This window comes from Quercus robur, chromosome 2, assembly GCF_932294415.1.
Source record: "Quercus robur chromosome 2, dhQueRobu3.1, whole genome shotgun sequence".
NCBI classification, from domain to species: Eukaryota; Viridiplantae; Streptophyta; class Magnoliopsida; order Fagales; family Fagaceae; genus Quercus; species Quercus robur.
In genome coordinates, this window is record NC_065535.1 from 71,440,924 (window position 1) to 71,513,012 (window position 72,089).

The window sequence follows — 72,089 nt, forward strand, 5'->3', positions numbered from 1 at the left end:
CATTGTTGTTTGTGTAAAATTTTACCTATCTTAAGACCATGTTGTTATAAATTATTTTTTAATGTTATAAACGTGAAAAGGTGTCGTTTAAAGAGAGTTGATGACATCTTTCAAACAGTGATGGACATTAGCACAAAACTGACCGTGTTTTCGAAGTTAACAAATTAAAATAACAAAATTTAAACTTGGTAGACTAAAATGACAGTGCACCAAACTTATAGGATGTATTTTTCTTTTTTTGTGCCTAAATTTTGTATTTTTTTCATACTTATTTAGTTGGCATGTTATAATATGTGCATACTACAAAAAATAGTATTAATAGAGACTTATGTGAAAATAATGTTAAACTAATTATAATTTATTATTCAGCAAATTATTGTGAAACAAAGTTTTTTTTTATCCTCTTTTTTTTTTTTTTTTTTTTTTTTTTGTAGATTCTAGTTAACTTAACTTATAGAGGCTTTTGTCATTAAGGAAAAGATTTGGAATTCAAACCCTATCTACACTAAAAATTAATTGATCTTTTGACATGATGATGAAAAGTAATCATACTTAGATTATACTATAATAGAATTTCTATATGGTAAAAAGAATTATTAAAAAAACAAAAAAGAGCAATCATTATAAATACTGTATCTATTGAAAAATCTCCTCTCTCTTTTTTCACTAGATAAAAGTAAAACATTCCTATTTTTGCTGCTTCTTTTTTCCACTTTTATTTTTAGTTTGGAAAACATAGACTAGAGTAGTGACAGGAAAAAATTAGGTAGGGGAAATAAAGTCATAGGCGTTAGAACCGTTCATGTAACCATTACTGACTCTTTGCATCTTTTTTTGGCAGCATTTTTTGGTTAATTGAGGAACGAGAAGAAATGGAAAGAGTAATAGGAACAAGAAATAAAAATCTGATGTTAGATTAGTTATGTTGGTCAGTGTGACAGTGAATACGTTCTAGGTTGATTTTTTTTCCCCTAAGTTGTTGTAACCTCTAAAATTTTATCTTAGATTTTAGCAATTTGAGACATTATTTTATTGGTGTTTTCCATCCACCCCAATGTATTTTGATTTATTTCTCTTCTAAGAGAGTGGGATTGGAAATATAAATGATTTGCATTTGACAAATTTATTTTACAACGAATAGCATGATTGTGTGTTTAGGAAATAAATAAATAAATTTCAAAATTTCTATAATATGGTGTTTTTATGAATATGTTCAAGGTTCAAAATCTCTTCTCTATTAAAAAAATGTATAATATATATACACACACTAGTCTCTAAGCACACGCATTGCACTTGCTCAAAGTCTCTTTTATTATTTTTTATTTTTTGTAAAAGTTAATAATTTGCATCTATTATAATTTAGAATTTTTTTTTCTCAAACAAATAAAAGTTACTAGCCTCATCACACATGCTCTGCACATGCAATGAGACTCTTTTTAGCCTTATCACACACGCTCTGCATATGCTACAAGGCTTTTTTTTTATTTTAAGTTTAACGTGATTTTTCAATTTGAATTTATCTACTATTAGTGAGGTTACACTAGAAGAGATTTTTAAGAAACTCAAATTTATGATTTGAAATAGAATAAACTGTTAAGTTTAATGTGTGCTAGTTTTTAGGGGGAAAAATGTTTTAAAGTTGTAAAAATGTTGTAGATATATCTTTTCTCATATTTAAATAGAGAGTATACTAATTTTAGAAAAAAAGTTTCTTTGATAGTTTTTTTTTTTTTTTTTTTTATTGAATTACAATTTTAACCTTATTTTTTATTTTTTAAGAGTAAGGATTATCCAATTAGATTAGGGATATTTTTTACATTTTTTAAAGCCATAACTAAAGTTTAGGTAGGAAAATAAGATGAACGTGAGAGGAAAGAAGGCTAAATTTTAGGAGTTCTCTTATTTTTATTTTTATTTTTAAAATTGGGGTTGTTTTACTTTTATTTGGATGAAAAAGGAATAAAAAATGCTAAATTTTAGGGAATAAAAATATGAATGTGAAGGAAAAAAAAATACTAAGGGTACGTTTGGTACACTGAATGGAGATTACGACAGGAATTATAATCTTTATTACTAGTAATAAAATGTGTTGTAATGTAATAGCTAAACCTATTTATTAGTTTGGTTATGAGTTATAACATTAGAATGAAACTTAACATTTATTTTAGGAAATATCTTACTCATACAATTATATCTCTTTAAAAATTATTATTTTTAAATTTAAGAGAGATATGTATTATTTTTTATGATTTTTTATTTTTATAATTGTTAGATGTATATGGAAAGTTTGTTTATTTGGAAATATATTAAGTTTTGAAATTATTGCACTTATTAAGGAATAACTAATACAACCTTTTAAAGAGGAATAGTTAGTCCTCATTTTGAAGAATAGCAATTCATAAAGAATGACTATTCCTTGTAATAAAAACATAACCAAACTAAAGAATAACTAAATCATAGGAATAACTATTACATTATAGCGCCTATTACAGTCTACTAAACATGCCCAAAATTTTAGGAGTTTTTTTTTTTTTTTTTTTGAATTCAAAATGAAATTTATTATTTGACATTTATGACCCTATTTCTAAGATAAGTTACCCTTAATTAATGAGGGTATTTTTGAATCACAAAAAAAAAATATAGTTGAGAATGTTCTTATAAATAGTATAGATATATAAAGATATATTAGTAAGATCACAAAGGCCACAAAATATTCAATTTATAATCTAATATCAAAAGGAAAAAGGAAAAATACTAAAAATAATATCAAAAGCAAAATGAATAACTGGCATTACTATGTATCTTCTTTCCTTTCTAGGAGAGAGTAAGCTGGAGGTGTAAATGCACAAAATTTTCGTACAAATGAATAGCATAATTGTGTATACTACACCCCCATAAGATGTATAACCAGTGTTTTCCATAGAGAGGTTCGATGTCCAAATCCTACTCACTTAAAAAATGCATTCAAAATATGGATTTGACTTATCTCCAGTACTTTTTTTAACTGAAATCTCTTATTGTTTTAATAAGAAACTGCCACATTATCTACTAACAAAATAAAAAGTGGAGATTAAAACCTATTACTACTTGCCATGTGTTAAGGGCCATTTGTGGAAGCCTAGGCAGACAGAAATAAAGCCTAATAATGAGGGCAACAAAGAATTGACAAAATAGATAGCAAAAACCCATTAGGCCCAAGCGGCAGGAATAATGGATCACAAGCCCAACAAATAAACAAATGGGTCTTGAAGAGGCAAGCGGGTTTAAAGAAGTCAGGAAATAAAGAAATAGCATCACATGGGCAGTGTATGAGGTAGAAAAGCGAGAAAGGGCCGCCATAGGCCCAAGGCAATGCAAACTAAGAGAGTAAGGGGTTTATGGCAGGCTCATGAACCCCAAGGATAAGAATAAGGTTATTGGGCCGGGGAAGCCCAATGAAGTTAGTAAAAAGTCCATGGGAGTGTGGAATTAGCAAACGGGCCGAGGAAACTCAAAGAAAGCAATCGGGCCGTGGATGCCCAAAGGAAAGCCTAAAGGGACATAGGAGCCCATAAGTAAAAGCAAAACAGTGCCCGTGACAAGCCACTAAGAAAAGGAATAAGCGGCTGGCCCAAAAGAAGTCCAGCAGGATTAAGTTATTACGGCAGGAATAACAGTTCAACGTTGCAGGAAATAAAGAAAATCAAGAGTGAACCAAGGAAATGTAAGGCCCATCACCAGACAAAGCCTAGCTTTTGAATGGAGCGGGAAACCAAAGAAAAGCCCACATAAAAGGTCAGAAAACACAGATGGGGAGTCTCCAGATCACGGCAAATGCATGAGCAACAGGCAGACTTTTGAACATATCTGAAAGGGAAGCACGCGCAAGGCCCAGGCACCACCAGCCTGTACCTAGCCAATATAGGACGTGGTGGGGCCATGGGCTAAAGGTAAAAGGTAAAGGGGGTATGGTTTGGTGGTGGGGAGAGGGGAAAAGATCTATTTTACGATTCCTGCCCAAGCCCTTTTAGGAGGTACGTCTTGCTGGGATGACAGACCACCCAAAAGAGGCAAGGTTGAGGGGGGAACCGTTGGGTGCATGCCTTGAGGGAAAGAGAGAGAAAGCATTTATGCCGTGGCAGGTAAGAGTGCTACGGTGAACTGAGGAACGAAACAAACCTGCCTTTGTCTGGCAAGGGTAAATATCACACAGACTTGGTGGTCGGCAAGTATGCCCAGACCAGACAAAGGTGGTTAAAGGACAAAGTGGTAAAACATTGGTCACGACAGGCACTATAAAAGGGCCCTTGCCGTGCCCTGAGGAAAGGACCGAAAAACAGAGTATTCACGGAGTAAAAAAGAAAAGCAAAGTAAAAGAAAAGAAAAAAGATAAGAAAGAAAATAAAGAAGAAAAGAGAGGAAAGTGAGGAAAAAAAAGAGATAGTTCAAGGGGCATGCACCAGTAGGTCGGTTTCCCTCTCTCCCCCTTCAAATCCTGCTCTCTTCCAAAACGTAACAAAGACTCCTTTTGGGCAATAACCATTCAGGTCCGACTCCCTCAAAGCCATTAATCCCCACGACAGGATCTTTTCTTGGGAGATTATTTGCATTAAGAAGAGGCGTTCTCCCCTCTTTGGTTTTGCTTCAGCAGACTAAACTTAAAACTTGATTTATGCCTATTCTTAATTAGTTCATATTATTTTCTGTCTCCTTTACTTTATCTGTGAATAACATTATCATGACTGTAATCATGCTTTATAAGTAGGGATTACATAGTCATTTATTTAAATAGTCAGAGTACTCTGTTTTAGCTATTATCATTATATCTGCTTGCCGTAACTCATCTGAAACAGTTTTGCTTGCCGTAAGCCTACTCCTGGCAGACAAGGCATAAGTTTGTGCACAAACCGGCCCAAGGTGAGTTACAATTGGACTGGCCCCAACTCCTTTACTCAGAAACATTCGGGCCCCATTACCGCAGGAGGCAGCCCAGCCCAACACACAATACACAAACAAGGCCCCTACACCATGGTACATTTAAAATAAAATGATATATTCAATTAAAAAAGTACTGGAGGTAAACCAAACCCTAAAAATACTATATAAAAATAATATTAGGGAATACTACCTAGATAACAAGGGCCACAAAAAACCCTGTTAGTGATCAATTTTGATTTCAAACTGACTTAGTAATTTTTTTTTTTTTTTTTTTGAGAAAGAAGTAATTTATGTAATTGATGCCATGTTTTGACGGCATAATAAATACTTTTTTTTTTTTTTTTTTTTTTTTTTTTTTTTTATGTTTAAAAGTTACACATTAGATTGTAAACACATATATATATATATTTTTTTTTGGGTAAGCTAAACACATATAATTTATACTATCCTAATGCCACTTTTATCAAAATGTCACACCATTGTTTCTAGAACACTTAGGTTATGCTTAGTTGGAACTTAGGAGGATAAAAATAAAAAAAGTTTAAAGATGGATAATAATCTTCTATTATATATACTTATTATAAAGTGAAAGATAAAAAAGTGGATAGGTAATTTTGTAATTTTATTTTAAATGTCAATTTCCATTCCATTTTTGAAGACAATTTCCATTCCATTTTGTTTAAATACTCCAGCCACTTTTTTTTCCCTCTTCCTATTCACCCCAACCAAATAATAAAAAATCACAATACTCCCCCTTTCCCATCCACTCACTTTCTTTCTTTTCTTTGCTTTTCCCTTTTTTATTTTTTAAATTAAAAAAAAAAATTGGTGAAGTTCTAATAACATTTTCTTTTTCCCCTTATAACAATGTTTGAAGGTCGTAGGTGAAGGCAATTCATGCTTTGTACCCTCAACAATTAATCGGTCTTCATGGTTGTTGTCTATCATGATTCTTGAACTACTAAGCATAATAGGCCCATTCACCATTATGAGTCAAATATAAATTGTACCCACAAATGTGCCAATAGAGGTAATTGTCCCAAATGATGATTGTCCACTTATTGCCAACATGTGAAAGAAATTGGAATCCATAATTTCTCAACTTTTTCATATCCTCTCAAGAGGGAAAGAGTAAAAAAAGAGTATATGATCAGCTCCCAACAAGTAACCTGACTCTCACTTCGTTTACCTTTGAGAGTTGTTTTATTTACCCCTTGCTGCCTGGCAAATCTAGACAAACAAGAAACAAACATGCTATGCAAAACAAATCTTGGGAACCATGGACTCTACTAAGGAACATTCTTTCATTAACTCCACTCTACCTTACCACAAAAAACGGGGACAATAATATCTGATAGTATCGGAGTATGAGATCAGCAGCACTTCTTTCTCATAGGATTTTATCAGCTTAGGCAGAATGCCGTGCTGAAATGCGATTGAGAAAATTTACGGACAATTCTATTGCGTTAAAACTTTTATCACAACCTAATATGACTATGAGTAGCGGAGAAAAAGTAGTGTATTCATGTAAAAGTGATAGACAATCTATGTGAAAGTAATAGTCAAACCACATTAAGTTAAGGTGAAAATTGCTGTCCCCTCAATGTAATTACTGCAATTTCTTGCAAGTACAGAATTACATAGATAACCTTTGTTTTGACAAAAATGGTTCTAGAGATTCTCAGCAGGGCTAATCGTTTGGGGGAAAAGGTGCAATCCTTGCTACGGGTGCGAGAGGTCCTGAATTCAAATTGTTTCAGATTTGACCATTCATTCTTTGAATGCCCCTGCCCAGCATCAGATTTATCACGCAATTCCAACATATTCACAGCATAAGAAAATAAATTTTACTACAACGAAGTGCTATGATCCTCAAAATGTTGAGAGGACACTTCATGTTGGTAAGATGTCATTAAAGAGAATGCTTACTCCAACAGAATACTGGACCAGCATCACAAACATGGAGAGATATCCGGTCAATAACTTTTACCTTCCTTTACTAATAATTCCTTCCATTGAAACAATCAGAAGCTTAAAAAGATTTTGGCAGGTCATGTTTAACTTAAGAGAGAAAGCCCCTTTACAAAAAATTCATTGATTTTTTGTCATGATACATTTGACCAATTCTTGACCAAGTCTAGAATACGAAAGTAATCATAGAAGAGTGCAGACTCTTTACCCTCAAGTCCATCTCGATGATGCCTGTTGCTACCTGCAAGATTATTACATGGGCTCCCACCAACTACAAGATCAAATCCACCAAATGAGTTCATCAACTGCTCCAACCGGTCACCATTTAGCTGCTGCACATCTGCAAGGTCAATCAAATTCCCTTTCTGGTTTGTTTGCTCCCACCAACTCCTGACAATATTTCTATTTACTTCTGAAATCTCAACCGACACAACATTCTTCAAAGGGATACCAAGTCGATGTAGGGCTACTTCTGCACCACCTATCCCAGAGAAAAGAGAGAGAAGATTGATGCCTCCTGGGAACATGTCTTTCAAGACTGAGAGATGGTATGCTACTGTGTCAACCTGAAAATAATTTATCCAACAGCCTAAGTGACTTACAATTCCCAGGGATATTCTCAAGCAAAGAACCACTCAAAATTGGAAAAAATTCAAGGAGAAAATTAATTAACAAGCATTTCTGGTATAAAATAGCTAACATTCTACAAATATTTTGAAATCATGCAACATTTCAAGATATTCATGATTATTTCATGTATTATTGACCCATCTTAAAAAAGGAATAATAAAGAGATGGCAACAAATTCCCACCTGGAATGAATTACCAAGTGATTTATATCTATCAGTTCGACTTATTCCACCTCCCCTTGTGTGGTTCCTTGGGAACCCCAAAAGCATTTCTACTTCATCAGGTTCAAGTGGGGCAACCTTATTCCTCCCAACCCAGACCAGATTCCATTTTCGACATTCATCAAGTACATACTTTTGAACTCTTAGAGGTGGTTCACCATCATAGTCTTCAAGTGCCTTTCGGATCCTCTCTGTCAGTTTTGCACTACCAATACAAGTTTGTAAGCAATTCAACTTTGTTCTCTCATCCCATGAAGGCCACCATTTCCTTGTTAAGGGTAATGCCTCATGAATGGTGTGTGGTGGAAGTGGAAGGAGAGGAAACCTGTTTTGGATTGGAAGATTGTGAACATAGCCCCTTTTCCTAGCAGAAGCACAAAAATATTTTGAATCAACAAATTCTGGCTCCACGTCATATAGGAACCGTGAAATAGTGGTCCAAACGCCTTTAGGAGCAAGCGCCACATTCTCATAATAGAAATAGGGAGGTCCAATAGCTGCCTCTGGGAGTGTTCTATGAATTGTAGGGTGTGATTCATTAGGGACACCAAATCCAATCATTGGATTCGGGAGACGAATTGTTTCATCATCATCAAGGTGCGCCTGCTTTTTTCTTTTCCACATCTCATAATCATACTGTTTTCTTTTCTTGAGCTTAGCGGAAACTATGCATGGAAGCTTAGGCCTCGGCTGTGAAAATAGATGAAAAAAAAATCACCTTTGACTCTTGATATTCAACATGGTATAAATAGAATCAGTAGAAAAAACTATGGTTCAATACTCCATTTATACAGGAAAACAAACTAAACATATAAAAATAATTACAAAGCTTTAAGTTCAATTTGTTTTTTTGGTGGTTGAATTTATAACCACTTAAAATAGTCAAATTAATTACCTTTTCTTCAACAGGCAGATGAGCATCCTCTACCTTAGAGATTTGAGCAGCACAGATAAAATCTGTCAACTCCACAAGCGATGCGTTGAGACCTGAAGTGTTTGGAGGGCATAATAAGGCCAAGGACAAAAGAAACAGCAGAAGCACATTCTGATATAATAACAAGAGATTGAAGAAGCTTTTTGCACAGTCAACTAAGATAGCCACTAAAGAAGACTGAGGAGAAGGAGCCATAGAAGTACATATATATTATCATTATTATGGATAATACCACCTAGAAACCAAGGTCACTGAGTAAACTCGGATAAAGATGGAAAAATGTCCCACCTCACCTAGACCAGCCCTGCGCAACTTCTCCCAATCCCATCCCACATGAAATTTATCTTTTATACATAGAGATAGATTTTACCATCTGCAAAATACTTTTCTTTTCTCTAAGTACTCTCACCGTTGCCTATTTCCCAAAACTAAACCTAATCTAGTCATGTTACCAAAATATTTGAATTGCTGCCTCAAAGACTAACAAGAAAATGAAAATAAAAATAAAATTTTTCATTTACTTTGTATTTTTGGGAGATTCCATTTGAACACCACCTATGTTCTTGCACAACACTTCCTTTTGGTGTTCTTTCAAACCTTTTTTATTACAAAAACCAAGTTTTAATCTCAAAACATTGAGGTCGGCTATGAATCCAGATAGACTAATTAGGATCCTAAAACATTTTTTATTACATTAAAATTCTTTAAAAAGGGGGGTAAAATGGAAGTATGGTTGCCATAACAACTGTCAAGGGTTTATACACACTTTTTCACTCAAAAAGCACTCTATTCAAATAAAGCTTTTACTCAGCAAAGGCATGCATCATCCCAGAAGTATTACATAGAGCTTCTCAGTAAAAATAAAACTAGAAGAGTGATATGCAACAAAGATACCTTGAAACTGAAACCTTCATAGGTTGTAGGGAGGATCAGAGGAGAGAAAGGAATGAAAAAAATAATTTTAGAATATTCCTTCCTTACCCTTGTTTGGGAGTTTAAATAGAGGGAATGGAAAGGTTCATTCCCTTATTTGGAAGTTTAAGTGAGAGGGAATAAAATGAATAGAAGGAAACACTCGTTTCTCTTTATTTCCTCAAAACCTCAAATTTTCATTTCTCCCAAAATTGAGAGGAATCATAGAGAATGGAATGAGGTTTAATAAAATTTCACTAAAACTCCCAAATACCCTTATATATTCAGCCCTTCATTTTAAAACCAGGGTCTAATATTAATATTGTGATTAAATGATTTCATTCATTTCCCTCTATATTACTCCCAAACAAGGTTACTTACCCCTCATTCCTTTGAATCCCTTTATTTTAAAACCTCTAAACAATGTTACTTCATTCCTTTCTTTTCCATTCCTTTCTGTTACTTAAATGCATTCTATTCTATTCTATTCCATTCCTTTATGATTTACTCATTCCATTCCTTTATGAACTCCCAAACAAAGTGTCAATGACCAATATAAATGATGAAAAATTTAAACACTCCAACCAATACCTTGTCATGTGAGATATGGATGATGCAAAATGAGCATTGATAAAATACAAGCAGCAATGCAGCATAGCTAGAGTACTTGACTGACACAGCTAGATCCTTTGTTTTAATTTTCCAGGGCTGTTAGGGTGTAAAAAACCCAAATCTTAAATCTTCTTAAGAATTTTTCCCCACTAGGGGTCGTAGTTGGGGTGTGGGAAACTAAACCTTAGATCTTCACAAGATATGACATGATCATGGACAAAAGTGAGTAAAAAACTAAACCATTTCAAAATATGCATAACACTGAAATACGCACCACATCTCTCCATTGCTATTGAAGCCTCATCTCTTGTGTACCCCATACTCATTAAGGATGACAATTTATTATCCTCATCAAACACAGTATTTGTGATTTCCTGCAAGATAGATCCAATGTATATGCATATTATCAGCAAAAAAAAAAAACGTAATTGCAATTGTCATGATCCTACATGTCCCTCGTATGTGCATCAATGATTGCACAACTTTCAACAATATTGCAGAATTATATTTCCATCTAGGTGGGTAGGAAGACAAGAACCACTAGTAAGCCATGCATAATAAAGAGTTGCTGGTGGGCTCATATTTGCAGAAGGGTATATTAGATGAAAATTGGTTCAAAAGTCCATACAGTAAACATCATCTAAGTAATTAGTTTAGCCCAAAAAAATAAAAAATAAAAAATCTCTACCTCATTGTCAGACCAACTGTCAACATCAGAGAAACCATCCAGAAAGCTCCCATCGCAATCCAAAGAGTAATTATCAGAATCAATATGTTGCTGTTCTTGAGGAGATGTTTCAAGAGTCTGCAAAAATAATTAATATAAAGGTCAGAAATAGATAACCCCAAATGGCAGATTAATTCAAGTTGTGAACGGTGAAGCACTAGGATGTTCACAATAGAATCATATGCCAGACCACAGACAATAAATTCTGGTCTAACAAGGTAGCCAATCATTAAGCCATAGAAAAGAATTTTCAGTCCAATGTGATAGACAATTTATTAGGCCACTCAAACCAGATAGGGAATGAGCACAACGTAAGTAAGTCTTGGAACAGTTTACAAGTGAATACCATCCATATTTACGGTTCCCCACTCTCCCCTCTCTCGAAAAGATGATCCCCAAGTTTTAAAGAGTCCAAAAATACCAGGTTACTGAGTTGGGTTTGTGATAATTTCCATTTTTTTTATTGGTAAGTTATACATGCACCTGGGTCCTAAATCCACAACGTCATCCTCTACCTAAAACTTCTTAAGGGGAGGAAATGCTAATTGAGCTAGAGCACATTGGCAGTTTGTGATAATTTCTAGAATAAATATGCTTGTAACAAGCAAGATAAGTCCCAAAAAAATCTGGGAATTCTTTATTAATAGTAGAGATGGACCTTTCATATAGTTGAAGTCAATTGTACTTTATATGTTTTATCAATTCTTTCTCAATTTGCTTCATTATTGTAAATGTACTTATTAATAATTTTTTTTGGTCACTTCAAGTGCAGATTCCAAAACCAAAAAAAAAAAAGAACTTACTTATGTAATTTTTATTTTATATTATTTAGTTATAAAGAATAATACATACACATATTTTAATATTTATACAAAAATAATATAATAAAAATATTTATTTAATTTATTACTTAAAAAAATGCATTTTGAGTTAAACAATATCGTCTAGTTCATAGACATAGAATCTGCATGAAGAGAACAGGGAATAACATGGTACTATGTAGCCAAGACAAAAGTAGCAACTACATCATCTGAGAATTAGGAAGCTATTAATAAGTGATGCAAAATGGGTTTGCATGAATAAGAATTAAAATGAGAAAAAGAAAATCTTAGGCTACACCACCTATGGGTGCTTGGAATCACCGAAGCTATAGAGAAAACTCTTTAACTTTTTCTTTTTTTTTAATTCAAAATTGTCTCAAACTATACCTATAGCAGATTCTCCCCCCACCCCCAGCCTCATTTTTAGGGCTTCAAGGATTACATAAAGTCACAATTACATCCCATTAAATCCTCAACAATATTGAAGCCCAAATTTGAATTCAATAATTAATAACTGATATCATGTATAAAATGAGTAAAAATCTAAAATAATTTTGGTTGTACTCCCCGCATCACTCCTTGGTTGGTGAAGACCTCAAATTTGAAACACTTATGATAAGAACTATTGCAATTAACACTTGCAAAAACTCTTGAAGTTGTACTAAAACCAAAGAAGCTTTTTGTCCCACTGTATTAAATTCATTTAGAATGATCATATCAATGGGTGGAATAAATTATACAACCTTATCTTGACAGTGGGGGTGTGGGTTCAGTGGTGGTTTTCACAGTTTTGGGCTATGACAAAGACTTGGAGTACGCTATAAAATGGGTTTGCATCAATAAGAAATAAAAAAGGGGAGGGGTGGGAGGGAAGAAAATCCTAGGCTTCACAACCAAGCTTTAGAGAAAACTCTTAACTCGGAGATTTTATATTCAAATTGTACTGTCTCAAACAATTCCTAAAGGTTGTTTTTAATGGCTTCAAGGTTACATCAAGACACAATTACGTTGCATTGAAAAAAATCCTCAATAGCATTAAAGCACAAATTCAATTAAAAAATTCAAATATGAGATCAGGTATCTCAAATAAGTACAAAATAAAAATAATCAATTCAAAAATAATTTTAATTGTACTCCCTGCATCACTAACTCACCGAGTATGTAAGGAGTGTATTTAGAATTGAATCTGTATTGTCCTCTCCTGGATATTCATCAGAGAAGGGTTATTTATAATGCTTATAAGTTAAAAACATGTGCACAAAAGTAAGATAGAGCTTATACCATTTTCCTGAATTGCTTTTGCAACCATCTTTTCAGTAAAGCCCATCCCTATGAACTTATCAAATAATTTGGAGTTGGAGGAACCAGCAGATGAGCTTGCCTTGAGACATAAAAACAAAGATAAATAGTTATTTAATGAACAATCTGTATTTCTACATAAATCTTCTTGTGCACATAAATGAATGAATATAGTATTTTAGTAGTAAGCAATTTTGTATAAAATCATTGCATGTGGTTGAAGCTAACCAGAAGGAAGTATTTATTATGAATAAATGAGGCATAAATAATTATCTCAGAAGGGAACATATAACATATGCATATGCATTCTTATGGATGATGAAAAGTAAAAATAATAACCGGCTGGATTAACATATTATCGGAAGCCAACAAGTCTATGCAGCTCAATAGAAATGCAACAAGGTACCCTACAAAGTAAATAAATGCATGGAAAATCTTCATAAATTCCACAATATGAATTCAAGCAACAGAGATGTTGGTTTCCTTATGGAAAAGAACATAGGGTAATCCTTTTGTATATTATGAATTATGAGAGGGCATTTAAACAAGAAGAGATAGAATTTTGTGATATCCCTCCAAGACTAGACGACAAATGGAATACCTATAGATGCTAAAGATTTTTATGATCTAGGGAAAATCCTTAAGCTTAGTACAATAAAACATATGCTTAACAAGAATGAACCTCAAGAGACAACATTGACAGTCACACTTAATCTTGGATAACCAATTAAATTATATGCTTAGATATCTACCACATCTATCTGTTAAGTTACTTGAACCATTTTGGTTAAACATGTTCTTTTTTTTCCTTTTCCTTTTTTTTGTTTTGTTTAAATTGTTGGAGAAATGCATTAACCAGGAACATCCATCAATAAACTGACTAATGAAATTAAAAATGCATAATCTGGTTAAATTACTATCTAAAGATGGATGATAAAACCATATGAACAAGTACATACAAAATTTTTCAGAAGCTGGTTCAGGAGAGAAATATTTTCAATAAGAATTGGGCATTTCTTTTTTAACAATATTAAGTATATGCATGACACTTGACCAGAAATCAGTATCTCATTTCTTTTGTATATCATTCCTTGATTTAATATCCACCAGATGCCTCAAATTCACATTTGAATATTTCCATGATACTAACAAATATGAAGTCTTCCATCTCAAGCCATCTTCATAATTAAACCATAAAATTTAATAACTGGAACCCTTTTGCTACTAATTTCAACGCCTGTATATAAATATTTTGAATGTTGAAAACAATAAGGAAATTCAGAATAGGCTGCTATTTACCTCCCCAGAGCCAGTAACAGTTTCGTCATTTGGAGGTGTCAAACTTGAAGAAGAAGATAAAGAGAAGTCATCAATTTCCCGCTCGTCTTCACTGTTCCAGTCACAGTTGTCACCCTCAACACCAGAAGCATCCCCATCCTGCTCAAGTATAAACAAAAACACAGACATGCATGATGTATTGAATTGAAATCACAGTTGGCAGAAATATATAGATAACCAAATCGGTTTTGTTTTCCCTAATATTTAGTTATTTACTGGTCATTCAAGCCATTTTCGTTTGTTAAAAAAAAAAAGAATTATTATGAAAGTAAAATGATACCAAAATTATATCTATTAACAAACATAAAGCTATAATGAATAACAAACAGTACCATTTCTCTGTAATCTCTAGCTTTGTGCAAAGTTGAGGTTTCCAAGCTGTTCAGGAATACAAATAAGGAAATAAGTACCAAATAGAGGCATATTATCGTGCAATAAATCATTACAGAAGTAATGACAAATATTAAATTCCAAAAGTTTACATTATGCACCTTATGACTTATATAAGCTGTTTGCTAATAGTAGATCAGGAGCCAGGATAATACTCAAGTCCCATAATAAATTTATGAGGTGAGATGTTAGGATGATCACATAACTTTGAAATATCAACATTTTTTTTGTTCAAATATACGCTAGAACTTATCAAATCAAGTGGGGCCATCAGTTTTTAGTCCAAAACAATTTGACCAAAATCTTTTGGTCAAATTTGATCAATATCTTACAGAGTACAAACCATCATAACCAATTCACTGATAACGCATAGAATCAGTTGTATATTCTTAACACAGAACGCAGAACTTCAGATGCTAATCACACCAATAATCAGGTCAAGCATGAATTTATTAATGTTAAGACCACTTAAAACGAATCTATCAGATCTCTAATCTCCTATGTGAACTCAACGGCATTGATTTGCAATCAACCAACCTCTCTCAAATATAACATTTGCTCATGTACACATTTTCCTCCAAACCAGTTTTGAGGAATCTCTTCCAACCCATTATGTGGTGATTCATAAAACCATCCAGGTGTGTTAAATAACATGACTCATTAAATAGGATATGTGACTAGAAGATTGTGTGAATGGTCCACGTAGTGGTTTGGAGGAATTCTCTCCAACCCAGTTTAGAGGTAAACTCAGTCATTTGTTCATACAACGACTCGATACATCCTTTGCTCATACATTGACTACTCAATGCCTTATCCAAAACCAATTACAAACCTCGCCAAACACAGCCCGAAGAAAAAATGTGACTAAATTAACCCTTATCAATCATATAGATCCCTAACTAGAGCCTCACAATTTGAGAAATGCTAGGGACACACCCATTTCCACACCCCAAATCCACGCCCTGTTTACGTGTCAACTTTTGATTGGATTCCAACACTTTCCCATGGGTCCAGCACATGTACTTGAAAAAGCTGAAATCCAATCAAGAGTTGACACATAAGCAAGGTGCAAGAATGGGGTGTCCCTAGCATTTCTTTTCACAATTTATTTCCCAAATGTTCCAAAACCCTCTTGAAGACTTGGAACAACATAAAACCCTAATTTTCAATATCCCAACCTCTTTGTTTTGCACCAAAAAACAATTATCCGCCACAATATTCAGCAAAATAAACCTAACACATCCGTTTATTTGCTAAGAAAAATCTGAGAAACTCATTTCCAAGAAAAAAGAGAGAATCCCAGAACCCCCCTCCTATTCTGCATGTAGTTTAAAATTCAATGAAATGAAAACCCCACTTTCAAGTGAATCGTACAGTCCAAGACATTCTCTTTCCCCCAAATTCAAAACACAAAAAATCCAAAAACCACAAAACAAAAGAAATACAATCTTTCCATTTCTTGGCAACCAAACAGAGAATAACAAACATGCTTAAAAGTTAACATCTCTAATTATCAACAAAAATAAATAAATAAAAAAAAAACCGAAAATCTTACTTCCAAGAATAACGGTTAAGAAAATTTACCTCTCCCAGACGAGAAAGCAAGAAACCCTCTCTGATTCTGAAGCTACTTCCGGTAAAAACAATAATGTACTACTACAAAGCCTCTGTAAAAACCTCCATGGTTCAGTTAAAATTTGAACCAAACTTCTTTTTTTTTTCTTTTTTGGGTAAAAACCACAAAAGAAAATTTTGGTCAGAGAAAGAACACCAAGCTACATGCAAAAAAAAAAAAAATTTAATCTAGAGCGAGAAAATCTAGGAGAGAGAGAGAGTGTGTGTGTGTGTTGCTGTTGTTGATGTAGGTAGAGAGAAAAGAGTGTGTGAATTTTTGAGAAGAAGAAGGCTTTGGAGCGCGAGTAGTGTGGTGTGGTGTGAGACCTTTTTTTTCCTTTCGTTCGGAATCTGGTGCTCGGGTTGCGGTTTAAGCGATACTGTGGTCAGTACATTCTGATTCTACTCGCTACTTTGAAAAAAGTATTTATACTCGCTCGTTCCGACTCTCGTTTTAAAAAACGTGAAAAGTTTGAAAAATGCTGAAACTGCAATGATCATAAATATATAATTATTTTTATATGGAGCCCACGAAATATTAGCTATTTTCTTTTTCCTCTTTAATTTTTTTAAAGTTATAATAGGAAGATAGGAATGAAAGGAATGGAATGGATGGGCGAGTACGACAAATTTGTACTCTTGAAAGTAGGACCAAATGTCTTTACCACATATTTGTTTAATGCAAGCTGACACATATGGATGAGAGAGAAAGGAAAAGAGCTGTTACAGTCAAAAGTCCATGATTATGTTCACATATGAATTTGGAAAATTTATGGAAAAATAATAATAATATGTTTATTGAATTAATTCATGTGTAAGTGATATAATAGAAAGTTTTAATTTTTAAGTAATTATATTTATGCTTTATATGCTGAATAAATTCTTTTTTGTTTTTTCTTTTTTTGTAATTAAATCTTCTAGTGCATTCTTCTTTTATCGTTTTTGCTTTTTAACCACAAAATAATTTTTCATATTGCTCTTCAAAAAAAAAAAAAAAAAAAATTTCATATTGGACTTTAATCATAAAGTTGAGGTTTTTAAACAAATAATATTCATGATTTAATTAAGCATATAAGTGGATTTCAGTTAGCTTAAATGGTAAAATTTCTGATAGTTGAATAAGAGATATATGGTTCAATCTCCTGATCGGTGTCTTGGTCTAATGATAAATAGCTATTATCAGGAGCGGACGTCATAAATTGAAAATCTCTCAAAAATTAAGTATATGACCTGCTAACTTTTTTTTTAATATATAAATATAATAAATTTTTAAATTTATAGTGTGGTGATGATTTTTTTTTTTTATCACAAATTTCTTATATCATTATAACTTGAAATAGAATAAAAAAAAATAAACATATAGCTTAATTTCGTAGTTGGTATACCTCGTTCCCCCACCCCCAATGTCATAGGCAGACAGGCTCTCACGGGTTTCAAATAACGTTATTGTGTTTTGTAATATTGTATGATTATTGAACTAAATCGATAGTACTTCAATTGCAATTATATATTACTTTTCAGTTTTTCATCAAATAAGCTGTCTCAGTAAAGATTATCCAAAAAAAGGCTGTCTCAGTAAAGCCTTGAACTCAAACAGCATGATTGTAGATAGAAGGAAAAATAAAAGTTATAAAAGAAAGTTATATGAATATATGATTTAATTATTAGTTATGACGTACAAAATCAGTTTCTTTCCTAGCAAGATTCTTCAAATCTTCCACGTACCTTCTTGCCTTCTTGGTCGGTAACGTATAATTGCCTCTAAATATCCCCTTTGACTCTTTGAGTTTTGAAACAAAAGCAAGAATTACCAATGTTTTTTTTTTTTTTTTTTTTTTTTTTTTTTTTTAATATAAAAATAAATAAATAAAAGCAATTGATGCCTGTCTGTACTAAAAAGCAGAAAAATTTTGAAATTTAATCCTTATCTACACCAAAAATCAATTAGTATTTTAAACTAATGATAAAAAATAATTATAAAAAACAGACTCAACTAAAATATTGTTGTGAAATATGACTGCTTAAAATCATCTGAAATTTTGGGGGAACAAAAAGAAAAAGAGACAGTTTTGTTTTAAGAGCTTTTATGATCTTTGGTAATAACAATCTAATCACATGATTATGTTTGGCCACAATCTCTTATCTTATTTTGTAGTGTCTCTCTATTTATTTGAGCCAATCTTGTTTTTTACCGGTCGACTCTAGCTAAAATACCCAAATGAGTCCCTTCTTTTGAATTAAAATCACTAGGAAAATAAAGCCCAAAAATGTAATTACATATTTTCCTTAGCTGGTCTCCACTTTCCACTCACCAATTATCAATGCATGTCACTGTCACCACCACCACTACTGTCCACCAAACTTTTAGAGGATAGGACATTTGATCAGTGTGCATTTGATTTAACTTATTTACGATGTATAAATTTTTAAAACCTCACAAAATTCACACTCTTTTTTCAAATATAAATATTTATTTATAGAAAAGAAGAGAAATGGCTCAATAAACTATTAACAGTAATTTTTACATTTTATATTTATTTAAGTTCGATACAAACCTTCTGTTGTTCAAAAAGTTCGATGCAAACCATAGCTTTGTAATCATCAATACGAGGATGTCTCTATAAATGCCAGACAGCTTGGTGAACAAAAACTATTGAGGTGATTCAGACACCAAAGTGAAATCTTCTTGATGCGTTTTACTTTTACGCATGACCAGTTGAAATAAAAAAATAAAAAAAAATTTAAGAAGAAAAATATATACAGATATGGATTAATTGAATAGAATCTTCTTGTAATTATTTGTTATATGCGTTAATTTTTTTTAAGAAAGACAAAATATGTTTGTTAAGATAATTAATAGGTTATTAAAGTGAAAATTACACCTTACATAACATAACCAACTATAAAGATGTTGAAAGTTTGCTGGAATTTTTTTTTTTTTTGGAAAAAAAAAAGTTTGGTCAAGACATAAAAGTTTTATAACTCAGTTAGTATAGATGTTCATGATTCAAATTCTTCTTCCACATTGTACTTATTAAATTATAAAAAATAAAAATGAATTGTTTGAAAATTTTGTACCAGAAAATAAAAGTGTAAATGTGTATATATATTGGATAAATTGATGTGTAATTTTTTTTTTTTTTTTTTTTAAATTGAAGTCATGGTGTTCTCCTTATAAAGGAGACCAATCAACAACTGAGTTACAAAACTCGACATTGTTGTAATGGTAGTTATTCATAGCAAAAATACAAAGGTGTTACTAAAAGATTTTGCCAAGATATTTATGCAAAAGACAAAATTTAGATACAAGACCTTAGGTGCAATACATTAGATTTCCTAATTAAATTTAAACAAACAGTTGCATTTTATTTAATTGTCCTTGAAAATGATAACATTATTTGTGTTTATATTTGTTGGTTAATATAACCAAGTCTAAGCGTTTGAATTTGATTAGTGAGTTTAATATATATATTGCACACCTAAAATATTGTATTTAAAGTTTTAGGCACAGTATATGAAATTAATTGGCCAATAGTTCTCAATATATTAATCCGTCTGAGATTTTTTTTTCTATCCTGTTATTTTGATGAATGAGATTTATAAGTTCAGAAGGCATAAAATATTTACCTATAGGGCATAGAGGGTACAAAGGCTAAACACATGAAGAGTTTCAAAAACTAAGGCTTTGCATTTGTTTAAAAAGACGGGAGAAATGTATTAAAAACATGGCACGCCTATTCAAAAACAAACATTATAGGCCTTATCTTGAAGCAAAAAAAAAAAAAAAAAAGGTTAGGAGTAAGGAATTTTGAACTTTTGAACATTAATATATCAGAAACACCAAGAGATGCCGACCAATTCAACTACAAGACTTTTAGCCCTCTTAAGAGTCTTCTTAAGATTTTAAGAATGCCTAACTTGTTCACGATAATTACTTGACGTGTATGAGATTAATGGTCTGTTTGAATTAAGGAAGAAGGAGAGGGAGGGAGAGTAGAATAGAATAGAGTGGATTTGACTCAAAATTAGTCTATTTTCAACCAACTTTACTCTACTCCCCTTCACTCCCCCTTCTTCCCCCCTCAAATTCCACCTTCCCTCCACTGTCTGTCTATCTTAAAAGCTAATTTGCAACCAAGTGTTTTAAGGAAAAATACATTTAACCCCCAGTGATCAGACCATGAATGTGGAACCTACCTAACGTAATTTGTAACTCACAACCCCTATGGTCGAACTTAAAAAGTATTTAAGTCCAATGATGCTGATGAAATTGATGATGATTAACTTGAAAACAGGAAAACTATATAATTGTATTTCAGATTGTCATTTTGACTGAATTGGTAGGATGAGAGAGGATGCAAAAATATTGAGCAACATAAGCCGTGGGTTGCCTTTTACACTTCAGAGATAATCATAAAATGAATGATTAATTTAACTAAACTCATGGACTTGAGCATATGTGACTTTTGGGTTAAGATGGTACTTTACACGTTATATCAAAGCCTCGTTTGGAGGCTCCACAAAATGTTTTTTTTTTTCAGAGGCAAATAAATTGGGGAACAGAGTTGTTATCCGAGACAAACAGGGGTTGGTTATCGCATCTTTGGGTGCAGCAACTTCCCCAGGCCTATAACGCAGCTGAGGTGGAGGCTATGGCAGCAGGTAGAGCTATTGAGTTCGGCTTGGAGGTCGGCTTACAATAGGTGCTTTTAGAAGGAGATTCGGAGGCTGTGGTTACAGCACTGGATGGGGGATTTTGGATCAGCAGCTTATGGGTTGTTACTCAGGGATGCTAGCCTCCTTTCTAGATCCTTTTCTAAAGTGTCTCATTCTCATACAAAGAGAAATGGCAATACCTTAGCGCACACTTTAGCAAAATTAGCTATTAGTTTTCCAAAGTGTATAGTTTGGATGGAGGATGTTCCATCTCAAGCCATTTGTTTTGTTCAAGCCGATATGGCTGCTTTAAGTTTATAAAGTTGACAATCTTCACTCTCAAAAAATATAAATAAATAAATAAATAATAAAAAAGATAAAGAAAAAAAAGGGAGATACTAGCATGCATTCATTGCAGCATATAAATTGATCATCATCATCATCATTATGGCTAAAGAGGTAGAAATTCATCTTGATGCATTTGTTGAACCACTTTCCTCCCCTCATGAGGTCTCTATGGAAGAAAGACAAGAGATATAGAGAGAGAGAGAGAGCTATACAATAAGTGATTAATTTATGATTACAGACACGATCAAGATAGAATCACTCCGAGTCTTTTAGCAGAATTATATGTGACCATGGCCAACAGGAAAACACCAGCATCATTTGTCAATCAAGTACTTCAAGTTGAAACTAGATATAACAACAAACAGGGCGGCACTAATCTGTGCAGAAAACATACAAGGCAAACATGGTAAAATATAGCAATAATTCCATTGTTTCAGCACTTGTTTTAAAATCTACAAACCAAGGAATGGGCATTGCTTCCGGGCATGCTCTGGTATCAGTTTGGAAAGAAGCTCCAAAGTTGCTCCTTTCAGCTCTAAAAATGCCATGTTATCATTCAAAGCATATGGTATTAGCAGATTAGTTCAAGCTTTTAGAATAGTTACACTAAGAAATAGAAAAGGTGGGAGAGAACAAACCTTGAGGTTTGAAGTTGAAGAGAGGTGGCAAGGGACGCCCATGAGGGAGACGGATATTAGGATCACGAAGTTCATCAAAAAATGGGTGGACACAGGCCTCCAACTGCAAAAGATATACAACAGCTGATTATTGGATTGATAAAGAAAATACCATAGCAGCAAATTGGTTATTCCATGGATATAACCATTTCCGTTGTTCTTTAAGGCAATTGCAATGAGTATATTTCACTTTGCATAGCATTCAAAGAAGTATATGATGCGGGCATATGATCATAATTTAAGATCTGAGAAATGAACAAGGAATCATCCACAATTATCTCAGCAGAAGCTCCTTTTTCTGAGTTAGTTGCATCCTACAGGATACAATTTTTGCCTCCTAACAACATGGGAAACGATGAAGGGCTGCCAAGAGCCTTGTAGCTCAGTGGCATTGTGTGGTCACCCTTATGAGGAGAACTTGGGTTCAAATCCCCCTCCACTTGTTGTAACAAATATAAAATAGAAACGATGAAGGGCTTTTGGTTAAGAATAAGACATATATAATTAAGTAATTCAGAAAACACTATAAATATATACATACACGAGTAGAAACCACACCCAAAGGCTTTGACAAGGAAAGTCAAATGAACAGTATAAAGAAATTATTCCACACAATAACTAAACAGCCAATAGAAAAAGATAACCTTGATAATTAATCCAATCGTTCACTTGCATTAGGACACAAGGAGGAGCAAAAGGGAAATACTTACAGCAGTGCACCTCAGATTTGGAGAGTACTGAAGAAGTCTTGAGACAAGATCTACCGCTTCTGGGGGCATGCGCTTGTGAAATATCTGTGTGCAAAAGAAAAATGTGTCAGATGAATCTGAAAGTATCATGCAGCAAGCATCATGAGCAGAAAACATGGAACACAGAAGCTAGGGAATTCACCTTATGCCAGGGGTGGGCCTTGATTTGTGGGAATTTGAACTCTGTATAGTTTGGGTTCATGCATTTGATTTCCTCACGAGTTGGTGTACCGAGCACCTATTTGAAAAGGATAGGTCAATTAAGTTTAATTTACAAAGCTAATTGATCAAAACTTTCAGTTCATCTAATGATGGCAATGCGCCATCTTACCTTAATAATCTCTACAAGCTGATCGACTCCACTTTCACCTGGAAAGAGAGGCTACAAAATTGGGATGGCCCAAAGAAAAAGTAAAAAGAAACAGCAATACTTGCGATCAATCCCTGCTATATATCAAGTGAACCAAAAAAAGAAAAAGAAAAAGAAAAATATAGGTGTCCATCTAAAACGTGAAACTTGATGTTTGTGAAGAACCTGTCCTAGAAGCAGTTCAGCGAGAACACAACCCACAGACCAGATGTCAATTGCAGTAGTGTAGTCAGTTGCTCCAAATATGAGTTCAGGCGCTCGATAATAACGAGAACAAATATATGATATATTTGGCTCACCTTTTACCTGTTTCAGATGATAGATAAAGAAGCAAAGGATGCATCAGGTTGATGTAACAAAATAAGAGCTCATAAAATTAAGATGGCCCTACCTGAGGGAAAAACATTGACAGCATGGGGCAAAAGTTATTGAAGCATAAAGAAAAGGTTAATTCAAACAAGTATTAAAGACCATACATTTTTTTTGTTGATTAGTCTTAAAGACCATGCAAAAAGGAATTCAGAACTTCACTACTGTAATTCATGGTTCTGTATGCAGTCATCCATTTTATCATTCTAACAACTAAAAGATCCAGCATAAATTTGTAAAGAGAAAGGAAAACATTCCCTAAAAAACAAATCTTAATATCTCTCTGTTGGTATCTATCAGGGAGTACTAACAGGGCTAACTTGACTCAATCAGCCAATCTGTTATTTTCTTGATAAGCATGAAAATATTAACCTCAAGTTCTCTGACTATATCCCAATATCTTCAAATAAAGATATGACAGCTAGGGAATAGATCTAGCCACTCTCACAAAAACTATGTAAATAAACACCATCTATACTATATATATGGCATCAGGAACCAGAGACAAGGCAAGAGGATACTACCAGAACTTTTGCACTTCCAAAATCGCATAGCTTGACCTGGTGGGTATGGGGATTAACCTGCAAGAAGAAATTGCATTGGTAATAGTTTCCAATTTCAATTAGGAAAAAAAAAAACCCTAATTATCAAACACAAACCAGTAGATTCTGTGGCTTAATGTCCCTGTGGCACACGCCTATGGCTCCGTGAATATATGCCAAAGCTCTACATATCTGTCAAAATCCAATAGGTGTTATCTATCACAGTAGACACTATATGCTAAAAAGATATGTGGTAAACTGGTAATCAATAACTAACTCCCTAATATAACAATAATAAATATAAAAAAGCTAATGCGTTCCAAATCCAATGTAGTATATTTCACATTTACCTATTAGTACAAGCCTAGAAGGTTCTGTTTCCAATATCAACCATATGTCGAAAGTGATCTAGATAGTGGCCCGAGTTGGGGAAGGGGGGGGGGGGTGGGTGGAAAGATTTTTTTTTTTTTTTTAAATACTATACTAATACAGGTAACAGGCCAGCTCATAAGGAGGAAGTATAACAGTCTAAACAACCATCATATCTATGTTCCATTTATGTATTAGGATGCACAATATTGGGAGAAGGTATCTATCTAGTTCCTTTAATAGCCTAGCAGGTGAATTTATTAAGGAGATAATGATTGTCAATGTTAAGTCAAGTTCTGCTCGTTTTCTCTAGTTGAACAAAAATTGAAATGCAGAGCATCTAGAAATTAAACTAAGAAATATTTAGCAGTGTTAAAAAATTAAAGTGGTATTGGGGGAGAGAGATGCCTAGGGAGTCCACCAAGAGCAAGTTGATATACATGTTAGAAAACCACTCCAACCCAAAGCTTAAGCTAATAGGTTGCCCCAACTAGTATTTTCATTTCCTTGAAGTAGAGTCAACACTCACAACATTGAGTTTTTACTCACTTTAAACAATGCAATTGTAACTTTTGACTCTTGTTTTTGTTGGCATTTCTCAAACTTGTCCCAATAGTTTTTTTTTCCCCCCCTCCAGACCTCTGTCTTAAATGAACTTCTTAGCTAACTAACACTGGATAATAACAAACCATCACTAAAATACTTCATTAACAAGTATAAGACAACACATTCAAAATGACAGCATTCTTACCCATAAATATGGCATAACTAACCTGATAGGTGTAGAGTTTCACATATATCATGGGCATCCGCTGATTTGCTTTGCTGTAGTGTTTCGCTACACGATATACAGTCTCAGGTACATATTCAAGCACCAAATTGAGATAGAGCTCATCTTTTTCCGTGGTTGAAAAGAAGCAGTGCTTGAGTGAGACAACATTAGGATGATCAAGAAGGCGCATTGTTTGCAACTCACGGTTCTTATATCTCTTGTCCTGCAATACCTTCTTAATTGCAACAGTTTCTCCTGTTTCCAGACACTTGGCCTGCAAAATAAAATGTGTGAGGCTTCAAATACATTATCTGTAATCCTTATAGGCTACCACAATATCAGCTATCATTATAGATGATTCATGATTTGCAGTTAAAGTGTCACCTGAAACACAATTCCAAATGAGCCCTGTCCAACAACGCGCTCTGCCATATAACTTATGGTCTGCAGTAACATTAGAAAAATTAAAGCTAAAGAGCTGAAGTCATGTCAAAGAGAAAGTTGTGTGTGTCTGAGATAAGCGAAGAAGAATACAAGAATCCAACAAGTTCCATCTATTTATATTTATTGGGGACAGGCTTTTCAATGTTTATCTGCTAAAGCTCACATCTTATCTAAAAGAAAAACAGTTGAAACTGTATCCCAACTCCAGAAAAGTTTTACATTCCAGAGTTTACAGTGAATTTCATAGAACATATCATATTGGATATGCACTATACTCCTATGATATTTCATACTTCAAAGCACAAAATTATCAATGTTATGTCCATATAACATTGGTGCTGAGAGTCCTATTTTAATGCCATGCCATCAGGGAGGGATTGAGACCCATTTCCCCAGGCACGTAAGTGGAATGGGTTAGCAAAATTTCATGAGAGATAGAATAAAGACACTAAGCATGTCCTTCCCAAGGGTCAGAATTCTTGGCAACAGAAAAGGCAGCAATATTGACACCAGAGAAGTGAAAGACTGTCAACTTTTCAGTTTTCTCAGAATGAAACATTTCAGGGTGTTGTATCTGATGTTATCTCACCATTCCACAACTTAACAAGAAATGACACATTTACAAATATAAAGTTTCACATATCTACCTGTTTGGGTTGACCATTTCGACCCCCAATTGTAGTTACAATAATGTGTCCAGTTTCAGTTCCATTTCCATCAACCACTGTTGCTTCCATTTCCTACATACAGAAACTATCAATAGCAAAATTGCATATAAGAAGGGAACAAAAAACTGAACATTAAAAAAAAAAATCATTTAAGAATATTTTAGAAGCTCACCTTTTCAACTTTTTCATCCCTGATCTTCATTTCATTGATCTCCTCTGGGAGCGTATCAACAATCATTGCATCACCAGCAGGTTTTCCAACTGCTATAGCAGGAGCCATACCACCAGAAGCCATATATACTGCGGGAGATAGAGGCAAAACGTTTGCAGTTTCTTAGAATACACAATCCATGTTAACAGGGGCAAGCTTTATAACCTGGAAAAAAAAAAAAAAAAAAAAAAAAAAGCGAAAAATATCACAGCCCTGAAATGAAAATAATATATACTATCCAATTAGATTTTTTTTTTTTAATTATAACAAGTAATAATTTTTGTTGAAAATGAATAAAACTCATTCACACAGATTTTATACAAAAAGTTGTCAGAAAGAATTACAGAGAGTAAGATTTACCAAAAAAAGAAAAAAGAATCTATAAACTCAGTAATTGGATCCTAAGAAAACCTAATTTCAACTCAAAAACCATGAATTTCGATTATTCCTCTCCCTCCACATTATCCATGTTAAACTTAAGCAAACCCTATTCAAAACCAATGAACTACCATGATAGCCAAACCAATTGTTCCAACCAAATATTACCTCCACAATCCCCTTCAGCATCATCCTGTACACCCCAAAATAATGAAAATATAAAAAGAAAACATCTCACAAGAAAATGCACAATGCACTAACAAATGGTTTCACAGCTGCAGTTACACATGCAATACAAATCTGCCAATACTGTGTCTCTCCTCATAAGGTTATCTCATGTAAAAATTTACCCCCAGGTTACTGTCCACACAAAAAGGCCACCCTTTTTGGGACCTAGTTACACCAAATACTCCTCCTGGGATAAAAAGTAAAAACACGCTATTTGAGCCCCATAATGCTTCATAGTAATTAGTAAGAACAGACCTCAAGCTTTTTCTCTATTATTCAATCACCACTTCGTACAAACAACTCCCTTGCCTCTTGGGATACTTTGATACAAAAGATCAAAAATGAGTCAATAGATTCCAATTCCCAATCATTGAAACTTGTGCAAACCTGATCTTCCAAAAACCTTGTCGCTCTTAACCGGTGGTCTCCAAATAGGAATGAACCAAAGCTTCCTGGTCCACTATAATGGAGAAATATTCTGGATGCACATCTTTAAATGCCATGTGTCATGCCAAATCCTCAATCTTCTACCATCACCAACTTGAAAGAATAAAGAATTCACAAATTGCTCCCACCCTGCCCTAATGCTACGCCAAAGACCCATGTGTACTTCTTACTACCCTCGTAGTCCATTGACCCCAAGCTTCCCCATATTTGACACCTACCACTCTTCTCCGAAGATAATCACCATCCCCACCAAAACAATAGAGCCACTTACCTAACAAAGAATGGTTAAAAGTACTCAACCTCCTCACTCCTACCCACCTCCTCCCCCCAAATTCCTTAATGGAGAGCATACCCTATTCCACTCTACAAGATCAAATTTCAACTCATCCCAGTCCACCCCGTAAAAAATTCTGCAACAGCTTTTCCAATTGATTAGCCACATAGGTAGGAATAATAAATAGGGACATATAATAGGTTGGTAAACAAGATAATGTACCCTTACAAAGAGTCAACCTAAAGCATGGATGAACTAGAAGCAACTAAACATTGATTGCCCTAATTACTTTATAAGAGAACACTTAACTTTAGAAGCAATATATATGTTCCAAGATTGTGTTAAGTCTAAGCATCAAAATCTGGTATCAAGGTCAATATGATCAAAATTTACTAACTAGGATTGTTCTAATAAGCAGTTACTCTTAGAAATATGTAACACCATGTCGTTATCTTGGCTTTAACCTAGACACATTGTATGTTACATAAATGTCAAAATAGCATGAACCTCCAGGAATTGCAATTTGAAAGTAATTCATAAAGATTAAACACAACTTTTTCTAATGAATAAAAACAAGCATATTGTCTATCTCTTCATAGATTTTGGCCTAACCATTCACAATGTTAGAGGCATAGACAAATGCCCAATAGCCCACTGCATCATATTGTCCCATTCCTAGTTATACTCATAGTCCTAGCTTTACTCCATTAAAAACGAGAGCAAATAATGTATCATTGTGTATCAGATAACTATACAAGGCTCAGAATTTATAACAAGACTAACCCTAAGCTAATTAAATCTAGTCTAACTTCAGGGTTGCACAACTACTACTACAACTAGGAATTTGGGACAATGTAGTACAATGGACTGTCTCTAATACACAAATCAATAACCTGATAGTATAGAAGATGGACTAGAAAGTACATTTCTACAACTCCAACAACACCCTAATACTTACTTTTTCTGAACTTTTCTTAGCAACCAAACAGAGTATTAAGTCATTCACACCCCTAATCGTAACTCGCCACAAACTCAAAATGCCGAATCTGTAACTAGCAAACTAAGCTCATGTCAAAACAAAAGGCAGTAACAGCTAAAATCATAACATAAAATTCAAAAAAGTAAAAAATAAAAACCACTACTTCATAACCAAGGATACCTAAAGCTCCGTTTGGGAGCTGAGAAAATGGTACCCTCCTCTCACCTCAACTAAATCGAGCCTAATAAAGCAACTACCAAGCTTAGTTGAGCTCAGCTCAGCTCAGCTCAGCTCCTCGTTTTCTAAAAGATACTCTATTTTCTTTGGTTTTTCTTAGAAACCAAACAAAACGTTAAAAAAAAAAAAAAAAAAGTAATCAAGGAGGTGAATAAGCCTATGTACCTGTGGTGTAAAATGTGAAGCAGTAAAATCCCTCACATTTTGCAAATCTCTTCGATCCAGACACTGTGAGTGTGTGAGAGAGAGACAGAGAGAGAGGAACAGTGAGATATTCTAGAGAGAGAAAGAGAGAGGTCTTCGCAGTTTCAGAGTTCTGGTTTCGTACGGGTTTGACTAAAGAGTGACTCTTTGTTTTGTTTTGTTTTGTTTACTTTGGATACTCTGTGATTTTCTGATACTAGTGACCCAGTTCACTACACTACACTGGTACAGAAGCGGAATCCAACCGACGCTTATCAATTCTAGTTAAGACTCAGTTTTCACGTCCGTACTTTTGATGTCTGTCTCACCACCTCACTCTACACGTGGGACTTCCGGGTTGGGTGGTGCTTACATACTTACGTCATGCTCTTCACCGGCTTCGGAGACCACGGAATTCATATAAGTTTTAACTAGGGCTTGTTACATTTTTTTATTTTTGTGGTAAACCGGGATTTTTCCCCCTTTTAAACTATCATTTTGTGATATTGAGGTCTGTTTAGTATATGTGTTTAAATATATGTTTTCAGTTTTTAAATAATATTATACGTATTTTTATATATTTTTCATTCACATATATTTTTAAAAAAACTGAAAATTGTTATTTAAACATACGTACCAAACAAGCTATATACATCTACACTTAACTTGTGAACCATTGAAATGCACGATAAATCTCCCAATTTTCTTAACATATTTTTTAGAGTTTTAACATATAATGTTATTTTTTATCATCAAACTAAAATATTAAATTAGTTTATGGTGTAGACAAAAACTGAACCCTAAATCTTTTATCAAAAAATAAAAAACTTTACTAATTGAGTTAATTGGTAAAATCTCTTGTTAGAAGAGACATTAAAACGGAGTTATAACCTTGGGGTTTCAACTGCATTTCAATAATTCATTTGATCATGAAATTAAGTGCAATCGGGGTGATAATTTAAAATGTAACCAAAAAAAAAAAAAAAAGTAAGTTGTCATTTTGCCCCTAAAAACAATGCATTAACGTTTGGGGTGGGTGAAACTTGAAACTAGAACATAAACGGCCTATTAGAAAACTTTGGGCTGCGAATGGCATTTAATTCCTATGTTGATTGGGCTGGAAATGGCCGGGTTGATTAGAAATCATCCAGCCTGGCCTCAAGAAAGTTTACCAATAAAAGTAATTATCTTAGAGCATTTGTAGCAGTGGAGTTAAAAAGCTATAATGCTATTTTAGCTCAGCTCCACCAATATAGCAAAAAGGGCTTACAGCAGTGGAGCCAAATGTATAAAATTTAGCTTATTTGTTACAGTGCACTGTAGCACTGATTTAAAAAAAATTAGCTTATTTAATCCCACTACCAAATAAAATAATAAAACTAATCTTATTTTTTTCATTCTTTTATTCCGTTTCTTTCACCGTGCACTCAGATCACTCATCTCCCTCAATTATCAAACACTCATCTCCCTCACTCATCTCTCTCACTCCATCAAGCACTCATCACCGTCGCCGTCCCAGCCCTAGCCCACGCCGTCCTAGCCCAGCCCAGCCCAGCCCACGCCGTCGCAAGCTCTCATCTCCCTCACTCATCTCTCTCACTCCATCAAGCACTCATCACCGTCGCTGTCCCAGCCCCAGCCCACACCATCGCTGTCGCTCCTTACCACCATTCTTCCTTTGTTCAACCTCACCAGCCTCTCGTTCACGTCCTCGCCTCCGGCAAACGACACCGAAGGGCACCGTAGGAACACGAACCGGCTAAACGGCGTCGGACTGGTGAAGAGAATCCACTCCTCGACATCGGAATCGCCTCGATGTCTCAGCCGATCCTTGGAGTGGCGGTGGAGAGCGAAACCTTGATTTGGGTTTTTTTTTTTTTGGGTTGAGCCTTGATTTGGGTTTTTTTTTTTTTTTTTTTAATCTACTGTGGATTGGTGGTGGTGGTGGTGGTGGTGGTGGTGGTGGAGGAGGATGTTTGTGCTGTGTGGTGGTGGTGGTGGAGGATGTTTGTGATGTGTGGTGGTGGTGATATATTATTTTATTAGAGTAGAAATATTATTATTTTATTGTAGTAGAAATATTATTTTATTGTGATGAATATATTATTTTATTATGTTGAAAGCTAAAATAGATCCACTGCTGTAGCATGTGTGTAGGTAAAATAGATAAAGTAACTTTTAGTGAAGCTAAATTGCTAAAAATTTAGCTCCATTGCTGTGGATGCTCTTATTGATCTCATAAAAGCGATTAAGGTGTTTATCAAAAAATAAATAAAAGCGATTAAGGTTAGGCACTTTAGAGCATCTCTAGTAGAATCAGCAAATTTTTATACTGTTTGGAAAATGAACAGTGATTTTTACCTTTATCTACCCACTTTTTCAAATACACTTTCCAACAGATTCTGTATCTCATTTAAATATTATTTCTTCATTCATTATTTATTCTTTTTTTAACAACTACACATCATGAGCAAAAAAAAAAAAAAAACCAGTTTTAGAAAGGCTATTGGAGCACAGTTTTCCTTTTTTTTTTTTTTTTTTTCCAGTTTCACTCTCTATATTTTAGCAATGCATGCTCTGTTGAAGATGCTCTTAGACCCCTAGTAGATAAAGGCTCCAATATTTTAATTTAAAATTTTGATTTATTTAAACCAAAAATTAAAAAAAAATTATATTACAAATGGACCATTTGTTTTCTTTCTCACCCTAATAAGTCCTTCAAATTTGTGGGGTAATAAAATCTTAATTGAAATTTTAAATTGTTTTGTTTCAGGGACATCTTGGTGGTGGGCTCAATAAATTTGAAGTACATAAAATCAAAGGTCTCAAATTCCATCCATCATACAATCAGTCAATTGAATTTCTAGGAAGGATCATGGGTAGCGAATGTAATTGTTTATTCAAAGGCTAGAACACTACTTCTTTTATATTAGTAAAAACTTATATGTAAATTAAGAAAATATTTCAATGTTATAATGAAATTGAATAATAAAATAGGTAAACAAATAAAAGAACAAAAAATATTTTAAGTAATGTGGCAAAAATCACATCATGTAAGACCAAATTTTATTAATTAAAACCAAAGATTAAAATATATTACCCTAAAAATAAATAATAATACTTTTTATAAATCATATGAACCTTTTTGGCATTCGGTTTTGCTTTGAAACTTTAGTAATGGAGTTTTACATTGAGCAAATACATTAGTAATTTTGTTTTTTTTTTTAACATATATATTAGTAATTTTTAATGTAATTATTGAGCATCAAATGTTGAAATTTCGTTGTGTGATGTATAACACTTATGTTGAGCCATATGGTACATGCATGACACGGATTACTCCATTTAACTCTTAAACAAAAAAAGATATTTAAAAACAAAACAAATAATAAAAATTTTCTTAAATTTATAGCAACTTTTTAGTTAATCAGAGTAGTCTTTTGATTCTACTCTTCTTGAAACTCTAGTAAAATGTTTTTACTTGAAGCAGATTGTAGGGACACGATTTCTTTAACGGCCCAATAATGATGTTGGGCTCATACATGAAAGATCCCTCACAATATGATTTGTAGAGAGTGGGCTTGAAAGGCTTGCCTTTGATCACAGGGCGATGGTCCGGTCCTATTTTTAGAGGAGTTCATGTAAAAAATAAGAGTTGGATCTGAATATTTAAGCTTTCTAGCATTACACCCTGAGGGGTTGGACTCCTCGGACAAAGATCATTAAGGTCTTCCTCCGGTTGTCCGGCGGTGATTTTTTACACCCATGGAGTCTTTCTCCTTGAGGTAAGATGGGAGTCCTCTGTTTTTTCTCCCCCCCCCCCCCCCCCTTTATCCAGATTACTTACTCTCTTTTATACTAGCCTACGTTTGCTATCCTTCGTCCACGTGTAGGGTCAACTTTTACGAGACTGATATTTGTCCCGTCAGTCTAATCCCAGAATTGTTGGGGATGGTTGATAAAGCCGAAGAATTCGGCTCTACTGGATGCTGAGTCTTATCTGAGAAGGGTAATGAAGGCAACTTTCCCGAGATATTTTAGATCTCCTATCCAGTCTAGTCCTATACCGTTTTTGCCCCTCTTTTTTGGTGGAATTTTGGGTTTGCCGAGGACCGAACTGTCCTCGGCAACATCTCCGGGCCATTTAGGCTTTATGTTATTGAGTTTGGGCCGTGGCTGTCTTTGGCTTGGGCCCTTGGACTTCTCACGAGCAAAGGGATCTGACCCATAAATTATTGGGCCCCACACAGATTATGTTGATTATTTTAATGTGGCATAGTACGCTATATGGCAAAAACATGTCATACATCCATACGACACATTGCTTAATCAAGAACTATATATAAATTTAAAAAGATATATTTTAATAATATAATTTACATTGAATAATGAAATAAATGGTAAAAATAAAAGTAAAATTTATTTTAAATTATATGATAAATACACATTGTGTTACCAAAACACTATAGGATATCAACAACAAAACAAGGGAAAAAGTTTACTCTTGGAAACTTCTCAGAAAACTCTCCTTTTTAAACGATTTTCCAAGTGGATAACGTGCTGCATAATGTAAAATTATGACATGTCTTATTAGAATTGTTAAGAAAATAAAGCAGAGGGAGGCTTTTGTTGGGAAAGGAATCCCTCCTATATTGAATCTTTTAATTCTCTCATTTTTAGCTTGTTTATTTTTATTGATTTTTGAATACCATATATGTCTTACATCTAAATAAAAGTTGAAGAAAATTTGAGGATTCAATAGAGGATCCTCCCACTTTTGTCTATAAGCAGTAAAATTCTTATAATTTGAATTGATTATTACCAAAAAAATTCACCCTGTACAATGAAGAACAACAACAACAACAACAACATAAATACGTAGATGTAAAATATATTTGTTTGAATTTTAAAATGTTTATAGATAATGGGAATCCAAGCCCGACAATCTTAACACATCTAATGTGTAAGAGTTTACTCTAAACTCTGCAATCTACATCCAATTTGAAATGCTTCTGGATAATGGGGATTCAAGGCTTCAAGCCCGAGAATCATAAAAGTGTAAAAGCCTTATTTTATTTTATTTTTATTTTTTTATCGAAGCAAAAGATTAGTACTACTCTAAAGTCTGCATCAAATTCAAATATGCATGTGATGCATACATGTGATGCACACTAGATTATAATATTATATTTGATTTTAACATTGTCCCTCTTTCGACTTTCAAGGTGCCAAAAAGCAATAAATTTTCAACACAGTTGGAGCAAATAAACGTAAAAGACAAACCCTTCGTTTGCAATTGGGTAGAGATTAAATATGTGTTTGGTTTAGAATGAAAAATGAAAATTATTTCACTATTCAGCTTATTTTTGTTATTATTTATGAATTCTATTTCACTTTTTTGGCATTATTTATGGGTCTCACTGTATTATTTCAACTTACTTTTATTTTTATCTACAGTACTTTCAGCAATAATTTTTCAGTTTCAGCAAAATAGCGATATCCAAATACCCTAAAAATTAAAATTATTTTACTATTCAGCTTATTTTTGCTACTATTCATGGGTCATACTATACTATTTCAACTAACTTTTACCTTTATCTACAGTACTTTTGGTAATAATTTTTCAGTTTCAGCAAAATAAACGGTATCCAAACACACCATTCGTTATATTTTTTAGGACTACTAGATTAAAATATATAATCCGTACATATCTCAAGATTGATTAGGATCTGTTTAGGATCCACTTATTTTGCTGAAACTGGAAACTTTTTGCTAAAAGCACTGTAATTAGCTGAAATAGTACAGTGGAACTCATGAATAGTACCAAAAAGTGCAGTAGAACCCATGAATAATAGCAAAAATAAGTTGAATAGTAAAATAAGTTGGCAAAAACACACACTAAAGGTCTATTTGGATACCGCTTATTTTGCTGAAAACTGAAAACAATAAAAAAATTATTAAAAAATTACTGTTCACTCTACGATTACTGTTTATATGCCTTAGTGCACTATTCATGTCCCATGAACAATGCACCAGGCGCTGGTAAAAAAAAAAAAAAAAAAAAATTGAAAACGCAAAAAACGCCAAACACAGGAATTAGTATCCAAACACATACTAAGTGCTTGTTTGGATAAGAATTATCCTGCGTCTGCGTTTTGAGTTTTCATGTTTCCTTCTTTTTTTTTTTTTTTTTTTTTTTTTTTTAGCAGTGATTTTTGACTTTTTCATTCGTGCATTGTTCACAGGACCCACAACCACTTTATTCAGAAAAAAATATTAAAAATGGGTCCCACAGTATTATTCACACATTTAAAAATTATTTTGTTATAATGTTTTCAGTTTTCAGCAAAATAAGCTGTATCCAAATGGACCTTAAGAGTCCCAAATTTGATGAAATCTTCCTCTAATTAGAAAACCTACTTATCATGACTTGCAAGTAGCATTTTGCCATTATAATTTATACATATATAGGACCTATATATTCTATGAAGCCTAGCCACCTATGAAATTTCAAACTTCAAATATTATGCTATTATGCTACGAAGCCTAGACAAACATACAAATCAAATATTCAAGCCTAAATACAGGAAGAAAAATAACGAAAAAGTCTTAAGTGTATAATATAACTTATCCCACATTCCTTTAACAGTTACGATAACTTTTAATTAGAGGTTGTGGTGTTTTTGTGTAAGAATCTCATTCATTATCTCTTGCGTGTGTTTAGTTTGATTGTTTGAAGCCAACTTATTTGTTTAAACTTTAAAGTCACTTTTGTCTCATAAAAAATAAAATTAAAGTTACGTCCATAACATTTTCTTAACAATTCATAGATAGCGGATTGTTATTGACTTGTAATTGAGTCTATTACTGACATCACTTTTTTATTATTTAATAACAACTTATCATTTAGAATTTGTTGTGAAAATGTTGTAGATATAATATTTCAATAAAAAAAAAAAAGCCAAATACCTGATATGAATTTTTTCATCCTTTCTAAATACAGTTAGCATTCTTTGTCATATGATTCAATATTTCTTACAAGTTAAGTTATGCAGGTCACTGTACGAATTCAGTTTACAGTTGACACACAAATTTGCTTGTGAATGGGAAATTTCCCAAAGAGGGAATGCCAAGCAATATGAAACTAATCATCAAACTTAGATATCTAGCTAGGCTCAAGCATATGCTGGAAATAGAACCAGATCAACTTGGAAAGATTAAAAAATATATATTGCTATAAATAGTTAAATACCAATTGTCTAGATCATAAGTCAACATTGTTGTGAGATAAAATTCAAGTTCACATGTGATTATCAAAAAAAAATTCTAAATGATAGGTTCAAACGAGGAACATGGAATTTGTTAAAGAAGCTACAAACCGTAGAATCTACTCTACAGTATGGTCTATGGGTTGCATCAAGTTCTTGCTATTAACGTGGCGTGATCAGTGTAACTTTGAAATTCTACATCTACTACTTTATTTCAAAAATTGCGTCTTGTAGGGGAAGTAATGCTGGTTCTTTTTGCTGTTGCTTCATGTGATTTTGAGCAATGTATTGGAAAATATGGTTGCTCACTATTTTAGAATAAAAGCAATCTATACTTTTTCTCGTGAGTTCTAAATTCTAAATCTCAATGAGAAAGTTTACAGACACAAAAATTTGACACTGACCGATGTGGCGTGAAACTTTTTATTTACTTATTTATTTTATTTATTTGTAGCATTGCTCAATTTCAATAGGTGATAATAACATTGGTTCCTTTTTACTGTAGAAACACCAATCCCTAAAGCCATGGCATGATTTCTGGATAACCGATTTAACGGTTTTCTTTGATAAACGAGACTCACATGTAACTGTCACTTTCACAAAGAATGACTATTTTAAATCTGAAGGAATAAGCTAGTAGGATGTTCCACAATTAGATCTTTCTATGTCATTACAATCTCATTAATTAATATATAAACGTTTATTCTAAGATTTTGCCTTGTCCCCTGCCACTTTTAATGGCTTTGCATGTAAACTTTGATCCATTTACGTGGGCCATTGTGTTCGAGAATTTTTCTTTTTAGGAACCACTTGACCTTTTGAGAGTCTTTGGAATGATTTATAGGAGAGAGAGAGATAGATGAGAATATGAGATTGCTTAAGCACTATTGGGTGCACGCATGAATATCACGATTTAGGATTTGAATAAGATAAGAATAAGAAACCGGTTATGACTCATGGTAATGTGTGCATGACGTTGCCTGAACCTAGCTAGCTAAATTTTGGTTCAACAAGCAAAGCCAACAGCAAATATATGACAAATTATGTACCATACGAATGTGCATGTATTTCAAAGTCAGATATACAATTTAACGTGTACAAAAAGTAAAAGTAATGATAAGAAAAATTATCCTTTTTCATCTTAAAAACCCTTAGAATCTATTAAGATTTCATCATTAATTCTACTTACGTGTAAAATTGTGAAGTTTTAAAAATTTATGTAACAATAAGTTCAATTTTATAAATATAATTTCAAGTTACGTCTCATCTAACTCTAAGTTATATTACATATATTGTTTGAATACTTCTTCCCCCATTTATGGTGTATGTCAAATGAATTTTTTTTTAAGCGGGATTTCAAATTGAATATTCTCTATTTAAGTTTTTTTTTTTTTTTTTTTTTTTTCAAACTTTTTAACATTATAAATCTACAAAATACAAAATTAATTTTATATAATATTTATGTAAGGGACAAATACATAATACATTTCTGAAAATCCCCCTAGACAAAACCTGAGTATATATACTTTGAAGGAAAATGGTAAAAAACACAGTAAAATTCTCTGACCATAATTAATAATTTATGCCTTGATCCAAAATAGCTAAAACTTAAGATGAGATCACTCACGCTGATTGGAGATTTAAGTCATTCAGACTTGAAATATTGTGTTGCGGCCCCACTATTATGATAGTACGTAATAAGAGAATATCAGACAAGCAAATGATAGAAGTGCAATGTGAAATCAACATATTGTACCCCTAATTAGCGGGTTGACTAATTTTTGAGACTGGAGACATCATAACATATTGTACCACCAAATTATTGTAACAACAACATACATGTTGTAACTCATAATATGCCACAAGTTTTTGAGTTCTTACAGCTTTATATGTAATTATTCTAATATATACATATTTTAATTAAATTCAAATTTCATTATATTTTATAACCCTTCATTAAAATCTTGACATATCATATTTACTTTGAATGATGGAACATAAAAATATTACAAAAAATTTATATTCAGATTCCATATAAAAAAACAATTACAATAAATGCCTAATGGTAGAATACATTACTTTGGGACTCATAAAACCAACAACTTCACATGACTCAATAAGTACGCGATATGAGTTAAAAAAAACATGTAGATGAATCACTATGTAAAGGGTTTGAAGAATATTCCTCCAAACCAATTTAGATGTAAACTTTTTTTCAAATCAGCAAGTCACTAAGTATCAACCATACAAATAATGAAAAGTAAGACAGCTTAGAATAATGAACAAAGTCTACCTCATGTGTGCATAGTGCCTCAAGCTTTGCACCTATAAATATAAACCCAAATCATGTAAGAAATTCATTAAGCGTATAAAATTATTTCTTTAAGGCTATTGACATTGTGTCCCTCATCTCTCTCTCTCTCTCTCTCTCCAAAATGAATAGGTTTAATCTGAAAGACCTTACATTGATACTTTTCATTGCATTTTCTGTATGGTCTTCAAGCTTTGAGAATTGCTGTGCTAGAGAAGGCAGGCAGTACTGGAGGCAAAGCAGCAAGGCTGTCCCAGCTTCTGTGCTTGTAAAGAAACCAAAAGGTTATAACCATGCTGGCCGCAGAATGTTAAGCTCAGCCATCTTTAATGTATTAGACTATGGTGCTAAAGGTGATGGACAAACTGATGACACAAAGGTGTGCATGATCTTATAAAAAGCTTCACATTTTGCTTCATGGTTCATTATGAATAATTATATTATATCTTCTATTTTTTTTATCATCGATGTCGCTCAACATATATTTTAAATTACTCATTCAGTTGTGGTAAATGAATGCTAATCTCTTTTAATGCAAGGCAGGCATTTGAAGCAGCGTGGGCAGCAGCTTGCAAGGTCGAGGCATCAACAATGGTTGTTCCATCTGGGTCTGTTTTCTTCGTCCTGCCAATCACTTTTTCGGGGTCTAGTTGTGAACAAAACATTGTCTTTCAGGTAAGTTACAAAAAAAAAACATTGTCTTTCAGGTAAGTTACATATTGTCTATGTTTTTTTTTTTTTTGAAGGCTAGTACATTTTTTCAACCCCACATTTTATTGGGGTCTGATCTCCCTCCCTTAATTAGTTCTAATTAATCACACCACAGCAGAACAGCGATGATAGAGTCGCCTCCAAAAGCCCGAAAGTCGCCACCAAAGTCACTAATAGCAAAATAGCTAAATTGACTCCAAAAGGGATTCTATATAAATTTTACCGTATAAACTTTTATAAATTGATGTGTTAATTTTTAAGTATAAAATAATAAAAAATATATTAAAATTTTTTATATATTATATTGATGTAATAATAATTATATTCATTAATTAATTTTGTAACAATAATACTATAGCATGTATAATTTTTTCAGATGACAAGAGCTTTTTCAGTCAGAAAAAGAAAAAGAAAAAAAAAAAAAAAAGATGAAAAGAGCTTTTTGAGTCCCACAAAAGCGGTCTACAAAAGTAATGACTAACAACATTCCTTTTCCATTTTTGTTTTACGTCTTTTGCTTTTTCTTTTTTCTTAATTTTTTTTTCATTTTCTTCATTAGTATAGGAGGAAAGGTAGCAATATCTCAACATATATGGGTCAAAGTCAAGGGATATAATAAAAATGCCTCATCTTACATGACCGGCCGGTCCGGTCTTACCTCTCTTCACCTCACACCAATTTTCCCTGTCTGAAGAGGTGATGGGATGGGAGTAGATTTTGCTCACCTTATCTTGTCTCGTTTAGAACAAAATATACATACATTTACATATACATACACACACATATATATATATATATATATATATATAGAGGTATACCATATTTCAAAACATTTCTCTCTCTATTAACAATATTATGGTCGTCGTCCCCTTTTCTCTCTCATATCGGCTTTATAAATTATACCTTAAGACTCATCTCACCTCTAACGTGCCTTGCTCTCATCTGCATGGGAACCCCGTCATGAAGAGGAGACAAATATATCCATAATTTGAGCTTGTCCTTTCCTGATGTCATCCCTATTTATTGATATATACATTAATATTAATTTATGAAATACCATGCAGTTGGATGGCAAAATCATAGCCCCTACAAGCTCTCAACCTTGGGGTTCAGGTCTTTTACAATGGCTAGATTTTACAAATCTTAAAGGGTTTACAATCAAAGGTAAAGGTATCATTGACGGACAAGGTTCAGTCTGGTGGGGTGACTCGGTAAGTCTCTACATTATATGTCAAGTCAAACAAACAAGGCCATTGCTTTTTCTAATTTTAAATAGTAACACTCACATCTAAATTCTTTTTTTTTTTTTTGTTGAGAAAAAACACATCTAAATTCTAATTATTCTACCGTCTATAAAACTTTTTCTATAGGGGAATATGCCAAGCACCAAACCAACGGTAAGAATATTTTCCTATACTAATCCTCATTTCACAATATAACAATGATATTAGACCTTGAATATTGTTGGTTATATATATTTTGATATGCAGGCACTCAGGTTTTATGGAAGTGATGGTGTGACAGTCACTGGCATAACAATTCAAAATAGTCAACAGACCCATCTCAAATTCGATAGCTGCAAAACCATTCAAGTTTATGACATAAATGTTTCATCCCCTGGTGATAGCCCTAACACAGATGGGATTCACCTACAGAACTCCCAAGATGTGGTCATTTACAGCACCACTCTTGCATGTGGTAATTTCAAATTTCTCAGTAGGGTATAGTTTCATCTTTATCCACAACACAAACACTGCTATGAATGGCTAGTTGCTCTAAGGACTAGGGCTGAGTCAGGAACATAAAGAAGTTGAATATCCAAGTCAACTATTCAAGCACAAAAATAACAAAGATGTAACACCCCCCCCCCCCCAACAAAAAAAAAAAAACAAACAAACAAAGCAACTTGAACATTCAAAGCACAATTTTTTCTAGTAATGGACTTTTTTTTAATGAGAATTATTGGATTTGAATAAGATCAAAGTTCAAATGACACTTTGATTTTTCCCACGAAAATATCTAAAGTTCAAATTTTCATCCTTTCTTATAAGTATCGAATTATGAAAAAATAAAATAAAATAAAAATAAATAAATAAAGTTCAAACGTCGTCATCAAAGTGTACGTATGGGGTTTAAAATGGTGACTTAGAATTTTGCCGAAACTATTGTACAATGTCAAAAGTCAAAATTCTTCTCAAAAAAAAAAAATGTCAAAAGTCAAAAGAATAATGTCAAAAGTCAAAACTAGTGTTGTAGATTGTCTTATGGATTTTTATTTTTTATGAAAGAAAAATTGGGTGGAAGGCAACTTGAATTGACGTCTTTAATGGTTAAATATTTAAGAAAGTATAAAATCTGGACTTTCATATTCTAATTAATAATACTTCAAAAATCAATATTAATATGCATGTCAATATATCTTTGATTTTAATTTCAATAACATCTAGATATTATTTTATGTATTACCTTAGCAATTAAAAAAGTTACATGCATGTCTTATTATGTTGATTGTTGTGCTTTCTATAATATGTTAATTTTTTTTTATAAGTAGAAAATGTTAATTAAGAGTGTATTTGAATACCACTTATTTTATTGAAACTGAAAAATTATTGTTGAAAGTACTGTAGATAAAGGTAAATGTTAATTGAAATAGTACAGTGGGGCTTATGAATAATGCCAAAAAGTGCAGTGGGACCCATAAATAGTAGCAAAAATAAGCTGCATAAGGAAATAATTTTAATTTTTAAGTACAACCCAAACACACACTAAGTCAGTAAACCTACATAAAAATTCCTAATTAGCTAGATGGTTGAAATTTTCATAAAATAAAAAGGCTAAAATTGAATTTAGTTCATTGAACTTTAATTGTCACATTACTCCATAAAATTTAATTTTTGTCAATTTAATATGTCCCTCACCCTATCAATCTGATCCTTTTGTTCAAATATGTTAGCAAATAAAATGGTTTAAAAAAAATATTTAGGGGACGATCTGAAAATGTTACCTTGACAACCAATATCTGTAGTCAAGGTAATTTAATTAACATCCAGACTAATATTATTAAGCGTGCTAACCTTGGTAATAGATATTAACACAAACACATTAATTACATTTTCAAAGTCTAACAAAAGTACAAATGTGCGATTCACATATGTGGGGAACCTTAACTTTGTCCTAGTTAAGAAGAAAAAGGCCAACCATAATTGGGCGATTAAATCTCTTCATAAGTGAGTTCTTTAAATTTCCCATCATAGAATATAGCAATGAATTTAAGGAAGATAAATAACAGTAATAAACACAAATTCGAAATTTTGATACCTCTACAAGTCTACATAGAGGCAACTCGAATAACTTCTATTGAGTTCTGCAGGAGATGATTGTGTTTCCATACAAACTGGATGCTCAAATGTATACATTCACAATGTCAATTGTGGACCTGGACATGGAATCAGCATTGGATCACTAGGGAATGATAACACTAAAGCCTGTGTGTCAAATGTCACTGTTCGAGACATAAAAATGCAGAATACAATGACTGGAGTCAGAATAAAGACTTGGCAGGTATAAAAATACATTCCATTTTCTTTCCTATTTTTTGACAGTCTTACGTGGTAGTTCATAAAAGTATACATGTATATTAAATCACACGATTCATTAAATCATTTAAATAAGTTATATGACCAAAACACATGTGGATAATTTTATAAGTTGTTGTGCAAGTAGTAGATTGAAGGAACTTCAATTCTTCCAAATTGGTTTAGAGAAATTTTTTATCAGAAACTGACATGTTAATTTTTAATCACACCAATAAAAAAAATGATTTGTTATGTTGTTCAAAATAACCTTTAAATTTATTATGACTAGCCAGTTTGGGCATTCAATATATATGCTATAAGTTAGCACTAGACTCACACATGGACTTATTAATAGTCATATATACTGTTTTGCAATGCAGGGAGGGTCAGGCTCGGTACAAGGAATTATGTTCTCCAACATTCAAGTTTCTGAAGTTGAAACTCCCATAATGATTGACCAATACTACTGTGATAAGAGCAAATGTCAGAATGAAAGCTCAGCTGTGGCAGTGTCAGGCATAGACTATGTAAATATACAAGGAACCTACAAAGTAAAACCTGTACATTTTGCATGCAGTGACAACGTGCCATGCACTGGTGTCTCTCTAGCTACAATTAACCTAGAAGCTGCTCAAGAAAACCAATCAAGTGACCCTTTTTGCTGGGAAGCATTTGGAGAATTAAGAACTACAACTGTTCCTCCAATTGATTGTTTGCAAACTGGCAAGTCACCAATCGCCAAAGCTCAGTCTACTGTTGATTCTTGCTGAGCTTAGCCTAAATATATATATATATATATATATATATATATATTAGGACAAAAAATATTTGAATATTTCTCTAGGGATGTGCTGCTTATTAGTTATTTCTCATACCCAACTTCCTATCAAATTAATCTAGACTGTACACCAAGTAATGAATGATTCAAGTGGATCAGCATACAATATTGTTATTTCTATATATACGTAGTGCCGGCTCAATGGGTGAGCCAAATAGGCAACCGCCTAAGACCCTCAATGAAAAAAAACTCCTAAATTTTTACGAATAGAGATATTCGTATACTAATAGAAGTATTAATTAAGCCTTAAATATTCATCAATAAATAAAAAGTAGTTGTTTTTTATCAAAGAAAAACTAGTTAAAGAAAAATGTTTTCATTAGATGGGTCAATCATTTAATCTCTCACAGATAAATGTTAAAAGAACTCATCAATCTTACATTAGTATATAAATTTATACTCAAATTTTATTTAGAGATATCAAATATATAACTTTATTAAAATTTTTAATCATAATTTTTTAGTATTTGGTTACTTCATTCAATAAATGGTGTTTATTTTAGTTGTATAGTAATTGAGTAATGCGATGGGTTCATTTTAATATGTAATTTAAAAAAAAAAAAGATTTTAGATGTAATAAAAAATAAAAAATAAAAACCAAAAGTTAAATAAATATTTTATTAATATTCAAAGTATAAGAATAGAACTCACTTAGAAGAGTTGTCTTAGACCCCACAATACCTTGAGTTGGCCCTAATATACATATAAAAGAATGTATACCACTTCATTTTATTTACATGTGTTTTCCAAACATCTCCTACTGGCAAAGCATTTTCTCGCACAAATGCAGCCCAAACAAGAGAGAAGTCATATGATGAACATGAGCATGAATAATTGTGTGACTTCACAGGCCATAATCGGTCCACAACTTGGAGCATCACGTACAGTGCGTGCACTGCCTTTGGCATATTCCTTGATAAAGCCTTCTTTTTGGTAAATGGTAAGTGGTTGATAAAGCCACAGCACATCCTGCACAAAAGAGAACAGAAGATATTTCAAAAATATATAGTTTATTAGTGAGTGTAGAACCCATTCCATGAAATGCAAGGTTTTTTTTTTTTTTTGAGGTGCCTTCGGATGTTCATCAGCTTATTTTGTTTATTTTGTTCACTAGTGTAAAAAACTAAAAACTAAAAATATAGGAGTACCTTGAAGAGGATGATGCTTGAAAAAAGTGTGCCTTCTCTTTTAAGATGAAAAGTTGAACCTAATAGGTCATAACAATAATATTATTTTTTGGATTTTGTTAATAAATGCTCCAAGCAGTGATTAAAATGCAATTAAATAATAATTGTATACATTTTTTAATAACTAAAATCAAAAGGTAGAAATATATTTTAAAAATAAATAATTTAACTATGGTTGTAGCCTTACATGATAAAATAAATATTACTACATATTTTGAAATTCTAACTGTTGAATTATAAGTTCTTTATGCTCTCAATACACATGTCAAATTTTATGTTAATCAAATACCATTTACTATATGATCTATAAATTTATATTTTATACATAATTTTAAACTACAAAAACTTGCAATTTAAACAATTTATTGATAATAAAACTATTGATCTTTAATTTTCTAAAAATTTTACAAACATAAAATATATAAGAAGAAGATATAATCTAATTGTGGATTTGTCAAAATTCACCTCTAATAAAAAAAAATTGAGTAAATAATTAACCTTAGGCAACAACCAATTTTATACCAAAACTTTTTTCTTAAAAAAATACGGAATATTACAATGAATTTATGCGTATAAACCAATAAATAATTAATATGTGTATTTAGAGCATTCATTAATCGGACCCAGCATCATCCATGTAGGACCATTATACAAATGTCAATGAAGTGATTCTATTGCTCACAATGGTGTTGCAATATATTGTGATTTCTCTTACGTAGAAGGAAATCATATATATATATATATATATATATATATATATATATATGTATTGATTGATTTGATTGTTATTTTTGAAATTTTATAGACCAAATTAAAAAATAGGCAAACTTGATAAAAATACCGTTTACGAAACATATTTTGTGCCACATGCTGCTTGAACATTGATTTGAAGCATTCATCAATTGGTAGTAATTTCATGGACTTTGTTAAAGAAATGTGAACCATTCACTCTTTGCAACGTTTGAAATCAAGTGGCAACAGCTCATTTTGCAAGCAACTAGTTAGCCAAACCATAACAACCTGACCAAAATTCTAACAATAGCTAGTGATGAAAATTGTGCCTTTAATCTTTCCTCCCCCTTTTTTCTGCTGTGCCTTCAATAAGGGTCAAGATTGTTGGACAAAATATACAAACCCTAATGATAGAAGTCCCTAAAAGGCCAGGGCTGTAGATATAACAAAACATCAACCTTGATTCTAACCAATCCAAAAACAAAAAAAGGGATAAAAAGGTCTTGAACAGAGTAGTAGCAAAATAATAAGCTCCCAAGATGAAACATAATGCATTATTTACAATGCAACATTAGTAACCACTTAATCAAGGCATCTGAAAATGTGGACTTTTAACACAACATCGTCCTTTATAATCAGCTCAAATACGCAAACATCTCCTACTCGCAAAGTATTTTCTGTTGCAAATGCAGGCCAACCAGCAGAAAACTTACACGATGAACTCCGGTTCATTCCTTCATAAGCACATAACTTCACAGGCCATAATCGGTCCACAACCTGGAGCTTCACAGTGAGTACACTTCCTTTGGTGATAAAGCCTTTTCTCAATAAGTAGTTGAAAATGCCATGGGGTAAACACTGTACAAAAAAAATAAAGGATATTTCAAAAATAGTAGAACCCAATTGAATGAAAAGCAGTTTTGAGGCAATAATATTATTTGTTACGCTGATGGTTGAAGGGCAGTCACATGGATGCCAGTGATTTGATTATATTGTTCATAATGACTTTACATTCTTATGTGATTTCCTTCTACCTAAGATGATACTGTTAAATATAAATTAAACTTTAATTCCCTTAAAAACACAAAGAAGCAAACATCATTACCAACTTATGTCTAGCAACAACTCTCTGCTACATGCTTTCTAATTAATCTATGAAAAATCGAAGTTAATAGGAGTCGCATTTCTAAAACCCAATAAGATGTTCAGCTGAAAGCTTACCATACCACCCTTACGAATGTATGATGGTTGCATGATAACCACGGAAAAGGGATTATCTGATTTAAAAGCATTGGCTCTCACAAGATTTTCAGCTTTTCCATTAGTAGTCATCAATTCTTGCTTCTTCTCAAGAGCGTTATATTCTTGGTTCTTCACAAGAGCCTTAGCTTTTAGCCTTCTCCGATTGGTAGACATGCCTACATCACCATCTTTCGCAGGACATTGGTCACAAGATAAAGACGCATCATCCAGATTGCAATCAGATTCAGGTTTAACTAACGGGCTGCTTTTGCATCCTACTCGATTTCTTCCAACCCCATGATCTGATCCTGAAACGAAATGAAAATATGAAGTCATTCACTTGAAATTAATAGTAAACAGGCTTACAAAATCAACCAGTTCCTTACCATTCAACAGGGGGCAATCAATATCATTAGCAGCCCGGAAAATGGCAACTTTAAAAGCAACTTCAACGCCATTAATTAGCTCAAAGATACAAACATCACCTACTTTCAAGTTATTGTCTCGTGCAAATTTCATCCAACCCAGCCGAAACTTAGCCTTTGTTTGTGCTTTGTAAAAACTAAACATAACAGACCAAGTTCCTCCATTAAAAGACCGAAGGATGACAAATTCACCACTCATCTTCCTCATGTATTTTTTTGCAAAGCTGGATGATATACTCTATAAAAGATAAAAAACGAAAAGGGTAATAAGGAAGATTTCTCCTTTTCAGCCAACAAATAAAGGAAAAAATGCTTTTGGTTTTGCTCTACAAAGGAAGAACCAGTATGTATCTTTGTTCTCATGCTAATGTATGTCATCTAAAAAGTGAAGTTAACAAATGTTTGAGCCTGCACATTTTTGAACTAGAAGCTTACCAATGATTTCGCATGGTAAACATATGATGGCTGCATGACAGCCATGAAAAAAGGATTCTTAGATTCAAAATCTCTAACTCTCTGAAGAGCAATATCTTTCTCACTGGCAGACAATGTCCTCTCAATAACCTCAGATTTTGGGCATCTCTTCGTAGCTCCATTGCATTCTTCTGCTGAAAAATGAGGTTCAGTTAGGGGCTATAAAAAAACATGACACCGTTATACTTTCACAGTCATTCACATCTGCTATTTCACACCGATCCACAAGTGCAATGGGAATGTTCACATTTTAAGCACATAGAGTGGATGTGAAAAAAAGAGATGTGAAATAGTAGATGTGTGAGAATCAAAAATTTAAGCACAAAAGTGTAAGATTCAAACCTTTTAATTCTTGCCTAGTAAAAGATACTCCTGCATTCATTTTTGATTTCTCTAACACTGACCCTTTAGATTTAGTGAGTTCAGGTCTAAAATGTGTATCCCCTGCTTGCAAAGCAGAACTTCTTGGATTGGTTTTTGCCCTTTTTTGCGGTAGAGGGCATGGTAATGGTGATTTCTCCCTTGTTTTTCGGCTTGGCATAAAACCATCCATGATTTCAAGAGAGTTATCAATATCATCCCTCTCAATGTCTTCCATCCTGCGAACTTGGTGTTGGTCATCTAAAGGATAGTCTATTTCTGTTGCAGTGGCATCAAATATGAGTACATAAAAGCATGAATTTCCTTCATATCTGAAAACTAGCAAGTGCCCCAGGGTTAGAGCATGACACGTTGCAAATTCGCACCAACCATTTTGAAACCAAACCTCACCATCGCGTTTTGTCATCTTGACTTTCCATTTTGTACCATTTGGAACCGTAAGAAATGCCATATTTGACAGATCATCTCCATATTTGCTTATAAACTTTTTTGGAATCCGCTGTAAAAAGAATCTCCATAACATAAATGCAGGCTTTGTAAATAAACACATGCAATCAATCAAGCTCTATTCTCCTTGTGCAGTCAGTACCATTACAGGAAAAATGGATTTAGTCTTTCTTTTTATTAATACTTTAATAATAATCCAAAGAAGATACTTAGAAAAAAATTTGAAGTGGCGTTTCAAAGGGGGGAAACGGTTTACAGAGTAGGGAAAATTAAAAGAAATTTGAAGAAGGAAAAAAAAAAAAAAAAAAAAACAGACAAAAACCATATAGACAGTCCCAGATAGTGTCATTCTGCAGATAACATTCTGGTGATACAGCAACAGAGTAAACGACCTGCAGCCTGCCTAAGGAGTTGAGTCACACGACATGTAGTTCAGTGAGGGATGATTAGTGTCAATTCTGTTAAGAATGAGAAGCCACGTGTCCTGTATTAATTGGTGCTTAGAAAATCTGTTAGTCTGTGAGCATTTTCCGCTGAGTTAGTCAGAGTTTGTTAGGGAAAATCCTCATGTATAAATACATCAAAGCTTGTAATCTTATAGTGTGAATAATAATACAATTCAATAGTATATTGAACTCAGATATTCTCTCAAGAATAGCTCTCTTTTCACCAGAAAGATGTCAAAAAATAAAATAAAATCTCATGGGATATATTGTTCCACTATATAAAAAACTCAAAAAATCCAAGGCTACAGCCATAATCTACGCGCATTACAAAAGGGCAGATTTACATGACTACATGTCACATAGAATTAAGTCCTACTATTTGCTTGTACTGTTTTCTTCTACTATTCTTGTTGTGCAATCAAAGAAGGATTAAGACTTTTTTATTTTATTTTATTTTATATTATTACCATTATTATTGTTGAAAGAATATAATGATTGAATAAAAAGAACTGAAGTGTTATGTGGAAAAAAAAAAACCAATACAGGTTTACCTAGTGGATTATAAAGACATTGAAAAAATATACAGTCCGAAAAGAAGAAAAAAGAACTCATGGCCTAACTTGTTCCAACATACTACTCCTTAATCAAAACAGTAACCTTACCTATGCATTACAAAATGAAAGTTTCCATGACTACATGTTACATGGAACCAAGTTCACGGATTTGCTTGAACTTGGTCATCAACAAATGTAAAATTTTCAAGAATCACAAATAAATAAGACAAAGTGGACGTCGACGTTAATTAGCATATGATTTTCAGAGAGAAAGAGATCATGAAAGTGTTCTTACTAGCTTTCCTTCTTGAAGAGTTTGAGGCATAACAATCTTGAAAAAGTGTGGGGCCTTTGTGGTAAGATCAGCAGGGCCATCCTCATTGTCTCTCCGCCATTGAAAAGTCATAGTTCTAGTTGAAGAAGTTGAACTATTTTTTGCTGAGAAGTTGAACTTAGATGCTTCTTAAGTTGAGTACTAAAATTTAACACATAAAAGCTAATAGTAATAGAGCCTGAATCGTTGGCCTTTGTGCTTTTTTTTTTAACTTTAATAGAGGCCATTAAAAAGAGTAGGTAGAGTAATGAAAATCCAATTAAAGCGTTGTCAATTCAAGCAAATCAATCCCAGGTGGGAGCTAAAGTGAAGTTGCAATTGTAATAATCAATATTTATTACCACCTTCCATCGGTCTGCTCAACGTAACATCCCGTTTAATTAACTAATTAAACCGTCTAGCGAAATGGCCAATGGGGCAATACCACTTAAGCCTATAGGACTTAGACGCCAAATCCAACTTGCCTTAAAAGTTTTCTAAGGACTTAAAAATTGTGAAAAAAAAAAATTATAATTGTAGAATGTTAATTTTTCTTTTTAAAGAAAAAATATTAGATAAAAAAGAAAACCTAACTCATAAATTGTTGTACAACACAAAGAAAAGACAGCCTAAAACTCTGAGATATATATATATATATATATATGACTTTACAGTCTACTTAAAATATGTATGTTGTAGATTCCTAATCATCTCCCCTTATTAGAATAGAATTAGTGACGGAACTTGAAATTTTATTTGAGCGGCCAAACTAAATATATCATTTAAAAAATTAAATCTAGAGAGTAATACACACACATATATATATATATATATATATATATATATATGTATAATATTTATTTATTACTTATACATGCATAGTAGGAATATGGATAGACGAAATGTTTAAAATTTTGATTTAACACGTGATTTTTTTTTTTAAACAAAAATATTTATATCAAATAAGTCTTTCTTTTCCTTAAAAGAATTTTTTTTTTCCGCAAAAAAAGTAAGCCTAATAAAAATAAAATATAATTGATATACGTATAGTATACATTAAAAACACTTTAATTTGATGAGTTATGTATAACATAAAAGTAATTAGAGAGAATCAAAAAACATTAGTCAACTATAAAAATGTATTCTCCTAAAAATATATATATATATATATATATAAATGTATTGTATATTTTTTATAAAAATCTAGTGAGTTATTATTAAAATTTATGTTCAAATTATTTTTTTTTTTACAAAAAATAAAAGAAAGAAAGAAATTTGAAAAGTCAGGGGCCATGCATGTCTCCCAATAGAATAAATAATGCATTTCACTTTAACCAAACCTGAAGAGATCACGGTTTCAAAAAAAAAAAAACCCTGAAGAGATCATAAAAGGAAGATATATATCAATGTTTGCATACAACTTCTAATTAAATGGTGCGTATCGTTGGCCTTTGTGCTTTATAGAGGTCATTAAATAGCTATAGTAATGCAAATCCAATTGAAACGTTGTCAATTCAGGCAAATTCAATCAGAAAGATATGGGATATGATCAATATTTATTACCAAATTCATCAAAAAACGCAATATTTATTATCAAATCCCATCTGTCTGCCCAACATAATAGCCCAGTTTAATTAGCTACCTACTGCCTGTTTTTTTCTTTCTCCCGTTTCTTTAGGTTTGGATTTTGTAGCAGAGTGATCAATCCGCCAATGCCGAGTGTCCAACCAGGGCTAGTAATTAATAATAGACGCAGTGGTAATTAAAATTCGGTAAAAGTTAATAGATATTAGAGACATTAGTTTAGAAAATATTTTTAAAAATTTGATTTATGAAAAAAAAAAAAACAGATATTTTTGACATTTTATATATATATATATATATATATATATGATAAAAGTGATATCAAAACTTACCTAAAATTATTTATTACCAAATTCTCTAAGAGCACTTATTAACTGGATTTAGGGTTATTATATTAAGCTTTCCAATTAATTTCAAATAAATGGCTGTATTGAATTTAGATTAAATATATATATATATATATATATATATATATATTTTGGCCCTTATATTTTGAGGTCAATCAATTTACTGCCTACATCTTAGTCGCACACAACTTTATAATAACAGAGTTTAATTACTAACCACTTACGCTTTTTTTTCTTCCTCCACTTTAGGTTTGGATTTTGTAGCAAAGTACCCAATCTGTCAATGCCACGTATCCAAGCAAGGCTAGTAAATAATACCAGCAGCGTAATTAAAACATAGGGTTACCACATTCGGCTTCCCAATTAATTCAAATTTTCCATTAAAAAAAGTTTAATTTCAAATGCATGCCTATATTGAATTTATTTGCCCATTGAAAAAAAAATTGTGTTTCATTGATCAATACAACTATATACTTAAATTTGATTAGAAAATTTAATGTAAGTGCACAGGGACGGCTCTACATAGAGTCCAAGGTGGTCACAACTTGGCCTAAAAAAAAACAATTATTATGTATAAATTTTAAAAATTTATGTTTTTTTTAATCTTTAAAATAACTTTTTGACCACCCTAAATTTTTTTTAGGCCCAACATAATTAACTTTTGGACAAAATTTGGCAACAAACTTAGCTGAGACTAAGGGTCCGTTTGGATACAGCTGAAAACTAAAAACTGAAACTGAAAACTGAAAAACACTGTAGCAAAATAATTTTTAAATATGTGAATAGTATCGTGGGACCCACTTTTAATGAAAAAGTTGCTGAAAAATGTATTTTGTGGGACCCATGAACAGTGCATAAAAGCACTGTTCACAACAAAAAAGTCAAAAAGTGACGGCTTGACCAAAAAAAAAAAAAAAAAAAATTTTTTCTGAAACGTAAACGTGCGTCTGGGAAGCAAAACGCGCTTCCCAAACGCACTCTAAGGCTACAACTTTATTCAATATATATTTTTTTATTGAATGTGAATTTTAATAAATTCACCATTTAATTACATTTTCTTTTTAAATCCTCCTTACTTACAAAATTTTAAGAAGATATAAAATCAATAGTTATGTTGTCAATCAAAATTTAAATTTCGAGTTTTTGTAGTCTAAAATTATACATAAAAAATAATTTTTTGGATCGACTGGTAAATAACATCCGATTGGCATGAAATTCTAACGTGTTTTAAGAACGTAGAGAATATGCAATTCAACGATTAGATTTTCAAAATATGTAATAATGTTAATTCATTTATTGAGAGTGACTACAACTAAGTTTGTAGGTAAATTTTGTTCTTAAACTTTGATCCCCTTAACAATATATTAGGTCCTTACAAATAAAAAGAAAAAGTCCAAGAAAAATTTTATTTAACTAAAATTTTGAAGAGATGTAGCTTGCAACATTGATAATGAGACTATTATGTAACAATTTCAAATTTTTAAATAAATAAAAAATTGTAGAAGGAAATTGTAAGATTTTATGTATTTGCATGTGTGTGTGTGTTTTGTCAATGTATGAAGTTCTCTTTTTATTAGATTTTGTATAATTTAAGTTTCTTAATGACCACCCTAAAAAAAATTCCTAGAGCCGTCACTGTAGGTGCACTATATTAGGCAAAACATAGATTCATGACCTTTGATGTAGTATATTAGAACTATAGGACTTCATTTAGCAAAGCAAGGACCATTATAGTGACAACAACATAATTTTAGCCATATATATATATATATATATATATATATATACATGAAATCAAAGTGTTTGGCTTATGATTGGTGGAGCTTAAAGTTAACTATCATCAACAAGTCCACGAATGTCAAGATAAATAAATTCAAACTAGCACACCACTAGGAATCCTATAAATCACATTCAAGATCTAATGGTTGTAAATTGTAACACCACCGGAAAAAAAAAGTTTTTGATTATATGATTTTAAGTGGGTGGTATTTTTGTAATTAAACTCAAGCCCCACCCCTAGCCATTTTATGTCTCACATTGCCTCCCCCTCTCTCATTTATCAGCTGCCCCTCCCTCCCATGGCTTTAATAGTTGAAACAATTAAAGAAATGGAAAAGAGACTAGTTCTCGATTTTGACCAAATCGATTTTATGCTCGGTTCCTGGTTGAACTGTCTGATCTTGTTTTTAAAACACTAATCCCTCCCCTCTTCTATCTCACGCCCCTTTCACTCATCACCCTCCCTCATGACTAAATCTTCAAGCATTCATATCTTCTTGCTCATTTCTTTTACTTTCTCTAGTCAAGACCTCCATGGTAGTGAGGAGTTCTCTTCATTAATCCTTCTAATAGCCAAAACCCAATAAGATTAGAGAGGTGGGTAGAGGAGTGCATATAGATAAATACAACTAAGAGAGGGAATAAGAAGATGAGTAGTGGGCAGGGAAGTGGGAAGGTTTTTTTTTTATAAACGTTGGGTAGTTTTTTGTTTTTATTTTTGTGAATTTAGAGTTTTGACCTTATTTCTTATATGTTAGGAATAAGGATAGATTATTTCAACTAGGGGTATTTTTGAAAGTCAAAAAGGTAATAACTAACTTTCTGAATCTTTTTTTTTTGATAAGATTTGAATTGTTTTAATAAATAAAGATAAGCAATGTTATAATGTTTATTTAAAAAATTTAAACGAACCTACTCATCAATTAGAACCATATATAAACTAAAAATTTATTGATTGTTTGTATTCATAGCATCCCACATCCTTGAGACTCTAATCTTGATTTTGAAATTGTCATTCTTGTTAGAAAGCTGATTAAGAAAACTGTATCAGGTCATTTTTTAAGTTTTTGACCCTTGCCTGTGTAAAACTGCAAATCATTCAATATGAAGTTTAGTTTAGTTTAGTTTTCTTTTTTCCTTTTTCCCCATCTACACTGGAAAATGCATAACATTTATCTGTAGCATTGAAATAATTATGCAGATCATGTGTTTAAATGATAGTGATATTAATCGACTAAGAAACTATTGGATGAGTTCAATATAAAATATATCTGTATTTGAACAGTGATGATGCACAAAAATCATCATTGAGCTGACTGTCCACAAGCGCTCCAATGGGGTTCCCAAGAAATAAGAAACCCAAGAACCAACAGAGAGCACCGATGGGGTGCTGGCCAAAAACCCTCCGAAGGTTAAGTCAGTGAAAGAATAATCACCAAGAACTCAACAGTGTGAGAGTTAGGGATTTTTTGCGTGCCTTAGGTATGAGAAGGCTTGGTGCTTTTATAGTGGCGGAGGGCTAACCAAGATCCCATGAACATAGAATTTTTCCTTGTATGAAAGATACAGAGTTAATGCTCAGAGATCCCAGGGCCTTTCTTCCCATATTGGGAAAACATAAACATGGAATAGGGCCTTTAGGCATAGCGTGCAAGTTATTACCATGTAGGGATTTATGAGCGGTGAGCACTCAAGGCCATGTGGGGCCCATGAATCGACCGTCGGGCTCATGTTTTCATCCATCGGTTTTTGCCTACCCCGTTCATAGGGTTTCTCATTGCTCATTGGTGTGGCTCTACTTCTATCTGTTGGTATGAGTCAAGGCTTTCTGGTCCGTCGGTTATATGAATAGTCACCTGGTAGGGTTTCTGATGGAAGACCGGCTCGTTGGCCATCCTATGTAGTCCAACAGGTATATAATCTTATAGGATCCATCCCATGTAGTCCAACAGGTCCATAACCTTATGGGACCCATTGGGGGAGTCCGTACATCCCAAAGGGCAGCAGGTTTTATAGGTCTAGACAAAAATGCCCTTATCAAACAGTAATGGTTATATATGCAATAATGATATATACCTTCAAGATTTTTTTTTTTTTTTTTTTTAGAGAGATATCTTTAAGAAATTAATACCCACTATTCAGCAACAAAAAATAAAAAAATAGTACCACTGGTGTCACATTAAATCCGTGAGAAAAGAAAATACCACAATATTATACCATAACAATTGTAATTCTGGGCTTAAGCTTAATCGATATTAAAAGATTTTAGGGGAAAAAAAATCAAAAGTAAGCTCACTTGGATGAAAGATCATGTATTTTGTAAGACTGAAGGAAATAAAGACACTGTAATAATTTAAATAAATACTGGGAAGTAGATATCAGGATAAGAACAAAGTTAAGAGACTTTTTAAAAGTACATCAAATTTCAAAGAGCAACGCAACTAATAAAACTTTATTTTAAAAAACCGAAAGCATTATTAAGAACTTCCTTGCATAACTTCTAATGCAGAATGCTTTACACATAGTTAGTATCAAATTCATTAAATATCTTTATATTTGTTTTCCTATTAATAACAAAAAAAAAAAAGTCATTCTATTTTTTTTTATGGAAAAAAAAATAGTCATTCTTTTCAAAACAACTGAGTTGTACACATTTAAATAAGTAGTGGCATAAGTAGTTGAAAACGTTATTGTAAGAAATATATGAGCTTTAAATATACTAGTCTCATCATATGCGTTCCACACGTGCGATGTGACTCTTTTTTTATTTTGAGTTTAATGAATTTTTAAATTTGAATTTATCTACTGTCAGTGAAGTTACATAGGAAGGAATTTTTAAAAAACTAAAATTTAAGATTTGAAATTGAGTAAATTGCTGAGTTTAGTGTGTGCTAGTTTTTTGGAAAAAATGTATCAAACGAACGTGAAATATATTTAAAAAGAGAATGTGCTATATTTTCGAAAAAAATGTTGTTTTGGTATTTTTTTTTTGAATTTTTTTGAATTACAATTTTAACCTTTTTTTTTTTTTTTAAAGAATAAGGATTATCTAATTAGACTAGTGGTATTTTTGACATTTTTCAAAGTCGTAACTAACTTTCTGAATCCTCATAATATATAGAGATAAATTTTTTTTACCTTGCACCACCACGACTTAAATAAGTTTGATTCGATAGATTTGGAGGTTAAAATTTCTTTATTAATTTTTTGATTCAAGTTATTTCAATTTTTGAAAGCAATTTTTGATTTGAACTTTAATTCTCTTTTATTGGACTCATTTTTTTTTCTTTTGAGAAAATTGCAACTTACCCACCTATGGTTTGAAATTTGACATTTTACCCACTTGAGGTTAGCTCAATTAGATTTCTGTAACCCACCTTTGTTAAATACAAGGCTAAATATGTAATTTTGTTCCACTTTTATGTCTCTCTCCTCCAAAAACACAAAAAACATAAAAATAAAAGATCAAATAAGATAAAAAAGAATCCAACGGAACATTTGCATCATGAGATTTCAAACCACAAGTAAGTAACTTAAATTACAATTAAATCTCAGGTGGATAAAGTGTCAAATTTCAAACCATATGTAAACAACTTAAATTTTAGCTAAACCACAAATGGGTAAACTGTAATTTATCATTTTTTTTTTAAAAAAAATCTGCCAATGAAACCTCTAAATTATGCGAAACCAAACGTAGTAAAAGAACACATTATCAGTAATTCCGCAGATTTGGTTCAGCCAATGCTACTGTGAAGTTAATAGATGCGTTGATTTTCTTGCAAGAAAGGGTGCGACGCAGAATGAAGATTTTTGTATTTTGATTATCCTCCTATGGATTTACTCCTTGCTTTCAACCATGACTTGTTTGGGCTGTATTTAAGTCGGCGCTGCCCTTCTGACCCCTTTTTTTTTTAGAAACTAGCCAGTGAGGCCATCTTTATTGGAATGCTTGAAAGTCAGCCAAATAACAATTATAAAGGTCAAGTGGAATAGCCTCCATCCAGACTAGAAAATGAGAAAACAACCTAGCTCTCTTAGCTAAGGCATCTGCTAACGCGTTACCTTGCCTACAAATATGAGAGAAAGAAAATCTCTGAAAAGAGCTAATATAAGACCAAATGTCTCTAATAATATGACCAAAAAAAGAGTACATGGAAGTCTGGTTTCGAATTGCTTTGATGGATGTCTCTGAGTCTCCTTCAAAAATAGCATTGAGGAAGCCCACTTCAAGTGCAAACTAAACTGCACGCCAGGCTGCCATAGTCTCCAGGATCACCACAGATTCTAGTATAGGAATTCTCTCTGTCATCTCTGCTAAGACCTCACCTCTATCATTCTGCACTACAACTCCAATCCCTGCTGCATTAATTTCCTCAAACATCGCCCCATCAAAATTTATCTTTATGTGACCAGAATCTGGTGGCTTCCACATGGATTTTGTCTTCCTCGCCTTCATCTTCGAGTTTGGCCAAGACCTGTGAAATTCCTGGAGTTGTTTTCGAGCCTCCTCAGCAACTTTGTTGATCGGCACTGCCATTTCCCCCACCCTTAACTTATTTCTTCGAGTCCAAATTACCCAACTTGTCATAGCAAACAACTCAATGTCAAAGTTTGAGCTGAAAAAGAGATGTAGCAACTCTGCATAGTTATGAACCCAATAAAATTGTGATGGAAGCAAGGCAAACCGTGAACCCTAAACTTCTTTAACCAGTGGACAGAGCCATAGGGCATGGAGTGAAGTTTTCTCACCTGACTTACAGTGAATACCGCTAGCACTGTTAGTGACCTTCCTTCTACTCAAATTATACATAGTAGGGAGAGATTCAGTGCATGCTCTCCACATGAAACATTTGACTTTATTTGGAATCCTTAATTTCCACAAACTTGACTAGAATTTCTTGGTGCTTTCTATGTCTAAGGACGAAGCTTCCTTACTGTTCTAAACCTCACATAGAAGGTTGAATCTAGATTTCACCGAGTACAAGCCATTATTTATGAACTACCAAATTAAGCCATCTTCTTGAGGGGATGAGCAGAAAGGAATAGATTTAATTTTACGTGCCTCATATGGTAGGAAAATTTCATCTATAAGAGTTGAGTTCCACCATCCACTCTCGCTATCAATGAGTTGATTTATAGTGGCATTCTTTGACAATGCTGACACTGTGGAAAGCACCCGACCAACACCACTTCTAGGCAACCAAGCATCCTTGAAAATTTTTGTCCTTAACCCATTCCCTATCCTCCACTTTGCTCCCATGGATATAACCTTCCTTGCTTGTAAAATACTTTTTCAAGCAAAGGAGCCCGAATTTGATTTTGCCTTAAACATAGTCCCCCTTGGAAACTATTTTGCCTTGAACACCATGTAGAACAAAGAATCAGTGTCATGAACTAATTGCCACACTTGCTTTGCTAGCATTGCTTTGTTAAATTTTCCCAATTCTCTAAACCCCATCCCTCCTTTAGATTTTGGCTTGCACATTGTTTCCCAATTTTTCTAGTGAATCTTCCACCTATCTCCAAGTTGACCCCACCAAAACTTGGGGATCATAGCTTCAATATCATGACAAAGTCCTATAGGGAGCTTGAGACAACTCATAGGGAACGTGGGAATTGCTTGCACCATAGCTTTCAACAACACCTCCCTCCCCGCTTGAGACAACAACTTTTCCTTCCACCCTTGTAATTTTCCCCAAACTCTTTCTTTTATCTAATTAAAGCTTGCCATTTTATTCTTCCCCACCACTGCCGATAGACCTAAGTATTTCTCATATTCCTTTATCTCAAGTACACCTAGGAAGTTTTTTATGGCTAATTTGGAGCTCACAGAAACAGATTTTCCAAAAAAGATAGTGGTCTTCTCAGGATTTATTTTTTGCCCCAAAGAGAGTTCGTACCTGTCCAAAATTATTTTTGATTACTTGAACCACCCTTAATTCAGAACAGCAGAAGAGGAGAGTGTCATCTGCGAAAAATAAATGGGTGATTTTAGGTCCATTCCTACAAAAAGAAAAGCCTTTGATATCCCCTCCATCATCGCCCTTTGAATTAATCCGTTGAGCACCCCGGAGCAAAGTAGGAACAAGTAAGGAGATAATGGATCTCCTTGTCAAATTCCTCTTGTAGGAATGATATTTCCCTTCGGTTCTCCATTCACCAAAACAGAGTAGGACACCGAGTTTATGCAGCCATAGATCAGGTTAATCCACCTTTCATGAAACCCCATTTTCCTCATGACTTCACATAAAAAATCCCATTTCACCCTATCGTAGGCCTTGCTCATGTCAAGTTTCATGGCCATAAAACTCGATCTTCCTACCTTTTTATTTTTCATGTGATGTAAGGATTCATAAGCCACCAACATGTTGTCAGAAATTGCTTTATATGCTTGAAATGCACTTTGGGAATCTGAAATGATATCTAGTAAAATAATTTTAAGTTTGTTTGCCAACACCTTAGACATAAGTTTATATAAGACATTACATAGTGCAATAGGGCAGAAATCAGTGACTTTTTGGGGATTTTTTATTTTTGGAACCAAGGTGATGTATGTGTGATTCATATAGGGATGGATAATACCTAAATTGAGGCAAGAGAGGATTGCATGGGACATACCATCTCCAATTCTTTCCCAGTAGTGCTGATAGAATATTGGCGGCATCCTATTTGGGCCAGATGCCTTTAAGGGAGACATCTGCTTTAGTGCCAGGTCCACTTCAGCTTTGGTGAACTCACTTAACAGGGATTGATTCATTTTAGAGGAGACCAATTGTGGAGTATCAACCAAGACAGCCTCCACGAATTCATTGACCAGGTTTGAGGAGCAGAACAGGTGTTGAAAATAATCCATAAATAGCCTAGCTAGCTGATCCCCTCCTTCACACCACGATCCATCCACCATTCTTAATCTTTTAATCTCATTCCGTCGATACCTTTTGGAAGCCCTGCTATGAAAGTATTTAGAGTTTTGATCCCCCCCCTTTCAACCACGCAGATTTTGCTTACTGCTACCATAATTTTTCTTCTTGGGTTAAGAGATTCCTTAGTTCACTCTTGAGACTAAGAAACCGATTCATGGATCCACCTTTAACAGCCGCCATCTCCACCTCTTTTAATTTTTTATGTACCTCAATCAGCTGCCGTGTAATATTTCCAACAAATTTTCTACTCCACAATTTCAAGCTAGCCTGGCAACTTTGTAAATTATCAGTTACCCGAACCATTGGAGAGGAGTCTGAGTGGGTTGATGTCCACGTTGAGTTGAATGCTTCATGGCAATCCTCTTCTTGTAACCAAACTTGCTCAAACCTCCATGGTTTTCGATGTCGGATTGGGATGCCTAGGGGGTGTATGATGATAGATTTATGGTCAGAGCACCCACATTCTAAGTGATAAACTTTGGAAGCTGGGAAGAGTGATGCCCAATCATCATTAGCAACTGCTTTATCAAGACGTTCCCACACCATGACACCTCCTGCTATATTTTTGTTCCACGTAAATTTATTGCCTACAAAACCCATATCCATAAAGCCATATTCATCTAGGACATTCCTAAACCCCTGCATTTGCCCCAAAGGTCGTGGTCTCCCTCCCACCTTTTCATGAGATTTCAAGATTACGTTAAAATTGCCCTTGCATAACCATGGGAGAATAAATTTTGAATTCAAACTTCTCAAAAGATTCCAGGATACATGACGATTGTAAGTCTCAGGCGCACCATAAAAACCTGTAAACCGCCAAGAATTCTCCCTACCTTCATCAATGATAACATCAATATGGTTAAGAGAGGATGAATCAACCCGAAGAAGAAGGTCAGTTTTCCATAACAGCACTAAACCCCCTCCCTGATTAATTTTTGGAACCACATGCATGTCTCCGAAATTCAGTTTCCTCAGAAAATTCTTTAGCCTAGCTTCAGCCAGCCATGTTTTGGCAATGAACACGACTGTAGGATCTTGTGCCTGAATTAGATCACCGAGTTCTTGAATTGTCTATGGGTTCCCAAGCTCACGACAATTCCAACATAAAAGATTCATTGGTCTTGGCGCGGCTGCACAGCAGCCTCCCCCACTGAGAGAATGTTTTTGCTATCTTGCTTTCAGACTCCTCTGCGCTTAACAAGTACATCATCATAAATCTCCTTCCCACCTGATTGTTTAGCAAGAACTAGGGGTTTTGAACTACTTTTAACCTCTGTTCCAGACCTTGGAATTCTTTTCCACGTTGCCTATCTTGTGTTTTCAACCACAGCAATAGACTCTCAGGGTTTATTTTTTGGGGTTGACATGGGGATATGTGCTTGGGATGGAAAATTTGCGGAGGCACGTGAGATAGGAGTTTTATCTAATCTGTCGAAGATAGGAATTGAATGCTCTGCGTGGACTTATTTTTTTGAGTTATCAGAAAATCCAAGATCGTGGTCAATCTTTGAGAATTTTGCATTAAAAAGCTCTTCCTAAATAGCTGGACTCATTAAAGATGGGCTAGATATATGTGAGGAAACGTTTGATTTTTGAGTAAAGGATTTACTTAAATCACGCCCCTCATTATTTTTGGTTGCTAAATTGAGAGGATCAGCATTTAAGGTTGCCCCACAATTAGTAACGTCCATGTTTTCCACCTGATTCACCAATGAGGATTCAACCCCTTGTACAACCACCGTGGATGGAGGTTTGCATGGAGACTTAGTTGTTTGAGACTTCTTTTTTCTTGCTGCATAATATCCTGGTGCTACTACTAACGACCGCCATGGATTTGGAGAAGACGAGGCACGAATCCAAGGACCATACTCCTGATCATCGAGGGTACCATTGCTATCAATCCATAGGTCGCAGTCCTTGTTACTGTGATTGAGACACCCACACCAATAAAAGATGTTAGGTAATCTCTCAAATTTAAATTTCACCCAGTCTTCGGACCCTCCCTCGAGTGCTATGATTCTGCCCTGACATAGTGGGAGAGTAATATCAATCCTCACTCGAATTCTTATAAAACTTCCACCCTCCATCTCCGCCAATTTAGTAGTTTTATCAACCTCCCCTATCACTGTGCCTAAATCTTCTGCCACTTTTTTGTTCGTGAAACGAATAGGAATGTCATGATTTGAACCCAGATAAATACCTTAGAGAAACTCAATGTATGGACAGGTGAGTGTTTCTCATATTTCTCAAGAACCACCAGATGCTTATCAGAACTCCACGGTTCCCCCCTGAAAATCTTCTCTACCTCCTCTTCATCATCAAAAACGAAAAGGATAACATGGTTCCCCACACTACGGGCTTTGAAACCATTTATTGTACGCCACAATGGATTGAATGTTCTGATAATAGCATCAATAATCAAAGCCTTGCTAGTTAGAAATTTGGCAATGATAATGAACTTAGCAGAACTTCTTTCTTTTCTAAGCGGCATCTTATCACCCTCCCTATCGTTCAGAGATAAGTTGCTCCAATGTTTTGTTAACGAGTCCATGGATTGTAGAATTTGGAAGGGAAGGGGCTGAGAGCACACCACTCACACTCGTGTTTCCCAAGGACCCCGATAGAAAGAGAACCACAAAGCCTAAGAGTAACTGTGTTACCCTAGGGATAACCAATCCTACTAGAAGGAACCAAAATTCTACAGCCTAAGAGAAGTTGGGAAACCCAAGCTTACTTAGCGACAGAGAAACAACACTGCCCTGCTGACTCTCTGCTTGTGTAGTTTCTCTGTTTTATTCCCTTTTACCCAAAAAAAAAAATCAGTGGTGTGTAAACATAGAGTGAATGTCTATATATATATATATATATATATATATATATATATATATATAAATGAAAATGGGCCATGGCAAAGCCCATCTCACCGTAAATTTCTCATTGGGTGGGCTCATTAAAAATAGTAGTACATTACTTTACTGGCGATTTTGGCCCATTAGCATTTATTTTTAAAATATTTAGGCCCGAAACACTGTTTGGGAAATATTTAGGTAAGTACCACTTTTGGTAGTACTCGAGCTTGGAGAGCTCGAGTACCCCATTTTTCTGTTCCAGCGTGGCACCTGACGTTGGAACAGAAAAATTTAAAAAATAAACTTGGTACCCGAGCTCATGAAGCTCGAGTACTGCTCAGTGATCTCTGCCTATTACCCCACACTTAAACCATCTGTTACCCACAATACCCAACCAAGAACAGAGCAAAACATACCCTTACCAGAACCCAGTCTCACTCTCACTCTCACCTAAACGTTCAAACCCCAAACGTTGAGACCCTCACACCATCGGCGGCAGAAATTAAAAACGTCGTTGTGATCGCTTTCGCGTATCGATGATGGCCGGGGGAGTGGAATCGTGGTCTCCGTCGCCGTCGCGCCTGAGGGAATAGGAGAAGGGAAAGTGGTGGTTGTTGGAGGCGCGATGGTAATGGCCTTTTCCGTTGGGTGACAGTGGTGCGACGTCGTCTTCGTCCTCATCTTCTTCTTCGCCCTTTCTTCTCCCTGTCTCCGACCAATTAGGGTTTTCAATTTCATTTCAGAGAGTCGCCACGCGGACCATTTCCCCTTCAATGGCGCTTTGTAAGCTCTCTCTCTCCAAAAAATTTGAGTTCTTTTTCTCTTAATTTTCACTAATCCAACTGGTTTTGGCGCTGCAATTCCATGTCTTGGTTTTTGTTTTAAATTTTCAAGAAATTTCATACTTTTTTGAATTTTGGTGCATAATGTGTTGTGAAGAACTTAGCATGTTGATTTTTTTGAAAGAAGTTCTAATTTTTTTATCTGGGTTTTAGTTTTTGGTGAATAATGTGTTGTGAAGAACTTAGCTAGTTTGATTGTGTGGGTGCTGTGAGGTTGTGTTGGTGAATTTGGAACTTAGTGTGTTTGAATGAAAAATTGGAAGCACTGAAGGCTGAAGGTATAAATCTTGGACTTTTATAGGTTTTTTTTTTTTTTTTTACAGAAGTGATAGAAGACTTTTATAGCTAAATTGCACTAATAATGTAAACTTACGTTATAGACAAACAAATCCACATTATTAAACCCCCAGCATTCATTGTAAATGAAAAGAGATACTACTACAAATCTATCATTTAACAAAATGGCGATTTCCACTAAAAAAAGAAAGAAAGAAGGGGGGCATTGTTAGTACGGACCAAATTAAGATAAGACGGACCACATAATTGTCTTTGGGGTGACACAAGAATTGTGTTTCCTGCATGTGCTTCATGATTCTCTTAATGTATAAATTCAGTTTAGGATTCTATTATTGAAAAGGAGATCATTACTAGAATAAGTACACCTCACAGCCAAAAAAAGGTTAGTCCATAATTAAGGTTGTGGGGTGTGTATTCTCTGGGAAAAAGAAAAAGGTTTTGAGGGTGCGCATCCCCTGCCCATCTCACCCTAAAATCCATATTTTTCATGTTTCCTGTCTTGTTTGTTCTCATATGTCCAAGCTGACCACATGCCCCACAAACAAAACTCTCTCTTGCAGATTTCTTGTCCTTAAAAACCTTGACTTTATCTCCCGATATTTTGATTTTCTTACTGACTAGACCAACACTTGTGATATCATTCTTTTTCGTTAAAGCTTTCACCTAAAGCTTTCCATACTTGCCTTTTTTCGCAATAACATTTTCTACCTCCTTCATGTCTTTATTAAATATCTCTTTGGAAGAATAGGACCCATCAGGTTGGGCAGTACTGACAATTTGCTTGATCCGATTTGTGTTCTCAAAACCAAAACTTGGTTGCAAGCCCAAAGCCAGCCCTGTTTCCTCCCTCACAACTTTAGTCTTTTTCTTCTTCCTCCTCTCAGCCTCATCATCTTCCATGAGTAACCTGCATAATTCGGCAGCTTCAACGGCTTCATCTTCATTTTCCTCTTCTGCCTGAGCTATGGATGGGCGCCTTCTCATTTTGAGCCCCTTAACACCATCTGCTTTGTCATGCTTTGACTCATAGTTACCTACTTCTTCCTCACATTCCTCTGCATCAAGAAGATTCTCTAAATCCCCAGCAAATGAATCAAGATCACTATTTCCTTCAGAGTCACTCTCATTTTCACGATCTAAGGTAGAAAGACTCTGAACTTGTCGTTCCCAAATCTCCTGACACTTCTCCCTTGTCTGCTGTTGCAGTTGAAGAAATGACATCTGCTGGCCACGCGCATACTTGCTGATAGTTGTGGGATCAATCTGTATCCCCGATGCAGCTTGCTCACTTGAAAGTTTGCGTATCATAGCAATACGGTGCCACCTAGTCAGTTTCGCAATCTCCTCCTCACAAACATCCAACTTTAGAAGAACCTCCCGTGCTTTGCAGTATTTGATAATTCAACTATTCTTTTAGTCTTCCGGAACTCAAAACTAGGACTTCCATCCTGACTGACCTGGTCCAGGTCAATAATTTCTTTGGGCCGTTTGATTATGATTTTCTTCTGAGGCTGTTCTTTATCTGTTTCTGTAGGTGGATAAGACTGTTTTCTTTTCTTGCATGAGGGTTAGTGATAATGGGAATGGGTTAGAATTCATTGAATTTGTGGTTCTTGTAAGTTTTTTATTTGGGTTTTAGTTTTTGGTGAATAATGTGTTGTGAAGAACTTAACTAGTTTGATTGTGTGGGTGCTGTGACTTGTGAGGTTGTGTTGGTGATTTTGGAAATTAGTGTAGACCTCATTTTGGCAATAAAGAACTCTGAGTTTCTTCATTTTAATGGAACCAAATCTTCTTTCTTTATGAAGACCTAAAAACCCCGTATTAGCTAATATGGGTATTAACCATTCGTGATTTCTTCTTTTGGGTTTCTTTTCTTCTAAACTTTTAGCTGCTGGGTTTAGAGTTGTGTGTGCATGGGTTTCTCCTTTCTAAGGTGAGAAGATATTGAAAGAGGGAGAGAGAAATAGATCATAGAGAAAGGGGATTTGGTTCCATTTTTGGTATTTTCAGCTAACACACTATAGGTAAATGCTCTCTCTCTCTAATATTTCCACTTTGAAGTTTCACTGATCATAATTTGGTTCCATTTTTGCCTAATCCCATATCATTCTCTTTATTTTTTAACAACGGGAAAAAATGGATTGATGATATAGACCTATACAACTGAGAGAGAGTCTGAGTCTGTAAGGTAGAGATTGAAATCTGTGGGTTGCCTCCACTGTCAGCACGGACTGATGGTTCTTTTGTTTTTTATTTTTTATTTTTTGGTATTTGGGTTATATTGGGTTTTGCCTAAAGAAATTGGATTAGAATTGTTTTTGTTTTTGTCTATTTGGGTTGCATTCATTTTGGGTATCTGTTTAAAATCAACATGCATGCCTTTTTATTTATGTTTTTATTTTTTTTATTGGTATTTATTTCATTCCTTCTTCCTATGTTCTTGTTTCTAATGTTCTCTTTGTTCGTTTTTGTCAAGTTATTTGAATGCTTTTTATTAAAAAATTAAAATCAAATTTAATTTTTTCCTTGTAGTTGCGATACATAGGTTACAACGTTCACAGATTATTATTACACCCTTACTACTTTTTACAATAATTGACAGTTCAAGATTTTATTATTACACCACACAATTGACCTACCCTTGTTTTTGTATCAATACCTCTAGGAACATTACCCTTTTCACAATGGTTGATATAACAAGTTGTGATAGGTGAATAATAAAGTAGTTTCATTAGGACAAGGATGTTATTTCAATCACAACTCATGCCAAACGTTTTGAAAAATCGTTGTAAGTAGGAAAAGGGGGGGGGGGTGTAGTGGATTGTATTAACATGGGTCATGGAATTGTGAGGACCATCTTGCAAGACTTCGGTTTTTGAAGTAAAAGAGATTGGCTCAGGGCAGGGTTGGTAACGTGCAAAGGGACTATCTTGCTTCTTTGGGATGCAGAGTGTCAATAGGTCTATAGGATGAGGTAGAATCTTGAGTAATAAATGTCTCACATATACGTGGAATCTAATTATATGGGTTTTAAATACATGTAACATGTGTATTAAGAGGAGTGTGATATAAACTCGTTGCATACTGTTTTGTGGTAATATAGGCCTACATAGGGCATTAGCCACAGGATTTGCTGATTTTGTCTGGACAAATACTTGATCATTGACTTACAGATAGGATATTCATCACCTGCTGAATCTGGAATCCTAGAAGATTTGGACATATCTGTGGCAGCAGTAAGTACTAGTAATTTATTACCCTTCTTTTTTTCACTTATGGTTTATTTGTACATACATTTTCTTGGATATGTTGTTTACTTGTATAAATATTTTTGTAGCTAAGGTAAAACTTAAACCTGTCATTTATTCTCTAATAATAGTACCACCCAAGCCAAAACAGAGGGGCATCATTCACTTCAACTTACTAAGTGCACCCTAATTTGTCAATATATCAGAGGGAAAGTAAATATGCTGTATGAATATATACTTCAATGTATGTTATTTTTTTATTTATTAAAACCATAGCTTTTGTGCAAGTGTGCATATACATGCCCAACAATAAACAAATGTGCTGAACATTAAATTACTATACATATATATTTTGTTTTGATAAGTCGATAGTTAAGAAAAGAGAGATTTGGATCCTAAATTTCTTTGTCGGATACATCAGGAGGTGCTATAGCGTTACAACGCTCTTGGCATTACTATACGTATATATAAACATAATAATGAGAATATCAGTGTTTCTAAACATTCTTATGTGAATATTTATGTATTTTTCACAAATTTACACATATATGACCAATGAAAAACAAATTTAAATTGTTACGTATAGTGCTGCACAGATGCACGTGTATTTGTTCTTCACAGCTTCATATTGAATTTCCTTTAGATTTTACATCTTTGATGAATTGTATGTATGGCCAAACTTTTTCTTTGTGCTGAACTTTACTGTAATGAAATGACACATTTCTTTGTTTCAGTGGAATTCATTTTGTTGCCAATCAACTCTGTCATTTATCTTACATTTCTTCTGCCTTGTGCAGTATTCAGTTTTTGGTTCATCATTGACTATTGGAGGAGTGATTGGTGGATTAGTAAGTGGAAGGATTGCAGACCTTTTTGGTCGGAAAGGTGTAAGTTTCTTTTGTCACCTTTTTGTATCTTAAGGCTCACTGTAAGGCTCACTGTAAGTTGCTCCTAGCTTGTGGTGTTTCACTAATGTATTTCATCGGAAATATCATTACCTGGCGTACCCTAGCATTAATAGGTAACTTGTTTCTTGGTCCTTCACTAGTCACTAAATTATGGTCATCTGAAGGGAAATCTATTAAAACAATAAAATTGGTTTTATTTTCACGTACTGGTCCATGTCTTGTACAACTAATGGGATTATTCTTCGTTCCAGAGTCTCCTAGATGGCTGGTGGGTCCAAATATCTTGATGGGAATGTAATTTATATGTTGTTTTAATTTTGTGACTAAAAAGAAGATGATTTAGAAGTATAAGGAGTGAAGAAGAGAAAGATCAATTTTTATGACATGTAACAATATTTTTTCATTATTTCATCATATATGTGTCTCAACATTTTTTCATTATTTCATTTTTTCATTTTTCATTATTTCATTAATTTTTTCATTATTTCATCACGTGCAGCCCAAGGTAGTTCTGAAAAAAGTAGGCAGGTACCAAATCTGCCTATTTTAAAAATTGGCAGGTTGGTACCCGAGCTTGGTGGACTCGGGTATCTTGTGAAGTACCCGAGTCCAGAAAGCTCGGGTACCAACCTGCCAATTTTCAAAATTGGCAACATTGGTCCCAGTCCTATTTTGGAAATAGGCAGGTTGGTACCCGAGCTTGCTCGACTCGGGTACTTCACAAGGTACCCGAGTCCACCAAGCTCGGGTACCAACCTGCCAATTTTCAAAATAGGACTGGGTACCAATGTTGACAATTTTGAAAATTGGCAGGTTGGTACCCGAGCTTGCTGGACTCGGGTACTTCACAAGATACCCGAGTCCACCAAGCTCGGGTACCAACCTGCCTATTTCCAGAATTTACTTGGGACAACTGAAAAAAACTAGGCAGATTAGTACCCGAGTCCACCAAGCTCAGTACATGGGTAATTCTTTTTTTTTTTTTTTTTTTTTTTCAATTGGAGAGAATTAATTAGAATGGTTTCGTATCTTCTTTCAGTTTTTCTTTTTGGTGTGTCTTTCAGTATTTCAATATTTATCCGTGCAGTTCATCTCCCCGTGAAAGGCCGGTGCATCGGCAATTTTGGCGTGCGCAGCCCATTTAGCAATATGCGGGGCATGTATTTGGGCCCAATCTTTTTCGTGCTTGCCCTGGAGGGTGATCTTGTGCAGTTCAATTGAAGTATCAACATTTTCTGGTATGCCTTGCTTCATCCCAAACTGTCAGAGAACACGTTCGGGATGATGGCCTTCAACCACCCAAAAATGTATCAGCGGCACAATAGACCTCCATATACGTTGGCCTGCCGTACAATATGCGGGTAGAGAATGCAAATAATTTCTGTACGGCTCCCAAACAATCTGCAATGATTCAACAGATGCAAACAACCATATTAACAATATAATTAGAAAAAATGTGTAACGAATGTGAACAATACATGTAACTCTGAAATTAAGAATGTTTTTTTTTTTTTTTTGATAAGTAAGAAAGATATATAATTAAGAATGTTTATTCACTCCAAAGTGAATTGTAAGTACAAAAACTACATGCCAAAGCGGTTTCCACTTGTAAGACACGATACCTGATTTGGCCGCAGTGAAGTAAACGACACACGATAGGCACGTAGGACGTGCATCGAATGTTCAGTTGTTATCTTAGCCCCTTTCTATCTAGCAAACAACACAGACATAACCTTCATATTAGTTACTTACATAATTCTCATGCGAACAAAGTTATTGAGGAAATGTAAAACGATAACTATCTAAGATGCTACATACCTGACAGCAAGTGGACCTGGAGGCAGTGCCTGGTGTGGATGCCTCATCACAGGACATATGTGGGGAAACCTCGCCCACGCCCACAACTGCACCAATAGTAGTGCACCCCCAATCTGCTTGGCTGTCTTCTCTGATGCCTTACAAAGGTGTCTATAGAGCCAACTTAGTGCTGCACTACCCCAACTATACTTCTTTCCATTGCTGATTGGATCGAAATATTGCAAATACCTAACTGAGATCCGTTCTCCAGACTTATCCATAAATAGCGTACCACCTAACAACTCCAATATGTAAAAACGAGCATACTCCTGCACAAACGCCTCAGGGGCGTCAACCGGGAGAGGGTCGCGAAACTGATCCTCAAGCCATTTGGCTTTTATGCTCGCCCCTTCCAGCACTCCAGTGTTCTTTCTTGGGTTTCTAAGTTCTCTACTTGGCGGATTACGCCCTAGCAATCTTCTGCAGACTTCACGCCAACTGCCCGTCGAGGGTATAGATTCCACCAACGGCAAGCCATCTACAGGTACCCCCATTATAACCTCCATATCTTGTAGTGTGATGGTCATCTCACCGTGGGGCAAGTGAAATGAGTGCGTCTCCGGCCGCCATCTCTCCACCAACGCTGTGATCAATGCGTGGTCAATGTCCATATGTGGGACTCGAAGCAGCCCATCTAACCCCGCATCAGTGATATAAGCGAGAATTCGTGGATCTAACCCATCTACCCCTCCTTCAAGCAGACCTTTGTCTCGGTGACGACAAGTCAATACACCTGGCACTTCCTGCAAATAGAGCAGCGTAGTATTAATAATAATTACAGTACCACATAATAAGTACGCTTCAAAGTTAAATTCCGCCCATCTTTCGACTACATATATTGAACAAGTGCATACCTCGCCTTCCAAATGAGCATCGAAAAGCAAACTTGAACGATGCTTATCCTGCCTCGTGCACAAAGTCTGTATAGCTCCATGTGGGTCCATATCTGGCATTTGGAAACAACATCAAGACAGTCTTATTTATTTATTTTTAATTATAAACAAATTTGTCTGAAAATGGCAACATTATTCATCTAATACAGTCTTTCACTGATTTAATAAATTATTTTAGAAAAGTTAGTTATCAAAGCATGTGTTTCGACAATTGATTCATTTAACAAATTAACATTTCTTTTGATAAATTAACATAGTATCAAAGCATGTGTTTCTACAATTGAAACTTATCTCTACACTACTAAAATAAATTATAAATAACATAAAAACGTGTTAAAATAATAATTAAATTAACTATTTTTTAACAT

General features: G+C 33.9%; 5 protein-coding genes across 5 annotated transcripts in view; 1 reads left to right on the forward strand and 4 right to left on the reverse strand.

The window, feature by feature from the left end:
* Positions 1-6,886: 6,886 nt before the first annotated feature.
* LOC126714848 (DNA (cytosine-5)-methyltransferase DRM2-like) lies at positions 6,887-16,786 on the reverse strand. Its single transcript, XM_050415238.1, has 10 exons — positions 16,357-16,786; positions 14,715-14,760; positions 14,344-14,481; positions 13,027-13,126; positions 12,900-12,946; positions 10,886-11,002; positions 10,472-10,571; positions 8,635-8,726; positions 7,701-8,429; positions 6,887-7,454 (listed from the first exon to the last, which is right to left on the reverse strand). Exons 2-10 carry the CDS (start codon positions 14,715-14,717, stop codon positions 7,023-7,025), a joined length of 1,758 nt encoding a protein of 585 aa, XP_050271195.1. The 5' UTR covers positions 14,718-14,760; positions 16,357-16,786; the 3' UTR covers positions 6,887-7,022.
* Positions 16,787-21,454: 4,668 nt separating this feature from the next.
* LOC126714849 (shaggy-related protein kinase epsilon) lies at positions 21,455-29,509 on the reverse strand. Its single transcript, XM_050415239.1, has 13 exons — positions 29,270-29,509; positions 26,523-26,726; positions 26,330-26,422; positions 25,623-25,682; positions 25,240-25,512; positions 24,215-24,289; positions 24,080-24,136; positions 23,352-23,492; positions 23,148-23,198; positions 22,959-23,054; positions 22,778-22,861; positions 22,029-22,131; positions 21,455-21,925 (listed from the first exon to the last, which is right to left on the reverse strand). Exons 2-13 carry the CDS (start codon positions 26,643-26,645, stop codon positions 21,843-21,845), a joined length of 1,239 nt encoding a protein of 412 aa, XP_050271196.1. The 5' UTR covers positions 26,646-26,726; positions 29,270-29,509; the 3' UTR covers positions 21,455-21,842.
* A 9,425-nt stretch (positions 29,510-38,934) lies between these two features.
* LOC126714850 (polygalacturonase At1g48100) lies at positions 38,935-44,159 on the forward strand. The gene is made up of 7 exons (XM_050415240.1): positions 38,935-39,245; positions 39,410-39,541; positions 40,642-40,788; positions 40,948-40,974; positions 41,068-41,275; positions 42,948-43,138; positions 43,533-44,159. The coding sequence occupies exons 1-7, from the start codon at positions 38,991-38,993 to the stop codon at positions 43,920-43,922; spliced, it is 1,350 nt and encodes a 449-aa protein (XP_050271197.1). The 5' UTR covers positions 38,935-38,990; the 3' UTR covers positions 43,923-44,159.
* Positions 44,160-46,240: 2,081 nt separating this feature from the next.
* LOC126702701 (B3 domain-containing transcription factor VRN1-like) lies at positions 46,241-48,882 on the reverse strand. The gene is made up of 5 exons (XM_050401526.1): positions 48,393-48,882; positions 48,012-48,184; positions 47,538-47,814; positions 47,131-47,459; positions 46,241-46,767 (listed from the first exon to the last, which is right to left on the reverse strand). Exons 1-5 carry the CDS (start codon positions 48,880-48,882, stop codon positions 46,492-46,494), a joined length of 1,545 nt encoding a protein of 514 aa, XP_050257483.1. The 3' UTR covers positions 46,241-46,491.
* A 21,871-nt stretch (positions 48,883-70,753) lies between these two features.
* Positions 70,754-72,089, reverse strand: part of LOC126714851 (serine/threonine-protein phosphatase 7 long form homolog) — a 4,875-nt gene continuing 3,539 nt past the window's right edge. Inside the window, exons 2-3 of the mRNA XM_050415241.1 lie at positions 71,683-71,774; positions 70,754-71,571 (exon numbers count right to left, since the gene is read on the reverse strand). Of these exons, the coding sequence (XP_050271198.1) occupies positions 70,774-71,571; positions 71,683-71,772 (888 nt within the window). The 5' untranslated portion in view covers positions 71,773-71,774 and the 3' untranslated portion in view covers positions 70,754-70,773. The remainder of the gene's footprint in view (positions 71,572-71,682; positions 71,775-72,089) is intronic.

Excerpts from the sequence above, each read along its gene's own strand:
- LOC126714848 (XM_050415238.1), bottom strand. Across the intron at positions 11,003-12,899 it reads ATACACTCCTTACATACTCG|ACTCTTGAAACATCTCCTCA; the intron begins GTGAGTTAGTGA and ends TTATTTTTGCAG. Across the intron at positions 10,572-10,885 it reads ACAGTTGGTCTGACAATGAG|GAAATCACAAATACTGTGTT; the intron begins GTAGAGATTTTT and ends TCTATCTTGCAG.
- LOC126714849 (XM_050415239.1), bottom strand. The coding sequence starts at position 26,645 with ATGGCTTCTGGTGGTATGGCTCCTGCTATAGCAGTTGGAAAACCTGCT. Across the intron at positions 23,199-23,351 it reads CTGAACTGCTTCTAGGACAG|CCTCTCTTTCCAGGTGAAAG; the intron begins GTTCTTCACAAA and ends CCAATTTTGTAG. Across the intron at positions 21,926-22,028 it reads CTTCAACTTCAAACCTCAAG|AGCTGAAAGGAGCAACTTTG; the intron begins GTTTGTTCTCTC and ends TGGCATTTTTAG.
- LOC126714850 (XM_050415240.1), top strand. The coding sequence starts at position 38,991 with ATGAATAGGTTTAATCTGAAAGACCTTACATTGATACTTTTCATTGCA. Across the intron at positions 39,542-40,641 it reads AACAAAACATTGTCTTTCAG|TTGGATGGCAAAATCATAGC; the intron begins GTAAGTTACAAA and ends AATACCATGCAG. Across the intron at positions 41,276-42,947 it reads CAGCACCACTCTTGCATGTG|GAGATGATTGTGTTTCCATA; the intron begins GTAATTTCAAAT and ends TGAGTTCTGCAG.
- LOC126702701 (XM_050401526.1), bottom strand. The coding sequence starts at position 48,882 with ATGGCATTTCTTACGGTTCCAAATGGTACAAAATGGAAAGTCAAGATG. Across the intron at positions 47,815-48,011 it reads TTTACCATGCGAAATCATTG|AGTATATCATCCAGCTTTGC; the intron begins GTAAGCTTCTAG and ends TATCTTTTATAG. Across the intron at positions 46,768-47,130 it reads ACATTCGTAAGGGTGGTATG|TGTTTACCCCATGGCATTTT; the intron begins GTAAGCTTTCAG and ends TTTTTTGTACAG.